The sequence below is a fragment of the Delphinus delphis genome, chromosome 8, assembly GCF_949987515.2.
Source record: "Delphinus delphis chromosome 8, mDelDel1.2, whole genome shotgun sequence".
NCBI lineage: Eukaryota > Metazoa > Chordata > Mammalia > Artiodactyla > Delphinidae > Delphinus > Delphinus delphis.
Genome location: NC_082690.1, coordinates 106,120,639 through 106,190,057, shown reverse-complemented (window position 1 = coordinate 106,190,057; position 69,419 = coordinate 106,120,639). Strand labels below are relative to the sequence as shown.

General features: G+C 60.9%; 1 protein-coding gene, 1 long non-coding RNA gene and 1 pseudogene across 2 annotated transcripts; 2 read left to right on the top strand and 1 right to left on the bottom strand.

Moving 5' to 3' along the window:
- Positions 1-2,016: 2,016 nt before the first annotated feature.
- Positions 2,017-7,403, top strand: LOC132429305 (uncharacterized). Its single transcript, XR_009520321.1, has 3 exons — positions 2,017-2,029; positions 5,857-5,970; positions 6,816-7,403. It is a non-coding gene; the product is annotated as an uncharacterized lncRNA (long non-coding RNA).
- Positions 7,404-29,677: 22,274 nt separating this feature from the next.
- TPCN2 (two pore segment channel 2) lies at positions 29,678-61,318 on the bottom strand. The gene is made up of 25 exons (XM_060019454.1): positions 61,178-61,318; positions 56,841-56,905; positions 56,041-56,117; positions 55,534-55,711; positions 54,139-54,255; positions 49,643-49,749; positions 49,104-49,176; positions 47,592-47,691; positions 46,547-46,612; positions 46,063-46,127; positions 45,459-45,559; positions 44,771-44,852; positions 44,510-44,596; positions 40,747-40,866; positions 40,587-40,646; positions 38,571-38,699; positions 37,799-37,848; positions 36,367-36,466; positions 34,376-34,447; positions 33,100-33,173; positions 32,504-32,585; positions 32,338-32,420; positions 31,936-32,017; positions 31,466-31,560; positions 29,678-30,958 (listed from the first exon to the last, which is right to left on the bottom strand). The coding sequence occupies exons 1-25, from the start codon at positions 61,287-61,289 to the stop codon at positions 30,880-30,882; spliced, it is 2,256 nt and encodes a 751-aa protein (XP_059875437.1). The 5' UTR covers positions 61,290-61,318; the 3' UTR covers positions 29,678-30,879.
- Positions 61,319-64,627: 3,309 nt separating this feature from the next.
- Positions 64,628-68,888, top strand: LOC132430345 (serine/threonine-protein kinase TAO2-like; annotated as a pseudogene).
- Positions 68,889-69,419: the final 531 nt, after the last annotated feature.

Genomic DNA, 69,419 nt, shown 5'->3' with positions numbered 1-69,419 from the left:
TGCCATGGAAAGACACAGGGAGAGTGACGGGTGCTTCTGGGGGACCCAAATGCCCCCTGCCCAGGGTACGGAGCGCTGCCCCGTCATCCGCCAGCTCAGAGAGCCGTGCCGCAGGATGAGGGTTCTGGAATGTTTGCAGGACGCATAGCAGAGCCATGAGTCAGCCGGAGCCAAGAGGAGGTGGGATCAGCAGGCCGGTGGGTGGGGAGCGGGCGTGAGGTCAAACCCTCCATGCAGAACCGGGGTAAACAGCAGCCCGGAACCAGCCCTCGGGCATCACCGTCCGGGCCCAGCCAGATACGGTCTGAGCTGCCACAACGGAAGCCGTGCGCCCTCCGGGAGAGGAAGGCACTGCCCAAGGTGACTAGGGGCGCAGGCCGGGGATCAGAGCCCTGCACGGTGCTCTCGGCAGCCAGCGCTACCTGGGCTCGGCCAACCTCGAACGTAAACTGCACTTTGTTCATTACACAGCGTTGTACCTGCCCAGGAGGTCCGGCTGCTCAGAGGCAGCATCGGTCCGCAGAACGAGGCCCACCAAACGTGGGGTCAGAGAAAGCCACTTCAAGGCCTGGCTCTGTGATCAAGGGCAGCCGCTTACCTGCCTGGGCCTCAGCATCCCCATCTGGAAAAAGGGAGAGTAATTCCTGCCTCCCTGGGCCACAGTCAAGGGAGAAAAGAATCATGGTGCCCTCTGCGCGCCTGGCACCAGGTAGGGGCTGTGTGAAAGCCACCTGATTTATGATCCAGGTGATGGATGTGGAAACCGGCCAGCTCGCCCGAGGCCACAGCAGGAGGAAGTGACGCGGCAGGAGCTGCAGGCTGGACCCGCCAGGCACGTGGACCCACCTGACCACCAACCCACTTCGGAGCCCCTCGGAGCCCCTCTGGGCCAGCGGAGGGCGTGGGAGAGTAAATCTGCAGAGGGGGTTGGGTCTCCTCCATCGAGTTGGGAGGGGGGCGCGGGGCACAGCTGAACCAGAGCCACCTTCCAACGGGGAGGCAGGTGCGGAGATGAAGTCCCTGCAGACTCTGGAGTCAGGGCTCTGGATCCCAGCCGGGGCCCTTCGCCTCTTCAAGCCTCAGTGTCCCATCTGAAAAGTGGGGACGGTTTCCACGGCACAGGGTTGTGAAGAGGCTTCCTAAGGAGAGCTGACACGCACCTGGCACACGCGAGGCACGCAAAGCAACCGCCGTCATTATTGTGGCAACAATAGACGTGACACACACCAAGGCTTGTTACAGTTTACAGAACGCACGTGAAGAGACACACACACGCTCACACATGCACGAGAACACCTGTGCAAGCTCACACTCAGTCTTGTGCATACACACAAGCACACACACGAACACGCGTGTACACGTGTGCACCACACGCTCTACCGTGCTCACGCACACATGCACGCGCTCACACACTGACACGCCACCCGTGTGCCTGTGGTCTGAATCCTGAGTTTCACTCGTCACATGTGCTCCCAGTCGAGCCCCTGGCCGCCCGGAGAAGACGCCCCACAGCCCTGGACCAGCCGCGTCACCTGTCCAGGACTCATCTCCCCGCCAATTGAGCAGTAGGAAGAGCAGACCCTCCGGTCCACCTACAGTGTTCCTTTGAGGGTCAGGAAGATAAATGTGAAATATGTCTTTGCTGGGTAAAACCCGAAGTAATTACACAGGGGTCTGGAGACTGGATAATGGCCACGTCACTCACCACTGAGCTCCCTGAGGGCAGGCCACGTCCTGAGACCTCGATACATCCCCCCATCCAACCCTGCGAGGCTCCACCGTGATTCTCTGGACAGAGGAGGAAACCGAGGCAAAGGGACTTAAGGAATTTATCATTCATGCAGAGCCAACAAGCAGCTGCTCGGGACTGAACCTGGAGGTGTGGCTCCCGAGGCCCCGCCTGGACCGCTGTGCATCCCCCGGCCTGCAGGCAGGTCCTGCCCCACTCGCGGGTCTGGCCCCCACGGGGTCACTGAGTGCGCCCACAGCACGTGGCAGAAGTACGTAGCAGGGATTCAAGGAATATCTGGTGAGTCCACAAGTGGGAATAATGCTACCTGAGAAATCCTCTGCTCTTAGCTTTGGCCCCGTTACTTCCCTAAACGGGACCCACAACCCCAGAGGGGCTCCGGCTTGTGCCGGCACTCTTGCTCCTGGGCACGTGGAGGTGGTGGGAGCCGCACACAGCTCACCCCCCACTCTGCGAGCAGCCAGTGGAGGCCTTCCAGACCACGTTTCCAGAGCAAGTGTCTCCCTTTCTGCATCCTGACACCTCCCCCCACAAAATGCACACTCTGGGCTGAATTGGGTTCCCCCCACCAAATTAGTATGCTAGAATCTAACCTCCAGGACCTCAGAATGTGACTGCATTTGGAGATGGGGCTTTTAAAGAGGTAATTAAGGTAAAACGGGGTCACAAGGGTGGGGCTCTAAACCTATGTGACTAGTGTCCTTATAAGAAGAGGAGATCAGGACACAGACACACCCATGAGGACACAGGGAGAAGGCGGCCGTCTACACACCGAGGAGAGAGGTCTCAGGAGGCACCAGCCCCATGGGCACCTGGATCTCGGATTCCAGCCTCCAGGACTGGGAAACAGTGAATGTCTGTTGGAACTTGGTTAGAGCAGCCGACGAGACTAACACAGGGCACACGAGGCAAAACCCCCTCCATGGTGCTATTCCGGCCGTAAGGGGACTCCTGCCAGCTGCCCTCCAATGAGCAGCCCAGTCCCCACAGCCCCATGCCAGCCAGCCACCCAGGCCTCGGCCACTGGAAAACCCCAAGTGGCCCGGCAGCCCTATCAGCTCAGGTGGCTCCCACCTTGCCCTCCCGCCCTTGCTGGTGTGCCAGGGACCTAGTGGCCGGGAGGGTGTGGCCCCCTGACCGAGGGCCCTGTGGCAGAGGGGCCTTGAGGGTGTCTGCTGGACCCTGAGCCGTCCTCGTGGCCGGTGCACCCAGCCTGCTTCCCACCTGGCCTTGTCCTTTCTCACCCCTGCCCACTGACCAGGCATTGACAGGACCTGGGAAAGCGACAGGGACACAGACAGAGCTGCTTCCTGGTCTCTTCCCTCAGCTGGAAGCCAATTAGTGTCACCCTAAGGAGAAAGCCAGGCCAAGACTGGGGACCCCCCTGAGGGCCAGCCCATCATCACACCGGCACTGAGCCAGGCACCAGTGTCCCCACTGTACAAATGAGGAAACTGAGGCCTGGAGGGCCCAGCGCCCCTGCTCAAGAGTACACAGCTGTCAAGTTGCTCCTGGGTGGCAAACCCAGCCTGCGTGCTTTCCCTGGGGACACGCTGCCCCTGGGGAACCCCCAGACCCTCCCAGCTAGGCTGCCCTCCCCTGGCCCTGCTGCTGGGCTGGGTGCTTCTGTGAGGGTTTTGCTAATGGATGTGTCCCCAGTTCCGTGAGAATGTAGCCACAAGGACAGAACTCGGTCTGTCCTGTTCATGCCATCCCCAGCATGAGAAGCGGTGCCCGGCCCGTGGGAGACGTTCAAATGAATGAATGAATGTGTATGTGGTTGAGCGATTGAATGAATGAATGAATGAATGGGCTGGTTCGGTGGCTCCAGACCCAGCCCCCCACGACCTGCAGCCAAGTCCTGGAGGCTCAGAGCCAGGGTCCTGCAGTCTTGCTCTGTGCTTTTGGATCTTAGCTCCATGGCTGGGTGGCATGACCTCGTATGAGTCTCCTAAGACCCCAGCAACTCCAGCAGTAAAGTCGGAATAATGACAGAGCTACTGCAGAGGGCTGCTGGGGCGTAAAATGGGCGAGACCCATGTGGGCACAGCGGTACTGGCTGCACCCTCCCCATCTGACTCTCAGCCTTCAACACCAGTCTTCCCTAGGTTCTGCCCCTAACGCACAGACCCAGACGTACCCCCAGATTGTCTGCCCAGGAGGTTCTCGGTCAGCTCTTCCAGGCCTCTTAGAAGCACCTGACCTGCTCTCTTCATTTGCTTCAAGCTCATCCCTATACCACCCACAGGGTGTTGAGAGCCTGCCCAGATCCTCACATTCTGAGACAGGAGCCTTTGCCAGATGTAACAATTCGGATGAAATCTGACGACACAGAACTTTCCTATTGTGTAAAAGAAGTCCAGGGACAGGCAGTCCAAGGCTCCAAGGAGTCAGCAGGATCCCAGCCTCCTTCCAGCTTACTGACTCACCACCCCCAGGGTGTGGCTCTCATCCTCATAGTCTAAGATGGCTGCAGGAGCTCCAGCTCTCACATCCACATTCCAAGCAGTACGATGGAGAAAGGGAGGAAGGGAGGTGTGCCTGCTCCCTTTAAGGACACTTCCTGGAAGACCAACTCTGCTTAGACCTCCTTGGCCAGAACTGAGTCACATACTCATTGATAGATCACGGCAGTGATGACCTCTAATTTGTTCAAGCTTCCCTGCATGCGTGGCAACTTGACTTTTTCTATTTCTCCACTCTTGAACCTGGGCTTGGCCCTGGGACTTGCTTTGTCCAATGGGACACGGGCAAGGATGCAAACAGAGGCTTAAAAAGTGCCTGTGCACCAGCCTTGCTCTCTTGGTGCCGGGAACCCTCTGCCACACAGACAGGCCCAGGCTAGCCTTCTGGGTGGTGAGAGCGCCCACCCAGCCCCTGTACACACGTTGCCCCCGATGCCCTGAGCCCCCGCCCCTGCCTGCCCTGCACGCCCACCCATGCAGCCTCTGCCTCTCGGGCAGCGCATGCCAACCAGCTCCAGGGTCCCCTAATGCCACAGAGGCCCAGAGGCAGAGACCCTTCCTGACTCCTCTCTCCCCCGACCCATTGCCCAGTTCAAGGTCAAGCATGACAGGTGCACAGAAACCGGGTAAACTCAATGGGAGCTTCTAAGGATGCTTCGAACACGTTAAGAGGAAGACATTTCATCATTATTAACAGTAATAGCAGTTTCTTCCCCCTGTGTGCTGCTCTCCAGTTTATGAAATGTTTCTGCATGCTCTCATGTAGCCCTCAAATTAAGGCAGCTAAGGAACACTGCAGGCGGGCATCGTTCAGCTCTGTAGGCAAAAAGTGTAAGTGTGAACAGCTGCTTGTCCAAAGGACATGGGCCCATATTTGGTCATTCTGAGGGGTTACCAGCCTAACGCCAGCTGACCTTGGGGACGGGAGAAGAGACAGCACCACAGGAACCCTGCGGTGGCTCCACGGGACAGGAAAGGCCCCTGCAGCTCACCCACCTTCCGTGGTTAGGAGTCGGCATCCTGGGTCTGGACAAGCTGTTTGTCCCAGGGCCTGGCAGCAACACGCCCCTGGGCCAGGGCCCCTCTGCGTCCCCTTCTCCACCTCAGTTTACCTGGGTATGAAGTGGGATGGTTAGACCAGATCAGGGGCCCCAGGCAGGGTGGGAGGGGAGGAGCCCCATCTAAAGGGCACGCACTTCTGCGGTCCGGCAACCGCCCACCGTGAAGGAATAGCAGCCGGGTCCTCCGATCCTTTTCAAAAGAAATAGAAATCGAGACCAATTTGTAAGCTCTGCAGCGGTGACTGAACGGTGGCCCCCCAAAAGGTATGTCTGCGTCTTAACCCCAGAACCTGTAACCGTGACCTTATTTGGAAAAGAGATCTCAGCAGATGTAATGAAGTTAAGGGTCTTGAGATGAGACCACCCTGGAAGGCCCTGAATCTGCTGGCAGGTGTCCTTATGAGAGACAGAAGCAAGGGAGGCCACGTGACGATGGTGGCAGGGATTAGAGGGACGAGGCCATGAGGTCCAGAATGCCTGCAGCCGTCAGCAGCTGCAGCCCAGGACAGTCCTGTGTCTCCCAACTTTTATATGTGTGGGGGGGGGGCGCTCACTGCTTTTCTTTTATTATTTCCAAAAGACCGAAGCACACACCTCGGCAGCCCCAGGCCCTGGAAGCCCGGGCATCGAGGCCAGGACTCCAAACCACAGTCCCGGAGGGGAGCCCGTCCAGGAAACCGTGCGGCCCCGAGAGGTAACTCAAGCCCGAAGCCGTGGCTGCAGGCTTGTATCCACTTTACGGAGACAATAACTGAGCCCCGTCTGTGGAGCCGCTTCGGGGCGGCTAGAAACGGCCCAGCTCCGGAAGCTGTAATGTGCCTCTCCCGTTACGCGGAGGCACTGAAAGGCCCTTGGGTACCTGCCTAAGTGTGATGCAGCTCACTTTCTCACGCCACCTCCCCCCAGGTCCCTCGGCCAGAAACGGCAAGTGTGTGGGCAGCGGGGCCTTAGGCTGCACCGACCTGCCCCGAAGGAGGGGCTGTCACGTGGCCGAGGTACCAAGCTGGTGAAAGGCCACCCTCCTGCCCCTGGCACCGCCGCCCACTGCAAACGCCCGGCCTGAGTTGGTGCCAGAGGCTTTCGGGGCTGTCATGTGCCTGGGCTGCTGGCGGCCAGCCGGTCAAGGGGCCCTGCCCTCCCTCTCCCCTTGGCATACCTCTGATTCGCAGGAATGTGTGTGTGTGTGTTTTTTATTCCTTCAAGGGGAAAAAGCTCTCTCTAGGCAGAATTCTTCCTGGGACCCCGGCTGCCGGCTGGCGGATGGGATCCCGGGCAGGCGGGACCTCTGCGGGGACCCCACCCCAAGGTGTTCCCACAGCAGGGCCCTCGGAGGCCCCCCTCGTTTGGTAAGGACTTGTGGGCCGAGGTCACAGGGCAGGCTGGAGAGTCAGCCCCGCCCCCGGCTTCAGAGCCCACCTCTGAGACTGGAAGTCAAACGATGACCTCGGGCCAATTCACCCACCCGCCGACCGTCGGGGTGCTCGTTCACCAAATGCAGAAACTGCACCCACGAAACCACGGTCTTTATCATTCACACAGGGACACTTCCGAGTTGTCACTTTTCAGGGGGACAGCTCACTGCGATGCCAGGTGACAGGCGTCAAGCAGGCCTGTGGGGCAGACTGGGAAGTTTGGCAGCCTCTAAATTCAATAAGATAAGGTACGTGAATAAGATAACGCCCTGGCAGGCTTCCCCAAGATGGCGCGTCTGGCTCAGCAAGGTGGGAACAGAGGAGGGACGGCCTCCTGGTAAGGGCACTCCTTAAACACAGGCGATCGGCACTCTTATTTTCTCCAAATCGTGGCTACCTGCCCAGCTGCCCCTCGGTCCAGTCTGTGGAGAGCGGCGGGGCTGGCGCCGGCTTCGTCCAGTGTCACCTGGAGGGGAGCGTCCTATGGCCGGGCCTTGCACAAAGCACTTTGCTCTGCTCTGTTTTTTTTTTTTCTTTTAATACCACAGTCTCGCAGGGTCTCGCGGCTGGGGATCCCCAAGTTGAATCACCCCCGAAGAGAGCCGAATATGTGAATGTGGACAGAATTGTCCTTTAACACGAGTCCTCGGTGACAAATCCACTCCACCCGTCAGCGTGAATGTGAAGAAAATAAATCACTAAGATATGAATGTTGGTATAAGTAATTAACATGTGTTTCTAACTAAAAGTAATGTTTTGAGGTTGGAAACCAGGAAGGGCCCTCAGATCCTGTTTGGGGGCTCTTCTGATGTGAGCCTTTTTGTTTAGGGTGTTTTATCTCTTAACCACAGTTTGGTGCCGACAGAAGGAAATGATGTGTTGGGTCTGTCCTGGCACCGTTGATTCTTGATGGAGACCGTGTTTCCGGCTAGGGAGGCTTCAGTAATCAGGGCCATGGGTTCCAGAGGAGCCGGCAGTCATGAGTGACGCCTGCAGATTTTGCTGTGGTCGCCAAGTGGCCCGAGGGACTGCCCAGCCCAGGGCCATAGAAGGCCTCGCTGCGTCACCAAGGGCATCTCCTAGGGAACCTCCCCAAGAGCTCAGAGGCAGCCCCCTCATGCACATGAAAAGTGGGGACAGAGGCCCAGAGGGGCCAGGTTCTGGCCCCAAGTCACCCAGCAAGAGGCGAGGAGAACCAAATGGGAGCCCCACGCCTGACACAGGTCCCGCCCTGTCCTGTATAAGGGCCAAGGAAGAGCGAAACAGCGTCTTCCTATAACACCCCTGCTGGGTGTCAGGTTTGTCTTTTTACTCCTGATCTGGGCGCCCCCCCCTCCACCGCCTGGGCCACCACTTTCAAACCCCATTCGCTGAGCACTCACCAGGTGCCGGGCAGGCTAGTGACTTGCACGCCCCTCCGGGAGTGCCACTGTATCTCCTGCTTCCACAAGGAAAAAGCTGGGCACAGAGAGGTTAGGTAACTTGCTTGAGGTCACACAGCCCAGGTCTGGCTACTCCCTTGCCCTTGCTCTCGGCCGCCCCAGCCCACCTCTGCCTATGCGCCCTCGGCTCCTGGCACCACTGCCTTTGGAGTCGTCTTCCCGTGGGACGGGGTGCGTGTGCTGTCCACACCATTTGCGCCATGAGCCTGAGGACGGGGCCCTGCACGCCCCCTCCCACGCATGCACTCACCCTTTCTCAACAGCAGTGCTCAGAGCCAACTCTGGCCCTGAAACTCACAGAAAAGTGGGAGGACGTCAGGGACCCCCACTGGAAAAGAGCCTCAGGCGTGGTGAGCGCAGGGCTGCAGGTGTGAAGGGCCAGGAGGGCGAGGCATCAGAGCAGGCTTCCCCAAGATGGAGTGTCTGGCCCAGCAAGGTGGGAACAGAGGAGGGACGGTGATGCCACATCCAGGGATGTCCTCGGAGCCATGCTGGGGACAGGACAGGGAAAGGAGGCGCAGGCTGTGAAGGACTGTTTAGGATCAAACCAGGAGTTGAGACTTTTCTTAGACTTTCATTCTGTGGAAACATAAAAGGTTTGAAGCCCAGGGTAAGCGACGAAATCCACCCTTTAGAAGTGTCCCTGGCGGCCACGGTGCCCCAAAAGAAGAGATGGGGATGGGGGCCCAAGGCCGGGAGGGGAGGCAGAGCAGGGTGCTGAATGGGGGCGCTTGTCTTAGGAGGTACAGTTGGCAGATGAGCTGGCGTGGTTCACGACCTTGCTCACCGTGGCGCGTTTTTTAACGTCTTGCAATGCCTTTGGATTCTGCGAGGAAAGGACATCTCTGGAAGGTTGTTAGAAAATTCAGTGAATGCAAGAAATGAGCATCTAATTACAAGTGTGGTCCGCTAACACCCACTGCCCCCCCAGGCTGCCCGATTCTTGGTATGCAAGAAGCCGATTTGGGAGACTTTCAACACGACAAAAGCTGCCCTTTGGCAGGAATTTTCTGCAGGGAGAGAACGTCGAAAACGGTCTACAAGGAAGATAGAGCAATGTCCCAGGCCAGGCCCGGAGGCTGAGCTTTGGAAAAGAGAGCCCCAGCCCCATCGTGGTCCAGGACGCCATGAGCAGAAGTGGGACCACTAGAATTAGATCGTTTGTGCTCTCCCGGGGTGGGTGCTCACAGCCTTGGGCAGACGATGGGGAGTGGAGGGTTCATGGGGCAGCGGGACTGCCAAAAAGGACAATTACGCATTTTTGCCAGAGCCCGAGGGAGCTGGGAAGGGCACAGCCAGGGCCCCGGCCCCTGGCATCAGGGGAATTTGCCCCGCCCGCTGCAGGAAGGCAGGTCCACCCAGCCATGGCCCAATGGGTAGGCGGAATCAGCACGCTGGACTGAGCTATCTTGGACCAGAATTTGGAATGCCACACGTAGCAAACGGTTAATGATCAACCGGTCACCCCTCTCCAAAAGACCGAGAACTAATAGGGCCATAAAATGGGTAGACTTTCTGCCCCCGACCAGACTAGACATGACAGCGAGGGAGTGGACACTTCTCGGTCTCCCCTTTCGGTAACGTGGTTCTAGAAGCAGCCCATGGGGCACCCTCCCTGGGGGCAGACCGCTTATCTGGAGAAGATTCCCACGTCCTCAGCTCACACCTCCCCTCACCGGACGAGACCCCTCTCCCCTGCGGCACTGCTCGGGGGACAGGTATCCTTCCCCAGGCTGTCATTTGGGGAGACAGCCTGGAGTCGTTTAAACCGAGCGTGTGTCCGTCCCTCAAAGGGAAGCGGCGGGAGTGGGGGGCTTGACAGTTGGGCATCCTCTCGGGCCTCCGGTTCTGCAGCTGACACCTGGGGAAAGGGCTTTCCGCAGAGCTGCTGACCTGTGCCAGTTTATATGCTAATTCCAGAAATGATTCTTCCTACATTAAATAAACGCTGAGGAATGTTCCAAAGGTCTGAACAGATTGTACCATTAACGAACAGGGGAGCTTTGAGCGTGTGAACCCGGCTCAGCACAGACTTGCCTAAATTTAGGCCCACGTGCTCCCTCAGCTGACTCGGCCCCAATGAAACCGCTTCGGCATCTAAGGCATCCAAGTGCCCATCTTGACCTTGAGGTCCCCTTTCAAAGCAACCTTCTGAGAAAGCAAAGCCTGCGAAACAGACCTGGAACAGCCCGCGCCACCAGAGTGACTGACGGACTCCCAGGAAGTCAGAGGCATTCAGGAGGTGCAGGAGAGGGACCCCCGATCTGAGGCGGGGCCGGTCCCCCACTCCCCTCCCCCCTACACACTGGTTTTCGCTCTGTTCTTCCCACCTCCCCAAGGCCTTCCTCCCTCAGAGGCCTTGCACGTTCTCTTCCCCCTGCTCCACTCTCTTGACCCGTTTCCGCGACTCATCCCACTTTCAGGTCTCTTCCTCAGAGAAGCCCACCCTGACTACCAGAGGAGGCGGGTCCGTGGTTATACCCTCAGTGAGAGCTGCCTCTTCCCTCACAGGTGTGATCCTCAGAATTCTAGTGCAATGCTTATGTGTGTAATGATGTGTTCAGAGTCTTTGGCTACCATTCAGTGGTGAGAGAAGGGACCAGGTCTGCCGTGTATCCCCAGGGTCCAGAAGGCTGTTTGCCATAGAAAGCAGAGGGAGGGAGAGAGGGAGGGAGAGATGGATGGGTGATAGGTGGATGGACAGGTGGATGGATGGACAGGTGGATGGATGGATGGATGGATGGATAATTGAATGGATATGGATGGATGGACAGGTGGATGGATGGACGGATGTTGGATGGATGGATGGATGGATGGATATGGATGGATGGACAGGTGGATGGATGGACGGATGGATGGATAATTGAATGGATACGGATGGACAGGTGGATGCACGGACGGTTGGATGGATGACGGATGAATGAGTGGATGGTCCTCTCCAAGCCTCCAGATCCTCATCTGTGAGAAGGGCACACCACGGGGAAGTGGCAAGGATTGTTTGGTAGCGTGCAATGCCAGTGCAGTGCCTGGTACACAGGCGATTGAGTGATCGAGCTGAGACTCTGAAGGGACTGACGTTCTCCAGAGAAGCCCGGTCAGAGGTTCCCTTAAACATGGCAGAACCCTGTAAACAGAGCTACCCTGGTCCCAGCCCTACCTCTCGGCTCCTGGTCAGTGGTACACAGGCGATTGAGTGATCGAGCTGAGACTCTGAAGGGACTGACGTTCTCCAGAGAAGCCCGGTCAGAGGTTCCTTTAAACATGGCAGAACCCTGTAAACAGAGCTGCCCTGGTCCCAGCACTACCTCTCGGCTCCTGGTCGGTGCGGAGCCTGACCCTGCCTTTAAGTAAACAAGGAAACGGCCACCCCTCCCCTTTGGTTCCAGTCGTTTCTGGTGCCTGGTCAAAGGGATTGTCCTGACATCTCAGAGACGTTCTGGAGCCCAGGGTCATGAGCGGCCCCTGTGGACACTCACCTCCAGACTGCCCAGCTCGCAGGCAGCGGATGTCCCAGCCGTCAGGGAGGGCATTAAAAATGTGCATCGACCCCCATCCCTCCTCCGCTCGAACGCGGCAGGGGCTCCCTGTCTGCCTTTCCCACAAAGTCCCTGTGTCAGCCCGTGATCCCTCACACCCCAGAGTACCTCTGCCCCCCATGCAGCCTCCTTGGTGAGCCTGGACGCACCAGGCAAGACCCCCTCAGGGCCTTTGCCTATGCTGCTTCCTCCGGCTCTTCCCCCAGATCTCCACCCTTCCTTCCCACAGGCCTCTGCTGAGATGGCCCTGCCCTGACGCACTGAAAACGGCAGCACCCCTGGCCTGGCCTGGCCTGAGCCCCCAACACTGTCGGACACACCAGACAGTTCCTCTGCTTCTCTCCGCCCACTCCCCCCCTACGAGAACACCCGCAGGGGCAGGTGCTCCTGTCTGTCCCGTTGCCAGCTGTCCCTGCAGCCCTGGTACCCAGTGGGCACTTGGTGGGTGGATGGATGGATAGACGGATGAGGAGCTATTCATTCACTCATTCACTGAATAATAATCGAACTAATAGGAGTGGTCAGTGAGCGACTCCACACGGATCCACCGGTGATAGGGAAGCGCCTGGTCGCGGGTTGGCGTGGGGCTCCTAGGTGGGCGCGCGGAGGGCAGCAGGGCGCCCCTCTCTCCGGAAGTGGGGCGAGGCTGAGACCCAAGAGGTGCATGAGAGGGTGCGTGTCAGCCAGAGGGAGTGTGCGCGTGTCCTGGGGCGGCAGTCACAAGCAACCACAAAGCGGGGGCTCAGAGCAGCAGAAACCAATTGCCTCCCAGTCTGGAGGCCAGAGTCTGAGGTCAAGGTGTGGGCAGGGCCACGCTCCGCCCCCTAGGGGAGGGTCCTTCCTGCTTCTTCCAGCTTCTGCGGGCTTCTGGAGGCTCCAGGCATCCCTGGGCTGTGGCCGTGTCCCTCCAGCCTCTGCTGCTTCTCCACAGGGCTCCTCTCTCCCTGCATTCTCCCCTCTTCTGTCTCTTCTGAGGACGCATGTGATCCCTTAACTTGGTTACATCTGCAGAGACACTTTTCCAAATAAGGTCACATTCACAGGTTCCTGGGGGGCAGGGGGACTCAGGCACATCTTTCTGGGGTCACTACAAACATCCTGGACAAAAGCCCCAATGGGGGGCTTCCCTGGTGGCACAGTGGTTGAGAGTCCGCCTGCCGATGCAGGGGACACGGGTTCGTGCCCCGGCCCGGGAAGATCCCACATGCCACGGAGCGGCTGGGCCCGTGAGCCATGGCCGCTGAGCCTGCGCGTCCGGAGCCTGTGCTCCGCAACGGGAGAGGCCACAACAGTGAGAGGCCCGCGTACCGCAAAAAAAAAAAAAAGCCCCAATGGGGAAGGTGAGCGTGACCAGGTGTGACCCTCCCACAGGGCTGAGGGGTGGGGACCGCAGGAACCCTGTCCCCTGGATGTGGCCTGATGTGGAAGAGGCCGAGGTGCCCAGAGCAGCATCCGGGCAGGGGCCGCACCTGCCATGTTCACCACAGCATCGCAGGAGGGTGCAGTGCTGTGCGGTGCTTAGCAAACCCCGGGCTCAGCAAACACTTGCATCAATGGCAGGGGCTTCCGTGAAGTTCCAGCACAAACACAGTGTCCCAGGCCCTGAGGCACCCACTGTGAGGGGCCTGAGGACCCTCCCAAATGAGCTCTTGGCACGGTGCCCGGGGGTCCACCCCAAGTGCTGTGCCCTGGGCTCCTCCCTGCGTCCCCGGGTCTTGGCTTCCCCAGTATCGGAGATCTGAGGCAGAGGTCCCCAGAGGCCCTTCCTACGTTAAAGTTCTCCTGTTCCGAGAATGTGCGGGGCTTGCCTGTCCGGAAACCCACTCACTTGAGGCACCACCCACCACCCATCAGCTTCACTGAGCAGACAGCTCATCCCCTGGGCATCAGCACCCAGGCCTCCCTGTACCCCCTCCCCAGCCACACGTCCCCTTCTTCCCCTCCGCCTGGACCCGCCCTTTGAACCATCCACGGGGTCCTCCTTCTGCCGCCCAGGGGCTGCGGTCCTTGAAAATCCCATCGCCGCTGGCTGCCGTCCCCCCGTCTTTCTGTGGCCGGGCCCCCCACAGCCAGATGTTGTCGCTGTCCCATTCGTGAGCAAGGGCTGGCCCGGTAGCTGTGGCCTCTGAGTGGCCCCAGGCAGGATGCTGGTGAGAAGGGGGCCTGTGTCCACGGGCAGGGCCGGCAGGAGGCTCAAACAGGCTCAGAGAACCGCCCAGGGGCACCTTCCCACAGAGGCCTCCCTTGGAGGCCAGGCCAGCAGGCCTCGGGGGAACTGGACAGTTTGGTTTGCTTTGTGGATCTAGACGGACTGGAAATGCACAGCTCCGCACTGGGTGTACCGAGCCGGGCGACCTGGAAATGCTTCAAAGGGCCGGGAGCTGGGCCGGGCGGCCAGTTCACACGGCCACGGTCACTCATGCCACCTGCCAGCCGGTGGTCCCCCCAGACCCTGCACACAGAGCGGGGCCTCCGAGCGCCAGCTCCTCGGCCGTGGGGCGCTCCCGCCAGCCAAGCGCCGGCCTCTCTCAACGTCAGATATTAATCACACACTTCCTGATAATGACCAAGGGAGGCGGCTGGGCAGACCGGTGCTGGCAGGGCTCCAGGCCCACCTCCAGCCACAGGAAAGTTGAGGATGGCTAAAGGGACCCTTGGCACGGGACAGCACATTGTCCCCGGGCTGTGGGAAAGTGCTCCGTGCGCAAACGTTTCCTTGAAGCCAGCTTACGAGGAAACATTTGCGATGGCCCCTGGTTAACCACTGCCGGCCGTGCTGAACGGGACACAGATAAATGAAGGCCCCATCCGCGGCCCAGGCTCTGAGAGCCCTTAAGTGGCCCGACGGAGCCTCGCTGCCCCGGAGCAGGTGGTGGTACCTCTTTTGGTTTTCACACGCGTATCCAGGTTGCCGCCGGGGAAGCCCAGCCCCCCCCCACCCCAAGTGCACTGAGGCTCCAGAGGGCTGTGGCTGGCGTCGATGGGCAGTGGCTGCACACGGTGGGGGGCCTTGGGGCCGCCACGCAGGAATGTGGGGGCCTGGCGCAGGTTCTGAACCTGCCAGATGGCCCTGCATCCTGGGACCCAGGCTGGTAGCCAAGGAGGAGCCCTGGGGCTGGGTCCACAGCCCTCCAGGCCTCTGCACAAAGCCATTTGTCAAAGGTGTTTCCCAAACGTCTCTCGAAGGAGCTGCCCTTTGAGAGGCTGGCTTGGGCTCGAGCCAGGCAGAGCCGTCTGGGGCTCTTGGCAAGAGTGCCAGCCGTCCTGAGATCCAAAGCCCCTCTCTCGCTTGTCCCCGCTTCTCTGGGCCAGGTGAGCGAGCCGCAGGGCACCAGGGGCCAGCGAGGCCGGGGTTGTCTGACCCAGATGACCACACGGGGGTGGGGTCCCCCGGACCCACGCAACCCTCCGTCACACACGCTCCACGGCAGGGCCCGCTCAAGCGGGAGCTTTCCCAGCACCCCACCCCGTGTGGGATCATCAGCTATTTGGCAGAGAGGCCCGGAGCGAGGGGGTGTGAAGCCAGAGGGAAGGGAGACCCTGCCGGCTGGCGTGGCGTCGGCATCGAGAAGGAAAGACGGCCATACAAGCACGAGGGGCTCCCGTAAAACCAACAAAAAGGGAATTCCTCTCCACGGGGCCCCGTTTCTGAACAAGGAGACTAGGTGCGAACAGAGGCGTGCTTTTCGCCCTGCGGCAGGGGCGCTGGCAGCCTGGTGGTCACACGGCCCACATTTGCCTTCTGGTGGTGGACACCGCACGGCCCAGGGTCCTAGCAGCCCAGCATCCAGGGAAAGACTCTGGGATGGCACTGATTCCGAGAAAGCCTGCATTTCCCACTCCCAACGCCACCTGTGCCACCCTCCTCGGACAATTCCTCTCTAAAGGTGCCTGATAATTATAATAGTTTCCCAGGTTCGTCCTGTTGGCACTCGCCATTAATAATGCCAATAAAACCTATGTTGGACCAAAGTATTCGGGAGAGAGACAAGGTACGCAAGACTCTCCTTGACCATCTCTAGGGGCCAAGACCCAAGCCACACACTCAGTGAGGCTGCTCTGTGCTGAGCACTGGCCCTGGGCCAGGCACTGGGGGCCGTGGCGAGGAGGGGGCTTCCTGCTGGTCTCTGGTCCATCCTCACTGCAGGCCGGCCAGGTGGGCACGATCGTTCTCCCATCCTGCAGATGAGACAACCGAGGTACGAGGGGTCTGTGCAGCCACCGGGCGGCAGGACGGGACCCGCGGCCATTCCCGAGGACGCTGCTCCTGTGACGATCCCACAGTAACCGTCTCTTCTCTGTCCTCTCCATTTCCTTCAGAGAATCAGGCACTGACGTCAGTGTGGTGGTGACGTCAGCAGACCCATTTTACAGACACAGACACTAAGGCCAAGCAGGGTCAGTAACTCACCAAGACCAAACAGCTACCGAACGGCAAGGCCGGCGTTGGAACCCAAATTGGGCACCAAACTCCAGCCCTGATTCCTGCAGCCCCTCCACGTTGAGTCCCCTTGTGCCCAGCATGCGGCCACTGGAAGTTCTGCTGGGTTCATTCACGTCCCCCCACCCCGGAACCTCAGCACGTGACCTTATTTGAAAACAGGGCCTTGGCGGATGTAACTAAGATGAGGTCACCTGGGTTAGGGTGGGCCCTAAAGCCAATGAGTAGCATCCTTATCAGAGGAGAGAACGCAGACAGAGGGACAGCCCCATGAAGACAAGGCGGAGGTTGGAGGGATGCGGCCACAAGCCAAGGATTGCCGGTGGGGCCCCCGAAGCTAGAGAGGGCAGGAAGCACCCTCAGCGCCTTCAGAGGGAGAGTGGCCACGGCAACGCCTTGATCTGGGACTCCTGGCCTCCAGGCTGTGAGAGGAGAAACCTCTGTTGTTTAAAGCCACCCAGTTGTGGTGCTTTGCTCCAGCCTCCCAGGAAGGTAGTACTTCACCCCAGCGCCCTGTGTTCTGGGAGGAGGAGTCATGCAGGTCAGCTTCCGCACTGCCATGTGACCTTTCTCCTCCTGCCACGTTACCAGTTGACTGGGGATGTGGGTGAGCTTGGTTCTGGAAAAAGAGAAACAGGTGCCAGGACTCTCCCCCAAGGAGCACGGGTCCCAGGCCACGAAGGACGGCCGATCCTCCCGCCAGGACCCAGGAGGGGCCCTTCTCCAGCCTGGATGGCCTCACCCCCACCCGCAGCCCCCCTCCCCCGCTGCGGTCCACCCGACAGGCAGGGGCAGAGCTCCGTCCTGCACACCTTCGCGGCCACGTGGTCAAGCAGTCACTGCCCTTTAGTTATGCGGCAGAATTACATACCCGGCGGAAAGCGAGACCAGCCGGTCCCAAGCGCCCCCAAACACGTTCCTTGTGTCTCAAAACAGCGCTAAAGCCACCTGATCAGGGTGAGAGCGTTCCCAGAGCGGGGTCCCCAGCCCTGCGAAACCCTCCCCGAGGCCCCAGTGCCGGCCGGTCTCCTGCCCCTGCCAGCGCGGGTCGGGCTCTGGAAAGGGCTCGGCCCGTTTCCCTCAAGCCCCTCACCCCACGACACCTCTGGACACCTCTGACAATAACAATATCCCCCTCCTTCTGAGCTAAAACCGGTCTCACTGGGGTGACCTCTAACCCTGGACAATCCCCAACATAAGCGGCCAACACTTCGGTTTCCGGAAGCAGCCACACAGGCACGCACAGGGGCTGGGGTGTTGATGCTGGGGGGAGGTGTTCTGGAATGTTCTCAGCCCCAGTTCCCTCCTCTATAAGACAGAAATGAGAACGCATGAGCCTCTGGGGGCAAAGAGAGACGCCCTTGGCAGGCACCGTCTGCCCTGATGCGGGCCGAGCCCCCAGAGGTTTATTTAAACCTTTTTTAACCCTTTTTCCGAGAATGTGAGCGCGGGTCCCTTTCACTCCCCTCCTTGTTGATTCCCTGGAGCACAGATGGTGAGCCGGAACCTCTTCCAGCCTCTGGGGTGCGAGGTTGCTGGCCCTGGACAGAGAAGAGCTGGGATCTGTCCCCTTGTTTCCTCGTGGTCCATCGTCCTAGCTACATCCTGGTACCTCCCAGGCACCACTGAGCCACGCCTCCAGGGCCTGGGCCCACCTCGCGGAGCCCCATCTTTTGCTCCAGGGGGCAGGAACAGGAGTTGAGCCAGAGACAGTCAGCCCCCAGGGGTCTCTGGGCCCAGAGCAGACAGACTTGAGTCCCTCTGCCAACCAGGTGCGACTCGGCCCCGGCCCAGGTGACAACAAGTGAGAGGCAGCGCAGGTCCCACATCTGAGCACAGGACGCACAGCCCTGGCAGGTGACCAGGGACCTCTCCCCACCTGACCCCGCCTGACCCCACCCGGGCCAAGCGGCCACACCTCCCACAGTGGGGGACCCGGGCAGGACAACGGGGTGCAAGGAGGGGGCTTCGTCCTCTCACCTCACCTTGCCCCCCTGCACCCAGGCCCGCAGCTGCTCAGAAGTGGGATGGGGCGGCCCTGGGGGTGGGGCACGGGGTCAGGCCGCCATGCATTCATTCATTCAGTCAATAGATGCTTACAGAGCACCCACCACGTGCCTAGCAGTATTCTGGGCACCGGGGACTTAGCAGAGGATACAGTGAAGTCCTCGCCCTCGTGGAGTCTACATTCCGGTAAGAAAGGCAAACAACAGACAGATACCACACTCAAGGCATGTGGGGAGGGGTCACACCGAAGAGACCTGGGGAGGCGGGGGAGGGGGAGCCCACCCGAGACCCAGGTTCCTGGGAAATATGGCCGCACGAAGCGAGCACCCACAGAAATGTGGGGTCTTTCCAGCCACGACGGAGGGGCCCTCACTGCCCGCCCCCAGCACCCAGACTCCCCCTGCGGGCAGCTGAGGCGGACACCTCCGGTGCCCCTGCAGGGGAGACGGGGCTCCACGGTGCCACCGCAGCGGCCGGCAGGCGGACCCGGCACCGGGGTCACTCCAGACCCACCCAGAGGGGTTCCTGCGGCCAGAGAGGCCTGGGCCACCACCCTGCCCGCCAGACGGCGCCGCCCGCCGAGTGTGGTCACGCCATCCCCCCACTTTCAGGCCAGGTTGCCCTCCGTCGCATAGCCTGCAATTCAGCAGGTGCTTACTGTCGGCCCAGACACATCACTGCCACCGCTCCGGTCCCCTGGCGTCCCTCAGACCAGCTAAAGCAGTGACAAGTGAGCCCTAAAGGAGGCAGTGCCCGCCAGACGACGTTCCCGGCACGGGCCTGGGAGCCAGGAAGGCTGCGGGAGGAGGAGACCCTTTCCGGAGAAGGAAGGGGGGAAAGTTCCAGACTGGGGCACCTGGCCCTGGGCTGAGCGGGGCGGCGCTGGAGTTGGGGTGGGGCTGGGGGTGGTCTAGGCCAGGCCTCCGGGGACCCCCGTCGCTGGAGCTCTGCTGCCCTCTGCTGGCCAGCTCTGGTACTGCGTACATGCCGGGGAGAGTCTCCGGGCGTGTCCTACCTGGCCCTCTACCGGGCCCTGCCTCTGGATGCCCAGGGCCTCTGTCTCCAGCCCTCACCTGTATGCAAGTCACCTGTGGGACCCCCAGTCCAATGCCAGCAGGAGCAGAGGAAGAACCTGCATTTCCCGTCACCTGAGTGTCTGGTGGATTGACAAGGTGCGCGCTCCTGGCTCACAGGCAGCCCTTCCGTCCTATCGCGCACACCAGGCAACTAAGGCCAGAGGAGAGAAAGGGTCCCGTCACAGAGCAGGGTCCTACTGGGCTGGGGTCAAGCCCTGGCCTGGGTGACCTCCAAGCCAGATGGTCACCTGTGCTCTGCTGTGGGTCAGCAAATCTCCCAGTCAGTCAGTGGGCCTCCTGGGAGGTCCCCTAGACCCCTGTGGCTTATGGGGCCACACTAGGATGGCTGGTAGCCCACGGGTGGCTGGAACGCCCACCTCCATCGTGCAGCCGCAGGCCTGACACGTGGACCCACGCCGGGGCAGGCTCTTTGGATTGTTCCCGTGGTACCTGGACCCCGAAAGTCACAACGTGCATCTGCTTCCCGGCTCACCCAGGCTCACCCTTGGGGCCAGACCCAGGCTGCTTGGGCCTAGATGTGTCCCAGAAGTTGCTTTGGGTCACCTCCCTAAGAACAGCAGGAAACAGGACAGAGCATCACCTGTTTTGCTTTTTTTTTCCCTTGAGCACTGGCCCCACTGGACGGGTCTGGGCCACCTGGAGCCTGTGCTCTGAGGTCTCAAGGAGCTCAGCAAAACAGAGAAGCTGCAGCCGCTTCGCACATTGTCAGGGGCTGCGTGAGTGCCCTGGGGCGGCCGTGACGAGGTACCACGAACGGCGCTTTGGGCGCTCCTCCCAAAGGCTCTAGGGGAGGGTCCTTCCTCCAGGGGCTCCAGGCTTCCCTGTGCTTGTGGCCACACCCCTCCAGCCTTGCTTCCGTGGCCACGTGGCCTCTCCTCCGTGTGTCTCTGCGTCCTCTCCTCTTCTTGTGCAGACATCTCACCCTGTTCAGGGTCCACCTTCAGTCCAGGGTGGCTTCATCTCAAGATCCTTAACACGATCACATCTGCAAAGGCTATTTCCATATAAGCGCACAATCACATCTGCAAAGGCTATTTCCATACAAGCGCACCTTCCCGGGTACCAGGGGTAAGGACTCAGACATATGTTTTGGGAGGGGTCACCACTGACTTCCCTACAGCGGTGCCAGGGAAGGGAACACCCCCAGTGGCTCCTAGAGTCCTGCTCCTAGCCAGCAGCAAGCGCATCCCCTAGGAACTGGTTAGAAATGCAAATTCCCAGGCCCATCTCCCCAGGCCTGCTGAATCAGAAACTCCAGGGTGGAGCCCAGCAAGCTGTGTTCCGTAAGCCCTCCAGGCATCCTGAGATGTGCTCAAGTTTGGGGACCACCTAAATGATTCCAGAAAACATCCCTTCCTGCCTCACTAACCCATACGCACAAGAGTCCTGCTTGGGGCTGCACTGGGTGCCACGTTTACTGGGACTCATCTTACTTACTAGGATTGAGGAGACATGAGACATGTCGTTCCCAGGCCCACACCCCCCTGCGACTTAGGGGTGGGGTCAGTGGTGGAACAGAGAAAAAGGGCAGTAGGAACTGGGGAGGGGGTTCATTCCTGCGGGGGGACCAGAGAGGCCTCCTGGCAGAGGGGGCTGGGCCAGCCCCCCACCAGCCACAGCCGACATCAGAACTAAGCTACTTTCACCATCCTAATTCAGCGACCACGGGGAAGAATCCTGCCACAGTTCCACCTGTGAGCGTGCATGGGAAAAGTCAAACTCTGAGGGCTTCCCTGGTGGCGCAGGGCTTAAGAATCCTCCTGCCAACGCAGGGGACACGGGTTCAAGCCCTGGTCCAGGAAGATCCCACATGCCGCAGAGCAGCTAAGCCCGTGCGCGACAACTACTGAGCCTGCGCTCTAGAGCTCGCGAGCCACAACTACTGAGCCCGCGCGCCACAGCTACTGAAGCCTGCGCGCCTAGAGCCCGTGCTCCGCAACAAGAGAAGCCACCGCAATGAGAAGCCCGTGCACCTCAATGAAGAGTAGCCCCCACTCACCACAACTGGAGAAAGCCCGCACGCAGCAACAAAGACAAATAAATAAATTTATTTTTTTAAAAAAATCAAACCCCATTGTGTCATTCCCTTCTATATGAACACAGGCCACAAGCCAGGGTGACGGTAGGACCACCGGCCCGTCATCAGCAGAAATCACAGGCACATTTCTCACTGTGGCCACTTTCGCCCATGTCTCGAAACAGGCTGCGGGTCTGCTCTGTCACACGTGTGGGTCTGTTGCTGTTCTGTTGACAACTTTTCAATATCGTTTCCTTGCACCCCGTGTTTTTTAGGTTGTTTTTGGCAGGTGCCCAAGGGCCACTGGCATCACGAGGGCTATAGGCTTTAACCCTCTGTCCAATCTAGAACTTTCTAGTTCATTTTAAAGCAGTTTGCCCCTACTTTTTCCACAATCAGGACATAGTATGGAGGGAAGGGTGGGCATTCAGTCCTTTCTTTAAACATCTCTCACGTTCCCGCCATCCAGAGGAAAGACCCAGCAGCCCGAGAATTTCTGGGTTTGCCTCTGTGCAGACACACCAGCGGGGGATGCTACCCATGATGTTTCCACCTGCACCCAAGAGGCGTGACATCCCAAGGTCAGAGCCCTTTGGACGTAAAAAGTATCGACGAAGGAGAGGGATAAAAACCAGCTCCCCAATTCTTAAGCCCCCTTTTCCACTTGAGACTAGAAAGCGCCCAGAGGGGGAGTGGGTAGGATTTGCACCGTTGTGCTGCACCCCTTCCCCACGTCTGACAACACCGCACCTGTACTGAGCTCTGGGTCCCCTGGAGGGCTGTACCCCACAACTGGGGACCATGCACTGAGGCCAAAGCAGCAGGGCAGCACCCGCAGACTCCAGTCAGCGGGGCCAGGACCACCTGAGGCTTCCCAGGGCCAGGTGTGGGTGATGCGGGAAGGGGAGAGGATGCTGGGATGGAGCCGTTTGAAGACCTGCCCAAAGGGACCCCTGGGAGAACAAGGGTCTCCAGCGGCGAGTGTCACCCCCGGGGACGGGCATGGCACCTGTCACAAGAGGCACTGGACGGGTAGGAGGGACCCAGCAGAGCCCCAAGGAGTCAGCTCTGAACTTGTGGCACCTTCATCCACCCGGGAACCTGTGCCCTTCACCTGGAGCCTCCTCTCCCCTGAGCCCACTGCAGGGCGGGGCCTCCGTCCGCAAATCAGGGAGGAAGAGCCTGGGCGGGAGAAAGCAGTGACCATGTACCGGAGCTCCGGCAGGGACCGCGGGATGTGTCCGGTGGAGCTGGGAGCACCCCAGCCTCCTCCCTCCCCCTTCCCCCTGCTGCACCCTTCTCCAGGCAATGTTGTGGGGCAGGAGAAAGGAGGGCACACGAGCCTGTGCTCATCCACATCCTTGGACACAAGGTCCTTCGTGCCTCCTTCCCTTGAATGGTGGGCCACCTGTATGGACTTCGGAAACTGACTATCAGAGCCAGAGTTTTACTTTCTTTTTGGTTGTTTTTCTGGTTGGTTGTTTGGTTGGTTGGTTTTGTCTTTTTCTTTTTTCTTTTTCTTTTCTTTTTTTTTTTCTTTTGGCCGTACCATGCGGCATGCGGGATCTTCCCTGCCCAGGGATCAAACCCATGCCCCCTGCAGTGGGAGCGCGGAGTCTGAACCACTGGACTGCCAGGGAAGTCCTATTTCTTTTTGTTTTACGTTAAGAACCTGTGAAATTTTGGAGAGGCTAACTTGACTGTGTGTCCTGGGTGTGCCTCACGACCCCGTCTGTGTCCAGGGCTGGACCCTTTCTTTCTCCTAAGTGAGAAAGGGAGCTCGTGAAAGCTCACAGGTGGGGCGGGTGAAACTCCCAGACAGAGGGAGCCTACTGGCCTCAGTGACCCAGCCCAGGGGCCTGGACACTGTCCCCAGGTGGAGGAGGTGGGGCTGACAGGGCCGCTGAGGATGCTCCTAAACGTCCTAGTACAGGTGATACACTAGGTATCACCGGGTACCCGGCACTGGGATCCCCAACGGAAGGTTCAGCCCTGCCAGGTGGGGCCCACCCAGAGCCCCTCCCTGCCTCAGCCGCTTCCAAGCTCAGGGTGACAGGGTGCTCGCCCAGTGGCCCGTTGACAGCTGAGGACATGAGTACAGAGAAGCCAGTGGTCCACTGAGACCCACTGTCATTGCGGTCGAGCCAAGGGCTGGAAACCCAGGAGCCAACGCATGAGAAATTCATGGCCACAGCCGTGAGGACAGCAGGCTGAGAGAGCACCTGGCCTCAGAGACAGCCCAGGGCTCATACTCGGCCTTGCCACCTGTGGGCTTGGGCCCCTGAATCTCTTGTGCCTCAGTTTCCCCACTTGCAAGACAAGGACAATGACCCCCACCTACAAAGAGCTCAGAAGTGCTATTTGCACGTGTCTGAAGTGCAAATACTGCACCTGAGCCAGCACAAGGGCTTCCTAGACGTCATTTCTCCAGCCGCCTACCCATCTCCTTTTCCGGTGAGGGAACCAGTGCCCAGGAAGGCCAGCCATGCATCCCGGCGCGCAGAAGGCGGGGTGCAGACCCAGGCCTAGATTCCGGGTGCCCTGGGCTACTTTGGATAGTGGCTAAGACGGGAGAAAGTCACAAGGAGCCCAGCCTGCATCCCGAAGGTCACCTCATCATGCGTGCCACCTCCCACCTCCTGTGGTGACACACGGAGCCCACCAGGGCCTCGGTGACCCTGCCAGTCCTGCAAGTTACACCTGGCGCTACAGCACTTGCTCTGTGAATTCTCCCACTGATGCACAGGGGCATGGAAAGAGAGAGAAGCCTGGGCCAGGAGAGGAGGCAACGCCATCACCAGCTGTGTGGCCATGAGCAAGTTACCCAACCTCTCTGTTGCCTCAGTTTCCCCAGCTGTCAGGGGCGCCACAGCTGGGGACTTCTCAGGATTAAACTAGCCAATGTAAAGTGCTCAGAAAAGCACCTGCAGAGAGCAAGCACTCAAACCGTGGTTTTTATTGTGACTAATTATCACTGTAACTGTTATTCTCCTGAGGGTTCCCTTAAGGGAAATCAAATGCTGACGCCTTCTGTGTGCGCTGCTTCACAGACTTGAGAGGAGGTGTTTTCACATCCTTACCTCGTGGGGCCCCCACGGTGAGCCCTGAAACACGCAGATGACAAAACCAAGGCTAGGGAGGCTGCTGTGGGTAGGGGCTCATTTCCCTTTTCCCAGAGGCTGCCAGGAAGCTCGGAGCTGGCCTGCAGCAGCGGAAGGTCCTCAGGTGTGTTTGCAGTCCCTTCTCTTCCTCCCGGCCCCGCCTCTTCTGTTTTCAGCCCTTTCGCTTCTCTCTCCCACTTCTCTCGTTGGCTGCCGGCTTGAGTGTGGCTGCCTACGTTTCCTGCTGCTCCGTTTGCGTTCTGGTATATAGTGGCCCCCAGGACATATTTGTAGAGCAAATGCTAGTGTTTGACACGGGACTCCTCGTGTTCTCTCCCGCATTAGATGGTGTGAATAGCTGCGGATTCTTTCACGCACAGATGTTGGCTACGAGCCAGCTACACGCTAAGCACCACAGGCCCTGGGGACAGAGGAGGGAGTGGAAACACCCCACTGTGGGCAGGGGGAGTGCAGGGGGGCAGCGTGAGAACACAGGACTGTGGACCTGGGAGCGGGTGGCTGGACCCCCATCTCTCCCCACTTCCAGCCCGGGGGCCCTTGGTGCCGTCCCAGCCCACTGCACCCAGCCCACCCGAGACTGGGAGGGGCCCTCAGGGTCCAGCCGGCTCTCCACATCCAGTCATGCAGTTAGGGCACAGACCCGGAGCCAAGGATGGGCGGCACCGTCTGCCTGGACCCTGCTGACCAACACGTGTGTCCTGTTGAGCTGACATCTTTCCCTGAATCCTCTGCCCAGAGCGGACAGTTTGGGCAATTCTGACCCCCCAGAAAGGAGTCCTTTCATAGCTCCCTCCGAAAACGTCGCTTTTTAAAAATTTACCAACAGCAGCTACATGTGCTCGTTCCATACGTGCTAAAAGAAAGCAAACAAGGGAAGGGGTGGGAAGTTCTCTACCTGTGGTCTCTGGACCGGCAGCAGCATCACCTGGGAACTCTTAGGGATGCAGGTTCCAGGCCCCCGGATGCTGTGTGGTTGGGGCCCAGGACTGGTGTTAACAAGCCCTCCTCCAGGGCGTTCGGAGGCTCCCGCAGGTCAGAGCCAATGGCAGAGGCTCCTGCCCGACGCTCAGCCCTCAGCCGGCAACAGGCTTCAACAGTGGGTGCGGCTGTGGCCTCAGCCGTGGATTCTGGCGCCAGCAGCTCCCGCATCCCCACACGTCTTCCTGCCCGTTAACTGCGATGAAACAGCAAAGGCCAGGCGGGTCTGGCTCACCTGGCGACAGGTGTGGCAGGGACCAGGCACGGATTAGCCAACTGCTGTTGGACCCGGGGCAGCAGCCGGGCCGCCCAGGTCCCGCAGGTGTGGGCCGGCCGCCCTGGGGCGGCTCCGATTGTATTTCCCAGGAGAATAGCTCGGCCGAACGTGTTCAGAGGGCGGGGGGGACGCGGCATCTGCCGGCCGCTTTGATGTGAGGGGCGTCGTGAGCCCCACGCCCCCTTCTTTGGTTCTTAAGAGTGGTACAGCGCGCCTGCCTTCCACCTTTTCGTTTTATGCAAGGAATTGTTCTCACGTTTTAATCAGAACCACCAGTTATCAGCAAGGCACGAAACCAAACCCTGGCTGTTTTGGTGAAAGACAAGATTCGGAGGAGACCACGTGAAAGCCCCACACCTGCCTGTTGGGACTCCGCTCCAAGGTTCCGCCGACAGATCGGGCCCCGGGCCTGGACCCTGCCCGGCTGCCAGGGCTGGGGGGCAGCACGTGGGAGGGGGCCCGGGAAGGGACCTCAGTGGCCTCTGTTGCTCCCACGAGGAACCTGGGCCTGCGGGGCCGGCGGAAACCCCACACACAGATGCTGCTGGCCGCCTCTAGGGCACACAGAACCCCCCAGCCTGCCCCACGCCCCCGCTGCTGCCCACTGCCCTCGTCCAGGGGGCCACGCCTGTCCCCCACTCAAAGCCAAGGCCACAGCCACTCCCTGTCGCACCCCTGCGTCCCTGGATCTCCCCCACAGTCCACACAATTCCTCCCACGTACATAACCAACGTTGTCTTGACCCCCCTGCCTTCCAACCATCGCTCTCATGTCTCTGCTCCCTTGGCAACAAAATTCCCAGGGGGAGCTGCCCCTACCCTGTGTCTTCAACTCCCCTCCTCTTGTGCTCTTCCGTTATTACATTTTAATATATTACATTTTGGTATGTACAAAAGAATATACGGTAAGTCCCCTACATACGAGCGAGTTCTGTTACGAGAGCGCGTTCGTAAGTCCAGTTTGTTCATTAAGTCGAACGAAGTGAGCCCAGGTACCCAACTAACACAGTCGGCTGTACACCACTGCTTGGACACTTGCTCTGGACATCCTGGCTTGAAATAAAACTACTGCACTGCTGTACTCCATACACTAAAGGACACAAAAGCACAGCCACTTGTAGAGGATGCACGCACGCGACTACGTGCACCAGACACGTGAACTAACTTATGTGACTGGACATGCGAACACACATTCGCATCTCTGAAAGTTCGCAGCTTGAAGGATCATTAGTAGGGGACTTCCCGTATGTAAATGTGTGTACATTATAAAGTTTAATTACGCACCCATATCACCCAGACGGTCCTTCTCACTCTGCCCCCGTCTCTGCAGCGCTGACCCCTCTGCTGGAATACAGGCTGCCCCTGTGTTTCACTTTTAAGTAATCCTACTGCCATTGTGTACATGCCGACACTGTAGGGTTTAACTGAATTTTATAAATAATATGGTGCCACACAGAGTCTTCTGGAACTTGCTTTGTTCACTCGACATTGTGTTTCTAAGACTTGGCCACGTAGTCGTTTGTGGCTGGAGATCGTCCACGTTCACTGCTGCACCACATCCCACTGCACGAATAAACCTCAGCGTCACGTGCATTCTGTGGGGGACATCTGGGTTGTGTCCATCTCTCTGCAGGGCTCGCTTTGCTCTTTTGGACATTTTACCACCTGGCACACACGGGCAGGGGCTTCTCTTGAGGGTGTACCTTGCAGGAGAATAAGGTATGTCATATTCAACTACAATAAATAGGCCAAATTGTTTTCCAGACAGATTGAGTCCATTTAAATTTCCTCCAAGTATATATAAAAGTGCTAATCACTCAGGTGGTTAGACTTCTTCAATTCCTACCTTGTAGTGACAGTGAAGTTACTGCCGTGAGGTTCTACTCTGCGTGTCACTCGTTACTGTGAGATCGAGCATCTTTTCACATACTTGCTGGACTTGGGAGTTTGCTTTTCTGTGGAAGCCAGTTCAAGCCCATTGTTGTCACTGGTTTATCTTTTCCTTGCTAATTTGTAGGCGCTCTGCACGTGGTCTGGATACCAGTCCTCCAGCAGGTAGATCTGTTACCAGTATCTTCTCCCAGGTTGTGCCTTGCCTACCTTACGGCATCTTTTCTTTTTCTTTTATTTATTTGCCTGCGTCAGGTCTTAGTTGCGGCACGCGGTTTTAGTTGCGGCATGCGGGATCTTAGCGGCTTCTCTCTGGTGTGGGCAGCCCCAGGCCCAAGGTCCAGGCCACGGGCACCCACACCACCCCGCCCCACCGGTGCCCCTGTGCTGCCCCACAGCCCTGCCCTCCCGCTCCAGCCATGCTCCCAGGTGGGTGCCAACCCCTTCCCCCTCCCCCCCGGGCCTGCCCCCCCAACCAGGCCGGCTGTCTCCAACCTACTTCCTGCCGACACCCAGCCCAGGACTCCGCAGTCCCTGAAGACACAGGCCCTGCCTCACCCCCTAACCCAGGCCCCAGGGCTCCTCCAGCCACAGCCGCCTCCCAGCCTGCTTCCTTCTGTCTTCATCAGGGCAGACACAGCAGCTCCCGGTGTCCTCGACTCCTGCCACTGTGCTGGGCAATCCCAAGATCCTACAGGGCTGAGCCCCCTGCACCTGGCACTCAGCCAAACTGCTGGGGGGTGACCAGAGACGCTGCAGCGCAGGAAGCAGCAGGAGACCTCACCAGGGCCGCAAGGGCGTAGCGACAAATGCGAGCACGTGTTCTCTGTCACACGCGTCTTTGGTGTGGCCGTGACATCCTCCTGAGCTCCACGGAGCGCCTGGCTGGGGACAGAGGACACCGGCAGCACTGCAAAGCGGGTGAGCCCACCAGCCCTGCCCCCCTTAACGAGCAGCCAGGCCCCAGCTCGGCCTTGAACTCGGCCCTACTTCTCATTCAGACAAAGGCTCCGAGGCGGACATCACTTGACACGGGGAACCGACGCAGGGACGGGTGCCCCAGCTTGTGTCCAGAAGGCACCGGCACGGCAGGCACCAGCAGCGGCTTCAGTCGTGCCCCCCACCCCCCGAGGGCAGAGCCCGCGTCTCCCAGGGCCCAGCGTGGGCTGTCCGGAAGGGCCTCTTTGCACACAAGACACGGAACGTGGACCCTCTGAGGTGGACCCTCAGCTGGGGCCGGCACGAGGGCAGGGCAGAGGGCACACCGCCCACAAGAACCAGGCTCACTCTGGGTGGACAAGCTTGCAGCCCAGTGAGGCCGGGCTCCCAGCCTCGGATCACAGGCGGGTCACAGAGGAAGCAGGCCTGCAGGGGGACTGGGAAAAGCAAGGAGCTGTCCCCTGGGGATCACGAGTCAGGGCAACTGAACTGAATCCACCACTAGATGGCGCTCAGACCTGGGTGGGGGGTGGACATACAGCCAGAAGGAACAGCAGCTGACCAGACAGGCCTCACCCTCGTCCCCAGAAGAGCAGGGCCTTGCTGAGGCAAGCTGGGTATGGACTTCTAAACCATGTTCCACGAGGGCCTCCCCACCCACACCAGCCTTCCAGGAAGGCAGCCTGCACAGGGGGGCAGGTCTGGGAGAGTCCTGTCTACCTCCACAAAGGTCCCCAAAACCTGAGGAATGCCCACAATTTCAGAAAAACTCCGGGATCAGAAACCCAATGTGCTTGGACACACAAAACGTTACCAGCCGTTAGAAAACCTCAAGCAGTTGGATTTCGTGACATTTTAGAAGTGCCGTTTTTCAGTTAAGCTTTCCTCTCATCCCATTTCCCAGATAAGCTGGGGAAGATTGGGATGACTTCCTGCAGTGGAGTCGGCATCTGGAGCCTGATTTCCCCTTCGGTGCCCACAGCAGACATCACTAATAGATCCCAGCACCACTTCCCATGAAGATTCCAATCCTTCTCAACAGAACCGCCAGGAGCTACCACCAACCACTCGAGCTGGCCCTTGAAATGAGAAACCCACTTATCAACCTGGATCGATGGCAGACCAAGTGGCAATGTGGCCTGCCACGCACTGCTCACTTCCCCCTCCTCCCCACCCCAGCCCCCTCTGTCACACACCCTGAGGACACACAAAGTAGGGCCACCGCTGACTTATACATGTCTTTATGCAAATTAGAAAAAGGTGTCCCCCTCCTGGGGTAAGACAGTCAATGCCAGAACACACCCTTGCAGCCAGGTACCCTTGTGCAGTGCACAACCTACACAACCACACCCGGGGTAGTGTTACGCCCCGACAGTTGTTTTCTTCTTTTCTGTAATGCAAGTACCTGTCTTAAGCTTTGATTGCAGAGGCGTCCACTTCAAACACGGCTATCTCAAATAAATACACTGGCAGCCGCTCGATGAGATAAAGAGCCAGGCCACCTTCCTCCACTGAGGCTCATTTATTTTAGAAATCTTGGTTGAGTTTGATAACTGACCATTTGGACCACTTTATTTTTTTCTTCCTTGGCTTTAAATTCCTGCTCTTATGTTTTAAATTCACCAATAAAGAGTGAGGCCCTGAAACCCTCGACCCCAACAAAAGCATAACCCCAGGCCCACACTCTCTCTCTCTCTACCCGAGACCTCGCTGTGTGGCCCCAGGTGTACTATGTAATTTCCAGGTCTCGTAAGTAATAAACCTTTATTTTTTCAAAGTTTCCTGACGGTGGTTGCTAACACAGTATGAACCACAAGGGCTGGTCCAACCACAGCACTGGCTTCTGACAGGCTGAGACCGGGTGGCCCCGTTCCAGAGAAGCACAGTCGTGTCGGAATAAGGATGACCACCTCCTTCTTTGCAAGACTTATTGATGAAGATGACTGGCATTCTCACTCATAAAGAAACGCACCCAATCACACTCACACGAGCCATAAAATAATAAAACACAGTCCAGATTCTTATCATGTAAAACCAGGATCCCAAGCTTAACGCCCTGGAAAGCTGCCGGTTGGCCTGTGCGGGCCCCACGTGGGCCTCTGGTCCCTGAAGGCCACCAGCAGTGAAGGCACCACGGAAATCCCAGGGCCCAGGGGGAGGGCCACTACATCTCCCTCCCAGTCACCCTCTTTCAATATTTAGAAAAATAAGTCTCAGGGAAGCAGCTTATAAAAAGAAGGTGGCACGGACAGCGCCTGAGGGGCCGCGGAGGAGGTCCAGCTCGGCTGCAAACCAGGGCCTGTGTGTGTCCCAGCGTCGGCACGCACGGTGGCTCTGCCCAAGGGAGCAGCCTCTCCAGTGGGCCGCGGCCGCCTCCTCCCCCGGCCAGCGCCCATCCCAAGGCCGCATCACCTGCCGCCGCCCCAGCCAGGAAGGCGTCTGGATGTCACCTGCACAGCTGCAGGTGCGGGTGGTGGCTCAGCTTCTCTGCCAGCTCTTCCTCCGTGGGCTCCTGCAGGACATCCCTGCGGAATCGGGGACAGGTTGGCTGGGGAGCCCCAGGCACCTCCAGAGAAGCAGGGGAGCAGAGCTGATGCAGCAGCCCCGTCAGTGCTCGGGACGAGGGGCCCCTCGGGACCACCCCCCAGGGTCTCAGGTCCACCTCTGGGATGTTTACGTGGCGTCCCTCAAAGCCCGGGAGGACACCTCTCCGCGTGGCCGTAACAACACAGCAAACGCTCAGAGACGCCAGTGTGACCACCCGGGGCTGACTCTGGGACGGCTGTCACTTCTCTGCACCAGCAGAGGGACAATCTCCAGGTTACCATGGAGAAGAGAAGGGCGAGGCTTCCTCGGGCCACCTGTCTACACCCACCAACAGAATCACCTGGAGACCACCGGAACCTGAGGGTGCTTCCCGAAAGATGCTCACCGGAGAGCAGGACAGAGGCCCGGCCCCGCAGCAGGAGCAGAGGCAGACCCCGGGCTCGTGGGGACCAACCGCCCGCCCACTGCCTCCGCCCTCCACGCACCTGAACAGGAGCTCCACGGTCACCTCAGAGGTGGCCCCTAGGTCCCCTGTGAGGGACTGCAGGTGACTGCGGCGGTCCCACTTGTGAAGGAAGTTCTGGCAAGAGGGAGGGAGGGACGGGTGGCCAGTAGGCGTGGGCCCTGCGCGGAACCAGCCTTGTCCCCCTACCCCAATCCCACAGTGTCGGCCTGGCTGAGAAGTCCACCCTGGACACCAGGATCCAAGGCCACCAGCTCCTACAGGAGCAGATGCCTGAGAGCCCTCCTCCAGCCCCCCTCCCACAGGTCAAATGTCAGGAGCATTCCAAGAGGCCCCCAGCAGCCAGGGCGAGCAGCCCCAAGGGAGGACGGAGCCTGAACCCACCAGGGCTGCCCGAACCCAGCACGGCCTCCTTGGACCAAGTTCCGGGTGGGCCCCCATCAGCAAGTTAGCAACTCCGACTGAGAAGAGCCCGGGCAGGGTCGCTGATACCTCCAGAATCAGAGCCAGGAACAGGTTGACCCAGATGACGGACGACACCAGCCACCACAACACAAAATAGATCTTGGACCACCTGCGGAGAACAAGGAGGCCACCGGGGTCGCGCGTGAGCCGAGCGCGGCTGCTCCCCCGACCCTGCTGCCCCGCCTGTGCCATCGCCGTTCCCGCCCTCGAGCTGGCCCAGCCTGGCCTTCAGGGGCGCTCGGCCAGCGGCCGGGAGCCGGTCTGAGCTCTGCAAGCTCCAGGCTGAGCCCTGTCGCCCCACGAGCCCCGCTGTCACGGCCCCCAGAAGCCACCTGCTCCTGCACGTGCCCTGCCACCCCCGGGAGGCGCAGACCCAGACGCGCACCCCGCGCGGAGCCGCGGCCGGGGCCGCCAGGACGGGTCACTCACGGGCCTGCGTAGCGCCGGAAGGCGTCCAGGAACACCTGCCAGTTGTTCACGACCATCACGTCCCACAGAGTGACCAGCGCGGCCTGTGGGGCAGCAGATGCAGGGTCCAGGAGGCCGTGGGAGGTGGAGGCGGGGGTCCCGAGGGGTGGGGGGGCGCAGGACTCACGGCAAAGTCGTCAAAGTTGTTGGTCCAGTACTCCAGCTGCTCGAAGCTCCCGCAGGGCGCGGAGCCGTTGTCAGGGGCCAGGCTGGGGGGGCACAAGCCAGGTCGGTGGGAGGCGGGGGCAGGACACACACCCGGGCGCCCTGGCACTGCCGCGGCCCCTGCTCGGCGTGGACCCAGCTGGGCCCCTGAGGAAGCGGGGGAAAGGGGAGACGGCCCCCGACCTCGGAGGTGTTGAGGGCGGTAAGGAGGCCAACGCTGTGGACACACATGGCCAGCGGCCGGCCCGGGGGGGCCCTCGGCCCTATAGTTCAGGCCTGGCCCTGGACGCGCCCCCTGCCGGCGTGCGGCCTGGCCTGTAGGCCCAGAAAGGGGCACGGCTGGGGGCTCTGAGCCGGCACGGGAAACACCCTCAGTGCAGGCTCGAGGGAGGGCTTCGGTGAGGAGCGGGCGGGTGGAGAGGCCAAGGAAGAAAGGGGCCTCCTGGCTCCCTCCTGGGGAGCTGCGTCTCACCCCTCCACCCCCCCGCCCGGCGCCGTCACCCGCGGCTCCAGCGCCCCCAGAGGCGGGGCGCTCTCTGCACCTCGGACCCCCCTCACCTGCTGTTTCCAGGAGCCACGATGACACCTCGGAACAGGATGATGCCGATGATGGCAAAGACGTAGTAGACCACCTAGGGAGGCAGGTGGGGCCTGTCAGCACCCCCGGAGGGACCCCCGCAAAGCCAGGCTGGGCCTGCGAGGGCGGCATGCCAGCAGGGATTCCCAACTGCGGGCACTGCTGGCCTTCCTGGGAACACTGGGGCTCCCAGGCACCCGCGCCAGAGGGAAGCGGGGAGGAGCCACGGTGGGCAGCCCCAAGATAAATCGGGGGCCCAGGCGTAAGAACGGAGGCTGTCCACCCCTCCTCCAGGGCTGGTGTGGCAGGAAGAGGGTTCCACTGAGAACAGGGCAGCGAGGGCCAGGGGACGGTGTGCCATGGAAGGGTGACCGGGGGCTGGCCAGGTCCCTCCAGAGAAGTCCCACCACTCTCCCCACCTCCATCAGGAGACGTCTGAGCACACCACTGGGCGGCCTTGTGCCACAGTCAGAGAAGGGGCTGCTGGCCGCCCCTGACCTGTCCCCAGCATGCCCGGTGGGGGGGAGGGGTGCAGGGAAGAGGCGCACACCCCAGGCTAACCCAGCCCCCTCTGGGCCTCAGTTTCCTCCACTGTGCAAACAGGGGTCTGGGGGGCAGTGCCCGAAGCAAGGTGCCACCTCTAGCATCCCACGACAGCCCGAGCACCCCAGGAGCCCCCTCACTGTCCAAAACAAGCAGCAGGGCTCTGTCACCTGCCCTCCTGCCCTCCAGGCCTCGTGCCTGTAGCGGCACCCAGGGCCCCTGCTCACCGGGCCCAGCCCCGCCTGGGCCACAGGGTAGTCAACAGCGGCGGCGGGGGAAGGGCTGACCCCGGGGGTGGCGGGGGGACATCACGGCTCTCAGCAAAAGTGACTGTGAGTTCCCCAGATCCCTCTGAGCAAGGATGGTTGACCAAACCCCACTGGGGGCTCTGTGGGCCCTGAGGGGTCCCTGGTGCCTCTTACATCTTTCATCTTCTCAGTGTGGCCCCTGGCCCAGGACACAGGAGGGATTCAGAAGTGACCGAGAGGATCTCCGGCTCGGGAAGGAGTGTGGTCAGGAAGCGCCTCCAGCCAGACCAGCCCTGAGCTCCTCTCTCTGGCTTCCTGCCCCGCCCTGTGCCTCCTGGGCCCTGGTCACCCGCTCCCCTAACACAGGGACCCTCCTTCCAAAGGCCGCCAGCCTCCTGTTGAGCCCTGGCTCCCCAACAGTCCAGCTCCGCTCCCCCGAGGGGCCAGCGCAGGCAGCTAGACTCACCGCCAGGATCCCGCCGAAAGCCCGCATGTTTCTGATCAGGTCCAGGATGGTACTAGCCACCACAGCCATCAGCTGAGACGGGGAGAAAGCACAGACCCGGTTCCTCCTGGTCCCACTGAGGTGACACCAACCCGCCCACCACCCAACGCTGACCTGGAAAGGCAGGAGGAGACTGGTGACTTCCCAAACCACACACCTGTACACAAACCCCTCAGGCATCCAGACACACCTCACCTGTACACGCACCTGAACACACCCACAGCCCCCATACACACCTGTACACACACCCCCAAGGCCTCACACACACACCTGTACAAACACCCACGGCCACCCATACATGCCTCACCTGTACACATACCTGTACACACACCCACAGGCCCCATACACACCTGTATACCCACACCTGTACACACACCCCACAGCTACCCATACACACCTCACCTGTACACGCACCTGTACACACCCACAGGCCCCCATACACACCTGTATACCTATACCTGTGCACACGCACACTCACACCTCTGTGCCCACCCATACATACTCACACTTGGATACACCCACCCACGCAGATGCATACACCCCCTTCCCTGCAGATACCTCCACCCACCCAGCCTCAGATGGGTCTAAGTCCAAGACCCTTGGTGAAGCCATGGTGTGCAGGGCCTCGGCCCACACTGCCCACCAACCCACTGAGGCGGGGTCAGCTCGTCCCTGGTCTGGAGATGGCCAGTCAGCCCCGGGTGACAGGGTTGAGATGGGGCCTCAGAGACCCCATCGGGAACCCCGGCTACAGGCTACCCTGAGCCCCGGAGAAGGCCTTTCCAAGCAGCCTGGTTACCCCAGCCGGTAAGTTAGGAGAACACAGCGCTGGATGGTAGCAGGCGGGGACCGTGCTGTACGTGTGTGCACATGTGATTTCTGTGCACGCATGTACATGCATGTGCGCATGTGTGTGCAGGTGATCACGCATGTGTGTGTGAGTGCACGCGTGTGATTATTTGTGTGTGTGTGTACAGTTGTGCTTGTATACGCGTGTGTTGTGTGTGCTCTAGTGTATGTGTGTGATTCCAGGCACGTGTGTGTACAATTGTGTGTGCTTACACATATGCCCGTGTCGGTGTAAGCACGTGTACAGTCATGTGTATCTGTGAGATGACGCGTGTGGTTGTGTGGATGTGTGATTACGTGTGTGTGTAATTGTATGTGTGCTTGTGGGGCTGTGTGTGTGATTACATGCCTGCGTACACACAGGGGTGTGTGTGTGTGTGTGTGTGTGAAGGCCTCAGGGCAGCAGCCCCCCTCTGCACCCAGGACCCCCGAGCCACCTTCAGATGGGAAATACCCCTGGGTGACAGGTCACTCCCCTGACAGGCCAGGAGCACAGCTTGGTAGGAAGGACAGACATGGACAGGGGAAGGACCTGGACACTTAGAAAGGGGTCAGATGTCCTTGGTTCCTTTCCTCCTGAAAAGTGCTTAGGAAAGCAGACGGGAGGCTCCGTGCCAGGTGGGAGCCGGGCCTGAGCACCCGCCTCCCCTCCCCTCCCCTCAAGGTGGGTGTTACTCCGGGTGGGAACATTAAGAGAAACCGAGGCTCAGAGACGGTCACAGGCCGCCCCACTCCTGCTCTGGGGGTCCTGGAAACGAGCACCAGTAGCCACCAGCAGCCCGTGCCGAAGGCCTTTCAGAAACGCGGGACGCTTGGGAGCATACCAGTTCCTTGCAAAGGTCAGGGACCCCAAGGAGCACGAGGCCACCCCTGCAACTGGCCGACACGGGCCCTGCCTGCACCCCCACAAAACAGGGCTGGACACTCATACTTCCAACCGCCGCCAGCATGGCCCAGCCGCAGTGCAGGGCGGGGCCGCAGCCCGAAGGGCCCCAGGTGGCGGGGGCAGGCGGGCAGGGTGGACAGTGCTCGGCCCGGTCCCTGCTCGCCTGGCACACCCACTCCCAGGGCAAGGCCACGGCGCGCGCAGGCGGGGGCGGTACCTCCACGCTGCGAATGATGCGCAAGAAACGGAAGGCTACGAGCATGTTCACCAGCCGGGTCACGTCCCACAGCGACAGCAGGCCCAGCGCCTCCGGCTTCCTGCGGAGACACATGGAGACGGGCTGGGGGAGGCCGGGAGGCCAGCGAGGGGCAGACGGGAGACACGTGGTCCAGAGACAGAGACGCAGGGACTCAGAGAGAGCCACAGAAGTGCCGGGAACGCGCCCCGTAGCCAACGCCAACCGGAAAAGCTCCATCGTGACAGGAGGGCAGAGCCTGAGCCGCCCACGCCTGCAGCCCCAGGGCGGTCACGGCAACACCTTCCAGGGCACAGCCCGGCCGCAGTGCCGCAGGGCTACCCAACCCCCCTCCTACACGGGAGAACACTGAGGTTCTGGATGCCCAGCTCAGGTCCCAGCAGAGCTGGGAGAGGTGGGGCCCTGACCCATCCCCTATCCTCTGACCCCATTTCCTAACCTCTGAGCCATCCCGAGCCCTGACCCCGTCCCCTTGGTGTCTCTCGTGGCCTTACTGGCCTCTCATTTCTATTTAAATTTAAACCCATTCTCACCCAAGATGTTACCCCCCGACCCCAGCTCACCCCGCCTCCCCAATGCGGGTTTTAGAGCACTTGAGAAACAAGGGGAGCCGGCCCCAAGGTGCCGGGTGGTGCAGCAGCCCCACTGCTCCCAGGGCGCAGGTCCCCGCTGAGGACCGCACGGCCCCCGTCTTCCCTACACAGACCCTTCCCGGGGCCCCACCCCCATCTCGGGCAACTCCCAGCTGCTCCACTGAGACGGAAGCAGCCCAGCAGAGGGACCAAAACACCAGGGCTGCCCGAGGGCCCAAGGTCGGCACGCGTGCTTGTTGGCGGCTGTACTCTGGGCAGAGAGACCCCAAGGCTGCCACACCACGAGGCGCCCTGGGACCCTTGGCCAGATGTCCATCGCTCTGCGTGGCTAGAACTGGTGGCAGCGTGAGTTCAGCGAGCCCCGGGCCATCCCTGCCATCTACAGGGAGGTGAACTGACACCCAGAGTGGGAGGTGACAACCCCGGGTCACAGGGCCTCCAACCAGAGGAGGGCCCCAGCCCGATTCCAGTGCCCCCAGGTCCTCCCTGCTTCTGGCCCCCAGCACACCTGGGCCCCGTGTCCCATCCTGGGGTGGGGGTCAGGGGGCGCTGAGCCAGGGCACTGCAAGCGGCAGCTCCACAGCTTCCCATCCCGGCTCTGGGAACGCTACCCTTCTGAAGGCGGCTACGATGAGAAGGGGCCTGTCCCCATAGGCCTCAGCAGGGCAGGAGCCGCGGCCGCTCCCCCCGACAGTCGGGCGTTTGGCTCTAGAGCTGCCCGGGCCAGCGGCCGGAAGCCGGGCGCACACCCTTCCCCGGGGCGCTAGCCAGGCCTCCCTGGGTCCTCCACAGTCACATACCAGCCCGGGTGTGGGAAGCGGTACACAGCCAGAGTTGAGATCTCCAAAACCTTTAATCACAAAAGAAAAGAAGCTCGCTACGGCAAAGGCCCACTGGCAGCTCTAACACGCTGTCCCCAAAGGGGGTTCCGGGGAGAAATCAGGACCAGGGGGTCCTATCCCCACGGCGGGTGCCACGTGGGGACATCCTGCAGCTGAGAAGGACACCCGGCCTCAGGCGTCGGGCTGCACACACGAAGGGCAGGGCTCGGGAAGGGCCGGCTGAGTCCCGGGCACGGGAGAAGCTACTCGGTCAGCTGTCTCCCTCCTGCTCCCAGGGGCCCACGGCTGGAATCCATCAGATACGAATACGTGTCACGCCAATATCGCTGCAGTGACACGCACACCAGGCGTGGCCCCTCACTCCCCCAGGCCCTGGGGAAGGTATCCCGAGACCCGAGACCCGCGGTGCCCGAGAACCCCTGCCCCTCCCTCACCAACGTCGAGGCCCCACTGGCCAGCGGGGACTGCGGGTTCCCTCCGGGCCTCCCTCAAGGGTCAGGAGAGGCAGCCTGCCACCGCTGCACACCTCCACCCACGATGCGCAGATGCAGCAGAAACCAGCCTCCTGCAGCCGCCCGCCAAGCAGTTCATCCGGGGGAGGCCAGCCCCTGTGTCACCGGAGGCGGGAGCCCCAGTGCCCGCGGCCCCCAGGCCCGGCCAGATGCCGAGCGCTCACCGCCCGCCCGAGAGCGCGCCTCGGCCCGTCTCAGACTTTACAGGCAGGACTTACCAGCAGGACGGCGGTGAGTAGCCCGTCGAACACATTGCTGGAGGAGACCAGGTACCCCCGCAGGCCCAGAGCAAACACCTTGAGCAGCATCTCCAGCAGGTAGTACAGGATGAAGACGCAGCTGAGAATCTGAAAAGGGAGAAGCGGACCCGGCGTTCAGTCCCGGTGCCGCCCCCGCGCCCCGCCCCGCCCCGCCCCCCACTGCAATGGGGCCCAGGAGAGATCCACGCGGCTTGGACGCCACAGGGCCCCTTGGACCCCGCCCTGCGGCACAAGGGGGCTGGCCGGGAAACAGACAGCCCCGCCCCTGCCGGAGCCACGTGACCCTCTCCTCTGCTCCCCTGGGCTGCTCTTCCCGACGCCCCCGCAGCTCCAGACACGGGCATCTTCAGAGCCCCCTTCTTGACCCATAGCCTCTCCTGGGGTGACCTGCACCCCGTGCACGGCTTCAACAACAATTCACACGTCTGCATCCCCCGACCCAGACTCCCCCCACCATCCGACGGGCCCTCAACCCCCCCGCGCCCGGTGTCTCCCAACCCCACATCATTTCTATGCTGGCAGGGCCTGGGTCACCCACACCTCCTCGGGGGTCTCCGCCTCCAACCTGGCCCCTCTGGTCCAATCTCCTGGGGACACCGGGCAGTGTCCTTCCCTGACGGAACCTCCTGGCTCCCAGCAGCATCAGTCGCTGGGGGATGTGTTTAGGAGGCCTCATCAGCAAAGCTGGTCTCAGGCTATGGGGTCACTGTCTTTTTTGAAGCCAGTAAGTATCAAGTAGCTCTTCCCTTAAAGGGGGCTACGTCGCAGTGGGGTGATGGGGGGCATGGGGTCACCTTGTCCAGTGTCCAGTCTAAATTCTATATTCTTAGCCAATGCTGTCTCATTCACACCTACACAGAGATCACCGTTAAAGGCAGAAGAATAAACATTATGAGCAGTTATCAAGGGGCGTAAAAGGATGGAATTCTGCAGTCACCTCAAGAACCCTACGTGGCACTGATCTGACCAGAAGTCTCTCATAAGCAATCACGCTGACTCAAGTGCTTAAAAAACTATTGTCCGGGGGCTTCCCTGGTGGCGCAGTGGTTGAGAGTCCGCCTGCCGATGCAGGGGACACGGGTTCGTGCCCCGGTCTGGGAAGATCCCACATGCCGCGGAGCGGCTGGGCCCGTGCACCATGGCCGCTGAGCCTGTGCGTCCGGAGCCTGTGCTCCGCAACGGGAGAGGCCACAACAGTGAGAGGCCCGCGTACCGCAAAAAAAAGAAAAGAAAAACTATTGTTAAAAGAGATGAAATACAGGTCAGCTGTATCCCACTTGACATTTGTCAGGAATAAAAACCAGCCACCTCTGCAGTATGTTATTCACACAGAGGAGACTGAACAATTCCTGTCGAATCCAGGAAAAAAAAAAAAAATTAGGAAAGTAGAAAATTTGATTTTAAGTGTAAAATAGAGGAATTTCAAACAGCAGGCCAAGAAGCCATTTCCTCAATTTTGATGCTGTAAGTTTAACCCTGTGTTTAACATACATGACCTGATGTGTCACTTTTTAATTGGACAAATCAAGCTTTTCTTATATAATTAGAGAACGTTCAATGGTTTTCATCAACTTAATATCACTCATAATATTTTTCATTAAAATAAACTTTAAAATACATGCTTTGTGAAGGTCTGGCGTTATGGGGGCGGGGACGGCGTGTACAGCTTTTTGCTTAAAATCCAAAACGGAACAATTGTTTTTAAGTTCCGAAGGTGTTTGACAAGACCTCAGAATGTTAGGAAAGGAATTCTCTCTACACAACTCTCCCTCCGCCGTCCGGCCCGCACGCCGGTTCACCCGGGGCTCTGCACGGGCTCCCGGCTGCCCTCCCATGGCCGGCACCCCGACCCCTGGGCCGTCCCTGTGATGCACTAGGACAGCCCAGCTTCCCAGGGACCTGGGGCCCCAGGTGGGGCGGCTGTGCCCTCTACCCCGCTAACTCCCCAGCACCCCGCACGGCTGGAAAGCTCACCCCCAGCACGAAGTCGTCACGGTCCTTGGGCAGCACATGTGCATCCAACACCAGGAACACCTGTGGAGCCAGAGCAGACGGCAACTCAGCCCCGAAGCCAGGAGGAAGGGCAAGTGAGAGATCTAGGGGGTGGGAGACGCCAGGGCAAATCCTCACTCACGCAGATGGTCACGAGGTTTCCAAGGGCCATGAGGTTGCCCAGGTAGTCAAAGTAGTGGTGGCCGAAGAGGAACTGGGCGCTCTGCAGAAACGGAGACCGGTACTCGGGCCGCGGCGGGTGCTGGGGGGACACACACGCTCAGAAACATGCCGGAGGTGGCCATGGCCACAGGGGCCCAACGATGCCTGTACCCCCTTATCCTGGGATTTGACCTCTTCCTACCTTACTTCCTATCCCAGGCTCTCCAGCCTAAGGAAATCGTCTCAAACACAGTAACGGTTTTATGCGCAAAGATGTTCATCACAGTCTTTCTAACACCAAGAGAGGTGGAAGTAACCCAGACGGCCACTGATGCTGTAAGTAACCCGGGACGGACTATCACACAGTCGTCTTAAATGTATGCAAAGCGCCATGTGAAAATACACGTATAAATTACAAGCTAATAACTATGAAAACTCGGCACAGAACGAAGGGACCTCATACACCGTGACCAGGCTGGAGTGGAACTCAAAGGAAGGCCGTTAGGCAACAAATACTAACGTGAAGACACCCGTCAGACCCAGCACTCCCATGCTCGGCAGCCCCCAGAGCCAGGACAGAGGCGCAGGGCGGTCACCGCGGCATGAGCTGGACCGCGCCTGCGCTGTCCCACGCAGGGGCCGCTCACTGCACGTGGCCACTTGATTTAAATTTAAATCCGCTCAAATTAAACACTCAGCTTCTCTGTCACGATAGCCACATCTCAAGTGGCATGAGGACACCCACGGAGCTCTGACCCAGCCCCACACTCAGACGCATGGTCCCTTGGTGACAACAGCCACAGCCTGACCCAGTAAGAACGTTCCCAATCTTCCCACAGTCCTCCACGTGGGAACTGGTGCCCAGAGGCACCTGCCCACACTAGTACGGTGCGGGTGCAGAGAGAATTAGGTACCAATTCCCTCTGCACCCGCACCCAACCCTGCTGCACCCCAGAGGGTGGCTTCCTGCTTGCCCAGTGACTGCAGACCAGCTCCAGGCCGGGCAAACCGGCAAACGCCTCTGTCACCCTGTGGGCTGGACCACAACTTCTCCAAGGGAGTGTGAACCCTGGCCTTGGGGAAGACGCCCCCTCCCAACTCTACTCTTCCTCAGGCATCTCCCTCACCCCTCAGGTACCGCAGAGTTTCCTCGTATCTTACACTTACTCTTTCATCACAGTTGACACTTCTTAATGTTAAACTTCCCCTGCTAAACCCACTGTGTGGTTTCTGTCTCCTGCTTGGACCCAGACTGATATATTGGCCAAGAGAGATATCAGCATTATCCATGATGTTTAAATGGTTACAAGAAGTATGGACTCATAGATTACCTTGTTATCAAGAAATCACAAACCTTGAAATGATTTCAGTGTTTGTCTCTGGGAAGGGGGACAGCTGGGTGGGGTTTTCTATTTTCCCCTACTACCTATAATGAATGACTGCTATGCTTTTAACCCAAAAAGCTTCTTATTAAAAGAAAAACACTTTCGGAAGCTGGCACAGTGCCTTCTCTACAACCAGTTAGCAAGAACCGACCAGTACTGGAGGCTAGGCTGATGGACAGGGGTTGACCACACACGGGAGGGCTCTCGTGGAAGGCTCATGTTTTCCTGGTATCAGCCTGCCTGCAGCACGCCTCTCTTCAGCAGCGATTCCAAATTCACAGGCTGCCAGGGCACCTGGGACAAGCCCCCGCATGCTAACAGTCCGTGAAGCACCTGCCTGCCCCCGTGCAATCAGCATTTCGGGGTAAGAGGCTGTCATAAAACCCAGGCAAGAACACCACAGCTCCCCAAACCTCTAGGACCCAAACTCCCACCTCAAATCACAATTCTGGACTTTAGACCCAGGGAGTTGTGAGAAGAGAGAACATCCCATGGACCACACTAGGAAAGGCGTGGCCAGAGCAGGGGCGTGGTCAGGGCAGGGGCGCGGCCTGCGTGTTAGACCATCCCTGCGTCTGCGCCCAGCATGTGCCCTGCTCCGCCAGTCACAGAACCACAGCACCTCCTTTTTGATATCAACAGATCCTGATGCCAGAAGAGGAAGGGAGAGTCGGTTTTGGAAGACCCGGACCCAGCAGCATCCTACAGGCCAGCAGGCAAGTGCCCAGGGAGAGCCTGGCTGGCCCAGCGGACCCCACCGAGCGAACCCTGAGAAAGGAGCCCGCCTTCCCAGATGTCTTCCTGCCCAGGTCAGCCTGAACCCAGAAAAGGGCTGGATCGCATGACAGCTGCCGGGAGCTGCGTCCTGGGCCCAGCAAACCTCCTGCCCCAGGGTGAGGGCCACCAGCTAGCAAGGTGCTTCCTGATCTTCTACCGTCTGAGGACCCAGTGTCACAGTTTCTGCAAAATCTGCACCTGATGGTACATACTTACTATTTCCTTCGAGTCACCTGGAAGCAGACACTGTTGCCTAGCCTCTTCCCAAGAGAGGCGCGATGTGCACTAACATACAGTGTCCACCTGTGTGTCCCTACTACCAACTCCCAGGTCCCAAGGGTGCCACAGTGAGGATGCTGCTGACGACAGACATGCCACGGACGCACCGCCCAGAGCTCCAGGCCTAGCAGGGCCTGCCTCCAGGTGACCTGGAAAGACCTCAGGAAACCATGTTCTTAGGAAAACCACCTCTGACCGGGGCCTGAGGCCACAGAGGCTGACCACAAGACCTGGAGAAGCTGACCTTTGTTGTGGGCTAAGATGTATCCCCCAAAATTGTATTTTGACATCCTGACCCCCAGAACCTCAGATGTGACTGTATTTGGAGTCAGGGTCTCCTAAGAGGAAATTAGGGGGAAATGAGGTCACTGGGGTGGGGCCCTAGTCCAACGTGACTGGGGTGCTTATAAGAGGAGGAGACCGGGACAGAGACACACACAGAGGGACGACCCTGTGAGGACACAGGGAGAAGACGGCTGTCTACACGCCAGGGACAGAGGCCTCAGGAGGACCCAGCCCTGCCCACGCCGGGATCTCAGACTTCCAGCCTCCGGGACTGGGAGATAATAAGCCCTGTTACTTAAGCACCTCCAGGCTGTGGTATTTGTCACAGAAGCTGAGCTGACTGACTCAACGGTGACACAGAGCTGCTAGGAGTCCGATCAGCAGGAGACGTCTGATTCCACCTCTTCACTCCAGTCCCCGTTCGAGTCCGGCTTGGCCCTCTCAAGGCCAAGTGGCTGCAGTGGCAGCCCCCTCCGCTGCTCCCACGGTCTGCCTGTGAACAGCCTGGCTGTCTCTCAGCACCTCTGCCACCCCCCTCACCTACCCCACCCTGCGCCCCCACCTCCCAGAAACCTGCTACGTAAAATGCAGGCGGTCCAGGGTCTTACGGACACAGCACTGAGCTGGACGCTGAGGCCCATTCGGTAACTTTAAAACTCAGTGTCGAGGACAACAAACAAAGGTTTTAGACAAACTCAGGAACCTCGCAGGTTAGGACACATGGGAAGAGGATAAAAGTCTATCACGGAGACGGAGAAAACTGTTTGGAAAGTTCCTCTGGGTCAAGACAACAGCCCCTGTGGTCTGTGAATTTCACGAGGTCAACAAAATCTCCCCAAGAGCCACACCATCTCTGTTCCCACGTACCATCCTGAGGACCAGAATCCCTGGGAAGGCAAGTCCTGGCAATGGTCACTAAGCGTGACCCAGACGATCAATGCCAACAGACACCGAGGACTTCCCCCTAACCTCGGGTGGCCCTGGCACTGGGCAGGTGACTCCAGTCTGGCCCGTTACCTCTTTAATCACCCTTTTGTCAAACTCATCGAAGAGCTTCTGAAACTCGTCAGCTGACAGCAGGTCCCCACTGCGGGAATGCAGCTTCTGCAAAGCAGGAAAGCACAGGTCAACAGAGCAGCTGGGCTGAGGGCAGGAGGGGGGAGCTGCCCCCGGCCCCACCCCGACTGGGCCAGCCCGGCTGATCCGAAATGACACCCACTTGACGCCCAGAGCCCAGAGGCACTGGCAGGGGAAGGCGGGGGGCAGGGGGACCGGTACCTCCATGATGGCCTGTTTGTGGTCACTGTCCAGCTGGACTTTCTGAAGCACCTGCAGGAAGTCCTGGGGCTTCACCCCGACTCTGTGGGGGAAACGCCCCACCGTGAGCCCAGCCAGCTCAGCGCCCTTGGGCGCCCCAACTTCTGGCCTGAGCAGCCCTGGGCGATGACAGGGCCTCCAAGAAGGAGCGCCTCATGGTCCTCCTGTGTCCAAAACCCCGAGACCTCATCTTCCACCTTAGAGAGGAGCAGCTGAAGCTGGGAAAGGGGTGCAATCCGACAGGCCCCGTGGCTAACGAGCAGGGGGCACTGAAGCTTCCCCAGTGACACGGCCTCCAAGCCAGGCGGCAGAGTCGATGTGTGTCCCAGGGCCCCTCTGGTCCCAACACACGAGTCACAGCACCAGGGTGTGGGAAGGGTGCCCCTGGAGGGGGACAGGTCAGAGCACACGGCCCCTCACGAGCCAGGGATCTCCAGTGGGTCACGAGGACACACGAGTTAACTCGGACGCAAGGACCATGGAAAGAAACCCTGGAGCCCAGGGACGTCTTCGTGATCCCAAAGGAGCCTTGCAACCTGCTGCCAGCAGGGAGCTCGGCACAGAGTGGGTGCTCAGGAAACACCCCGCCCCCGTGAACACCTCCCCCCAGGGCAGCCCCAGGGGAAGAGGGCTGGAGCCCCACACTCACCCCCCGGGGTGGGCTTCTCCCTCTGCCGTCATGGACGAGAGGACCTTGTAGGCAGCCCGGATGCCCAGGCGCCTCCGCAACAGTGAGGTCTGCAGAGACTTCTGCAAAGGGTATGGCTCTGAGGGGCTCGGCTCAGCCCTCTCCCCAGCCGCCCAGCCCCTTGTCCCCGGGCAGCCCCTGCCCACCGGCAGCCTGGGGAGCACCTCCTCGCCCCGTGGGCATCAGGGGGACAGTCCCCGACAACAAGGGCTGGTCCTGCCGATAGCCACTCGCTGTGTAATTCCCTAAGGTATGCGTTTCTTCTCGGCAGATTTGGGGTCCCTGGCCCCCCTGCAAGGTGGGTTTGGGGGTCACTGCAAGAAGACTGCAGCTCCCTCTAGAGGAGGCGGGGCAGGGGAGGGACCCCAGGGTGGCGCTGGGGACAGCACCTCCTGGGGGGCAGGGAGGGAGGATGGGCCCAGTCCCCCTCACCCACAAGAGGGAGCCGGGGCAGTGCTGAGGCCACTGCAGACCCTGTCCCCCCGGCCCCCCGCTGGTCAGCTTCCCGCCAGGCCTCCAGGGACAGCTCCCCTCACAGCCGGGCAGGGTGGGCAGCTCAGCTCACCATCAGGTAGCCCCGGAACTGATTGTAGATGATGGCCGTCAGCAGGTTCATCAGAAACAAGCTCCCTTGGAGAGGAAAAGGCCATGGTGAGTGGGGAGCACACGGGCAGGGGCAGAGTCTGGAAGGATCACCAGCGCTGGGGGCCCAGAGGGCCGACACGGGCATAGCAAGAAGGTGAGCAGCGAGAAAGGCCCAGATGGGCGGAGACAGGGCCTGGGGCCTGGGGGCCTCGTCTGCGGACAGGGGCGCCACCTGGCCTGCCCAGCAGGGGCACTGAGGACAAGTCATCAGTGGTCACAGAATGAAAACCACGGACGGGCCACAGAGAGATGAAGTTATAGGACTGGGGAGGTCCCGCCGAGGCGCGGTCGCAGGGTCAGGGGGTCCACTGAGGTGAAGTTGCGGGGTCTGGGGAGTACACCCAGCCCCGAGGTTTTGGGATCTCGTCTGCCCCACGTGACCCTGCAGACCTGCCCAGACTCACCTATCAGGGTGAAGGCTATGAAAAAGATGGCGTAGAGCCGGTTCTTGGAATAGGCAGGAATCATCACTGAAAGACATTAAAGGAAGTAAAACACACCCACAGATCCAGCATCCAGTCTGATTCCCTTCGTTGTCTCACACCACTGCCTTCTCCACAGAAAGGAGGGCCCGTGTTAGGAGAGCTGGGAGGTCTTCTTGTCCAACTCTGCTCCTCACGCCTCTGCTTGCACACCCACGGGGACAGGGAACTCACTACCTTTCAAGGATGCTCATCCTCTAGGCTTCCCCATGACCACGCCTCCCAGACTGAAAGTTCAGCTCTCCCTTGGGTGACTCGAGGACTCACAGGACACGTGGGGACGGTGCTCAGGGTCCCGAGCGCAGCCCTCCCCGGGTATGAGAGCCAGTGGCTACCCTCCTGGGAGGGCCTCTATGGTCAGTGACCATCCGAGCCCACGATGAAAGGCCTCAGCTGGGCCCCGGAGGACCGTGACCACCCCATCCTGGCCACATCCCCGGCCCGAGCGAACAGAGGCCCCCACAGCAACCCTGACACGGTGAGCGTCACAGCCACCGGAGACCCCAGGGCCTCTGACACGCGGTGCGGCCAAGCCTCACCCCACGGCTGGGCCGCCAAGAGGAGACCACCAAGGGCCCCGCTGGGCACAGCTTGATCCATCACCACACAAAGAACACCGTCCACCTCTAGCTTCTCAGGACACAGACAACAAGGGGAAGAGGAGAACGGAACAGAGAAAGAAAACTGGGAAGAAAAGGGAAGAAAAAGGGAAAAAGTCGGAGAGGGAAGGGAAACTAGAAAAAGAGAAAAAGAAAATCGAGAAGGAAAGGAAGGTAGGAGGGAGGCCCCAGCATCACACCCGGGTCCCCAGCTCTCCACAAAAGGCCTTAGGGGCTCCCACCCCCGAGCTGGGCTCTCGGGCTCAGCGCTGACCCCGCCCCCGCCCCGCCCCCACCCAACAGGCCCCTAGCCCGGGCCCCCCGCCACCACCACCACCACCACCACCACCCCCACCCCGGTCACGCACCATCAGGGTTGTTGGCGGTGGTGAGCAACACCAGGAGGGAGGTCAGAGCCTCGGGCAGGTTGCGGAAGTAGGTCAGCCGCTGCCTGTCCCGCCTGTCATCCTGCGGAACAGACGTGGCAGCGCTGAGGTGCCGCCCGGGCCTCAGGCCACCAAAGCCCAGGCCCGGGACCCAGCAAGCCAGGACCACCCACCAAGGCTCAGCAGCCCCAGACCCACACCTCCCCATCACCTCCCAGCGGGCTCCGAGCTTGAGGCCGGACAGGACCTAACGCAGGACCCGCGGGCCCGAGGGCCAGCGTCCGGGGATGCCACACACCCACACGGACACCAGCCACTGCAGCGGGTGAACAGCTCTCGGCCAGCCTGGCAGAGAGCATCACAGCCTAGACGCAGAGAGGGCCCACGCGGGGGCCAGCCAGCCCGCTCTCAGCCAGACTCCACGCACCGCGCCGTGTGCCTTCCACCCAGTGTGGGTGGAAGGCGTGGCGCCCAGACACACAGAACCACCTGATCACTTGGGGAGCCTGCAAAGCCGCTTTCCCGGCTGCCGCCCAAGGGCCAGCCCTCTAGCAGACACCCTGGAACCCTCAGCGTTCCCGGGTCAGAGGCCCACCCCAGCCCCCCGCGCCCAGTGCACCCACCCGCCCTGTCCTGGGCTCCGTGAACAGCAGGGTCACTGGACAGACACGCGGGGCCTGAGAGTCTGTTAGCCAGTCCCACATCTCACAGCCTAGGTGCCCCGACACCCAGACACGCACACACACACACACACAGCACCCACAGAGATATACAGAGACACGCACACGCACACACACACACGTGCACGCGCGAAGCGGAACTCCTCCCCGGGGGTCTGAGGGATGGTCTTCGTCTTCCCTCACGGGCAGCACGGCCACAACCCCCAAGTGTTGCCACGACCTCACTGCAGACCAGCCCTGGCCAAGCACCGGGAAGGATCCCAGGACAGAGGCGCACGACAGCCCCGCCCTGAGGAGGACGGTGACCCCGGCCGGGACACGAGGAAAGAACACGGGACGGCAGATGCAAGGCAGGCCCCACGGGTGACACCTCCGCACAGCAACAAGCTGCTGGGGGCCGGGCAGCAGTGAGGGGCTGGGAGGGAAGGGGGCCCACGCGGGGAGGGGAGGAAGTGGTGGGAGATGCCCTCTGGAGAGGCGAGCAGGGGCGGTGAGAGGAGCCATCCTGATGGCTAGTCTGAGGGGCTTCCATCTAAGTGAGGTACAGCCCTGGCCAAGCAACCGGCCCAGGAGAGGGGGGCTTGGGAAGGGGACGAAGAGGCGGCCAGGCAGAGCCGAGGAGCCAGACGCCCTGGAGACGCGGCCACTTGAAGAAAGGCGCCTGGGCTCCAGGGGGGGCCCCTGCTGACCTCCTGGTGGCGAGGTGGGCGGGCAGCCTAACCTGGTCCCCATCTCTGCCGGCCCGAGAACGACCTGGCGGATTAGCTAGGGGCGGCGCTGTCCATCACCCCGCAGGGAGCAGAGAGCACGGTACCTTCTCGCCGGGGAAGAGCAGCATTCCCAACATGGTGAAGAGGCACAGGTGGGTGGTCAGCAGCAGCCCAACGCTGCGGCGAGAGCGGCACTCAGCGCCGGGCGGGCGGGCTCCGGGACAGCCGACCTGGCCGCGCAGGGGCCTCCCCGCGGCCGAGGCCCTGGGCCAGGTCCCTGCTCCGCCCCAGACCTGCCGCCCTCCCACCCAGGGAGCGTCCCAGGGGCCCAGGAGAGGCAGTGTCCCAGGACCCCCGGACTCTCAGAGGGGAAAGGCCACTTCCATTACCCCAGGCCGGACGGGGAAGGGTCGTCCACGTGAGCCATGGGGGTGGGGTGGGGGATGGCGGGGAGGGGAGGGGTCAGAGCCAAGGTGGGAAGCGCCGCAGGATGGAGCAGGGGGTGGGGCTCAAAGCAAGGTCATTTAGGGGGCCGCCCTGAGTGTGAGACAGAGACCCCCAAACGCCCACCCACCGGCCTCCCCAGATCAGGGGAGGGGAGCCCCCGCCCCGCTCTGCCAGCCCACCTGCCCCCAGGGCCCACCTGGCCATCTCTGGCAGCGACCACCTGATGCACTTGAGTGTCTTCTTCATCATGGAGGAGTTCTGCATCAGGAAGAAGGGGCGCAGAAGCCGGCGCACCCGCACGGGCTGGAAGAGACCAGGACCCGGGACCCTGAGCACAGCCACTGCGGGCTGGCGGACGGCACGCGGGCCCAGAGGCCCGATGCTCTGCACGAGGACGGCCCCGGCCCCGGCTGTCTGCGGGCTCCCAGCGTGCCCGGCCTTGACCCCACAGGCTCAACACCCTCCCCGCTCCCTCCCGGGGCCCAGCTCGGAACCCCAGCCCCCAGACCCGCCAGCACCGGGGAAGGGGGGCGACCAGCGTGCCTCTCCGGCACCCACTCCTACTCTGGCCGCGGCCGGGCGCCCTGCACGTGTCTGTGAAGCCGGCTGTCCTGCCCTCTGGGGGCTCCTCAGGCCTCCTCTCCGCAGCCCCCAGCCCCTCCGCTCGGCTCCGGGCCTCAGCCTCCAGCACACGTGCACAGAAACCGAGCAGGAACCCCACACCTCCACTCACACACACACATGAACACACACACACACACACACACACACACACACACACACACACTCCTTCCTCTCCTCCCTCCTGTCACAGCCAAACAGCCCTCCTCCCGTGCTCAGGACCCCGGCCCCTCAGAGGCTCCCCTCAGGGGCCCTTCCTCCCTCCCGCATGTGGACACAAACACCTCGTGTTTCCACAACCTGCCACTCGCAACCAAAACGACACTCGCCCCTTTGTTCACCCGTTTCCCGCTCCCACCCCAGCCAATCTGTCCTCCTGTCCAAGGGCAGGGGACCCACCGCGGTGACCGCCAGGCCTGTGAGCCCAAGGTCACCTCCCATCCTCCTGCCAGGAGGCAGCTGCCCCGCCCTGCGCCCGGCCGCCTCCTCTGTGCCCGACCGTGCGCTGGACCCCTGCGCCCCCTCCTCCCCCCCTCTGGCCTCGCGCCTCAGGGAACATGTCCGTCCTTGGGATTTTAAGGGTCACAACGCGTTCAATCTCCAACCCAAGCTCTCAACTCCAGACGCGTCCTAATGGAGGTCTTGTCTCAGAAACGAGAGGCTGATAGAGTCGCCTCCCGGCCCAGCCCTCCGGGGCTGCCTGGAGGCCCAGGGCACCCACCCCTCCCTGGCCCACTGGCCGCCGCACTCGGCACCGCCATCCCCGCCCCCACCCCCACCTGCTCAGCGGGCTGCTCGCACCGGGCCCTTCCGTCCCGCCGTCAGCGCCAGCTCCAGCGCTGCATGGGCGACCTTCCTTCTCGCCACTCGCCTCGATATTCCCCCCCCCGCCCCGCACACATCTGGTGCTTCCTGGTACCGTCAGCCCCTCTCACAACAGAACGAGGCCCCGCCAGCAGCAGCGCACAGCAGGCCCTCAGAATGTCTGCAGCGTGAGCGTCCCAAGGACTCACTCGGCCTCCCCAGGCTGCACTCGCCCTCAGAAGGGGCCCCGGCTGCCGACAGGACTGAGACGGGAGAAGGAAACAGCGGTGAACGGGCGAGGCTCAGGGGTCTGCCCCACTCCCAGGCTGAGGGACCAGGGCCCCAGCTCACCCACGACCCGCTCGCTGCCCCTGGGCGGAAGCGCCAGTCTCGGGGCCCATATCAGGAGTCTTTTAGCCCATCCCCCAGGCCGAGCAGGAGCTAGAGGTCCAGCCGCATCCACTCCCCGGGTGCTGGGCCCTCGCCTGCAGTCAGACACAGACCAGAGCACGGCTTCTTCCAGATGCAGTCACCCCGCCCAACCCACCCCACCGAGGGCCTCCCCGACGGCTGGGGTCACATCACTGCCACGGATGCAGGGAGCACATGTGAAGGGCGGGAAGACGCTCCCACGTGACCTGCCCGCAAGGAGAGCCGGCCCAGGGCCAGCTAAGCCCCTGGCGAGGCTTAAATCAACTGAGAATCACAGCCTAGGCCTCTGAGCCTTTAGAAAGAAGCTACCAACGAATCCGCAGAGAACTAGTCTCTTATGAGAAACAGCCACGGCAGTCACGAGTACAGCCTGTCAGCTGACCAGCAGACCATGTGACCTGACCCTCCAGCCACAAGGCTGGGGAAGCAGGACTCCATCGGGTGCAAAAGGACAGGGAAGACCAGACTGGAGCAGGTCAGAGGCCCCGGTCCTCCTGCAGGCCCCAAGGCCGGGGGAGCTCTTGAAGACCAGCAGCTGGCCACGGAGAAGCACCTTGGGCTTGGTGTGCAGACGGCTCTGGGTGATGGGCCAGTCCCAGCCAGAAGTGGACGGCGTGTGGTGTTACAACCTCCACGGGAAAGTCCCCTAGCGACGGTCCCACAGGGGGAGCTTTACAGAGGGCAGGGTCCACCCTGTACGGACCAGAAAGGTAGTGACTCCCAGGGGGTCAGGGCCATGGAGAGAACAGCCTGGGCGTCTGGCGACGAGACCGTCCGAGAGGACACGTGTGGGTGGGCAGAGTGCCCCCACCACGAGGCAGCAGGAGGAGGCTCTCTGGACAGATGACACGTCTGTGGATGTCCTCAGCCTCTCCCCTGGCCACCCCGCACCGATCTCCACAGGCCACAGGCAAAGTGGCCACAGAGCAGGGACGGGGGTGACGCCCGGGGCCAACCACATGGACCGCCCCACCCAGGCCACTACTGGGGGCCCACCCTGCCAGAAGCAGAGCCCAGAGCCGGCCCCCAGGCGCCCCCGCGGGGACCCACCAGCCCCTCCCCAAGCAAGGCCCTCAGCTGTCCTCAGCGGACATGCAGGCGGGGGTTATGGGCTCTGCCTGCCCTGCCCTCCAGGCCTCTCCCTGGACCACCGTCTGAGCCTCGGGACCAATGCTGCATCCAACCCGGGCACGGCCCACAGCTCCCACCAGCCTTACCACGGACCTACCCCGAAGCAGCTGGCCTGTGGGAGGGCCTGGTGGCCCTGAGGCGGGGCGGGGGGGTGAGGGGGACAGCCCTTGGTGGGGTGGGAAAACCAGCAGAGGCTCTGAGCACTAGGACAAAGTGGGAGCAGTGACACCACTCCCCACCCCACAATCCCGGGCCCTGCTGGTCCGGAAGCATCCGCTCCCAAGATGCTTCTACCAGGGACGCACGCTGGGCCCACCGGGCTGGACCACAGCTGTTCATGAAAAGAGGGCTGGGGGCCAGTGCAGGCAAAAAAGCTCCAATTACCAAGGACAGATTGGGATGTTGCTGCCCAGAGGGGCAGGGAGGGCTGCGTCCAGCATGAAAAATTATCGCCAAACTCCAGTAATAAAAAGCCAGTCTGGGTCCCCGTACAAGGGGACCCAAGGCATGTGGGGCTGGGGCAGGGGGCAGCTGGGCTCCTGGGCCACTAACCACACAAGGCCTGCGGGCCAGTTACACAGACACAGTTTTGTATCCAGCAGTGGCCCCCTTTCCCCTCCCCCCTTCCTAATCTCACGCAAGGCCCCTTGGTGGTGCTGAGGTGACAGATGCTCAGGTGACGTGAGACGGTCACTCAGAAGTAGGGCCGGCGGTGGTCAGGCTGGTGTCTGTCCGCCTTCTGGGGCGGGTGAGGGCCTCCTCCTTGGTACGAAGACGGCAGCACCTTCTCAGGGAGAAGCACGTGCTGTCGCGCTCCTACAGGGCCACGGCGGAGGCACGGGAGCTGCAGGGGGCACTGCGCCCTCCACCGCCCTGCGGCCCTGCTGTGAGCTGGGCCAGGACCCGCCACTGACACCTCTCCTTCATCGGCCGCCCCTGCCTAGCGGGAAGGAGGCGGGAGGCATGGGCTGGGGGCCCGCTGTCTCCCGTTATCTTGCTGCTCCCGCCAGCAGCACCCAGGGCATCCAGCGTCCCCCTCCTCCGGCACCCCCAGAACCAGCATCGTGGTCGCGCCTCCTGGGGGAGCCAGCACCCCGTCCCCAGCGGGCAGGGTCCCAGCTCTCGGAGCCCCTCCCCTGAGCTTCCAGGTTCCATAACCCCAATCTCCTTCCTTTCCTCCCCTAGCCCCAGGTTAGGGGGGCAGGGGGGTTGCCGCCTGCAGGTCTGTGTTCGCCGGGCCCCCTTCGCGGTTTCTTGCTCGCTCATCCCCTGTCTGAGGCCCGATGTTAAATTCTCTCGACTAAAGCACCTGACGGGTGCTTCCCCGACCAGCCCTGATGGCTCAGGATGTCCCCAAACCAACCGCTCGCAGCTCTGCTCTATCAAATCACAGGGCGATGCTTCTGGGCGTTCGGGGGGAACAAAGATGCTGTCGTCAGCAAGGCTGAGGCAGGGCAGGAACCCCAGAACTCACCCCCAGGGCCCTGCACCTCCCCCAGGCCTCAGTGTCTTCATCTGCAAGATGGGGACAAAGCTCCCTGGCCCGTGGGTGACTGACGTGCTCTGGAGGGCGGGCAGAGCCGGGCAGGTGGGCCGGACGGATGCAGGGCCTCGGGACTCCCGCCCACCGTTCCCCTGGGCAGCTGCGTCCCCCCAACCCCCAGAGCTCCCCGCCGCCCCCCTCAGAGTCGCCTCGCCACCTACCTCCTGACAAATGAGGCTCAGCGACACGGTCCAGTCCACGAGAGACACGAGCAGCACCACGAGGTAGGCCAGCAGCCAGGGGTTCTTCCGAAACTGGGCCCACCCAACCAGGTAGCTCTGCAAGAGGGACGCGGCTGAGCCGGGGATGGCCACACAGACCCCGGCCGGGCAGCCGGTCTGAGGCCTGTGATGCACGCGGGCGCTAGGCAGCCTCAGCGAGCAGCACGGTCCCCGCGGGACTCACAGCAGGAAGCTGAGCCATGGTCAGAAGGCCCACGGTCCTCGCCCAGCCTGCGGGTGACCCTGGGCAGCCCGTGACCCTGGGCTCCGCACTGACCGGCTGCGCCCATGTCCTCACGGGTAACGGGGTCCCTGCCTGTCCTGCCTACCCAACCACCACTGTAGCTTGTGCCTAGGAATCGTTCCGGAAAAGCCTAGGAATCTGACCAGATGCGCAGGGGACGCGCCTTGGGAAGGCGGGAGCTCGTCACCTGTTCGGGGCACCTAACTGCCCTTTCCCATCACTGACCCCCACCGGACGTCACAGCTTGCAGATAAAACACGTGCTCTCTCTCACCTTTCGAGACTTCCCAAATGGACCAACCATTCCAAACAGGCTAATGAGAACTTCTACCCAGTTTCAGTTCCAGTTTAAAAACCCCCAGACCTCCTAACCACATGATAGGCTAAAAAAGAAGAAATAAGAAACCGCCCGGGCCCTCAGTCACACACACATGCACCAACGCTCACCCACGTCCCTCGGAGTCAGGCCACAGAGGCCAAACCACCCTGCAAGGGGGCGCCCTGCAGGCAGGGTGTGGACGTGCACGTGGGCCGGGGCTGGAGCAACGGAATCAGAATCACTGTTGTTTGTCAGAAGCGACAGAAGGCGTGGCCAGTGGTACACCCTGCGTCTCAATGGGAAGTCACTACAGCTCTGAAGCCCTGACACAGCTCAGCTCACGCAAGCAAGGCATGGCCCAGCTCCAGCTTCTAGAAGGACCTGCGTCAGGAAGCCAGAGCTGCACACGGCCGGGGGCGGGACAGCAGCCCCTCCCCTCCAGGCTTCTCCTCTGTCGGGGCGGGAGCGTAGGCCATGGAGAGACGCCCGGTCCCCTCTTGTTCAGCAGGGGTCCCTCCCCACAGAGGCACTGCCGGACCCTCGGCCACTCTCTCCCAGGGTCCTGCAAGGCTGTGCGCCCCCGATGGCTCGGCCGGCCCCCATCGGTGGTCTGGGATGGGGGAGAGCTGTCCAGGAGGCAGCCTAGGCCTCTGCTCCGTGGCGCACAGTGGGACAGGCAGCTTGCTCCAGGAGCGCAAAAAGTAAACCCAGGAAGCAGCAGCCGGGCCGGGAGGGCGCGGGTCCCAACCTCAGCACCTGTGCAGCCCCCTCACCTTCACGGAGACGTCAGCCACGAAGACCAGCAGGCAGAGTGCCTCGACGCCCTCGGTCAGGCCGCAGGGCGGCTCCCAGGGGGCCAGGCGGTAGCGCACGTCAGAGGTGCTGGTGAGTGACGAGGGGGTCTCGATAAAAGCCAGAGCCAGGATCAAGAAAATGGTGAAGCTCAGAGTCCTGGAAAAGGGACCGAAACTGGTCAAAAGGCAAAAGAACCAGCCACACGCCGGGGCCAAAGAAGCAGAGGAGCAGGCGGGACGCCGGGAAGGGTCCAAAGGCCGGAGCCCACACTTCCTGCTCCGTGGCCACTCGTGTGTGTGGTCAGATAACACGTACCGGCGCACAGCTCAATTGCCGTGGCTGGCCGGAAGGTGCTGGAAAGGAACCCTCACCACAGAGGGGCCGGGCTCTGCTCCGATGGGGAGGGGAGCCTGCCTGCCCCCCGAGACCAGCCCCCTCCCCAGGCCCGGCTGCGGGAGGCCCGCGGCGCGCGCATGCGCTCTCACCACTGGCTCGTGCTGGAGTAGTACCGTCGGTACAGCCACAGAGACCTGGCGTCCACGCGGTGGTTGATGGAGCGATACTGGAAGTGAAGGTCACACGGGGCACGTTGAGGGTCCCCTCCGTGCCACACAGCACAGCCAGCCCCGTGCAGGGCACCCCTCTCACCCACGACAGGCCCGAGGCGGGGACACAGGCTGGGGATCGCAGGGTCCACCTCCACTCAGTACAGGGACCAGGGGCTCGTCGGGACCCAGCAGGGTCAGACCCTCCCAAGCTGCAAGGTTTCCCCAGGGCCGGTAGGTGGACGGACACTTGCTGGCTGGATGCCACCGTGCCCTGTCTGTGAGGGTCTCCCCTCCTCTGTGCAAGGCTGACCCCACCCACCTCAGCTGTGTCCCCATGCAGGACGCCCCCAGCCTCATCCGCCAGGTGGGGCACTGGTGGCTTCTAGTCTCTTTCCCTGATTAAGCCTGTGTGTTGTCTGCAGGCAGGGGAAGGTCTTGCCACCTTTGGGCATCTTTCATGGGACCGAGACCGGGGCAGCACACGACAGGCCCTCGGCAGGTGGTGAATCAGTGAAATGAGGGACGAGGGACCCAGAAGAGCACCCAGCACGTGTCTCCTTAAGGGGGACTCAAGGGGACCACGCCCCAAAGCCCAGTCATCGCAGCCACAATAACCACACGGTCCAGCAACCGGAGCCCTGGCCCCAGGATGGCAGGAGAGAAGGGGCCAGTGGGGCAGCCATCGTGCAGTCCCCACGAGCCCCAGGGACAAGCCGCCGGGAGCAGGCGCCGCCCACCTGGATGGCGTCTTCGATGAACACCACAGCCTGGTCCAAGCACAGATCCCGCCTGGCCACGGCACCTGCGGGCAGAGGGGACACGTAGGGTGGGGAGGGGCCTCAGGAAGCGCCTGTCCACCTCAGGGCCACCGAGAGCAAGGCAAGAACCCGGCTGCATCCTCTCCAAGGCTCTGGGACGAGACGCCTCTTGCCCTGCAGCGTGTGTGCACGCCCACAGGGCAGGACCCCCGAGGGCTGGGCCCCAGGTGGGACAGGGTCTAAGCACGGGCTCCGGGCCCAGAGGAACAGCAGCTCCCACGGTTCCCACCCCCTGGGGTGGAGTGGCAGAGGGCACAAAGCAGCCAGTGGGACGGAACCAGGCTCAGGGGGCTCAGACCCCGGCTCCGCACCTACTGGCTCAAAGGCTGAGGGCCGTGGGCTTAAGCTCACTGTGCCCATCTCCCCCTGTCAAACGGGGGTGTTAACAGCCACACAGCTTGGCCCCCAATGCAAGTGCAGGACCCCCCAGGGCCGGCCCGGCACACAGAACGTGCTCACAGCCACCTTTCTGCCCCGTCCCACCACCAGCCTCCAGGTGACCTTCGTCAGGACGCTGCACCCCCCTTACGCGACTGTAAGATGGGGCAGCGCTACCGGCCTACCCGCTCACCGAACAAGGTCACAGATTTAACGCTCACACAGGAAGATGACATCTAGAAGCCTGAGGCGCTGCGTGACCCTCCGCCAAACACTCAGCGCTAAGAAGGACCCTCCGAGGCCATCGTGGCTCCCTGCTGTGTCACAGGCCCACAGGGCCAGGCGACCGCAACCGAGTCACCCCGAGGGTGGGAGGCGAGGGAACCTTCACCAACCAGGGACTGGGGTCCTCGGGGCCAGGGAGGCTGGGGTGGTGCAGGTTCCTGACTAGGAGGGGCCTTCAGGACAAGTCACATGGCTCAAACCCCTGGTCTGTCACCTTGGCCTAGGGTTCTGCCCACCGCGTGGTGGGCAGCTTTGCACAGAAGCCTGATGTAAAGGGCCAAGAAAGGCACGAGGAGCCGCAGCTCACAGGAAAAAGGACCCCCCAGAGAGGCCCCGGAGACGGCGCAGCCCAGGCCCCGGCGGGGGGGCAGAGCCGGCACACAGCCCCCAGCAGCTCCCAGATCCAGGCTTGGAAACGCGGTGAACAGGCCTGTCACCATTTCTGCTGAAGATTCTACTTTCACATCTGCCCTTGAGCCCAGGAGCTGCCCAAACCGCCCTTAACCGGTCCCGAGAGATGCAGAGATGTCGAGGCCAGAGGCAGCGGGGAGGCCGGGCACCTGGGCGGAGCTCCGGGCCCTGCCCACTCTGCCTGCCGACCCCAGGGACGCAGCTGCCGCTGTCCTCAGGGACTGTGCCCACCGGGGACGTGGGGGACCCTGGACAGAGACAGGAGGCTGGACTCTGTCCTGTCTCCGCCATCACCTTGCTGTGTCACCCAGGAACAGCACCCTCCTCCATCTGGGCCTCAGGCTCCTCCCGTGGACGACCTCCACGCTCACGTGAGGGGCCAAAAAGTTCTCCCACGGAGGCTCTGAGGGTGGCGACCACCTGCTTCCCCTGGAAGCGCCCGGGAACGCTGTGATGTGAAGGCACCCTGTTTTGTTCCCTGCTGTACCCACAGAGCCCAGGACAGCGTGGGGCTCGGCACATAGCAGCCCACAAGTCCCACTGATCAACTGAGTGAACAGCTGAGGGGAGCCTGGGAGGGCAGGGTGCTCTGAGGGGCCGGAAGAGGCCCCATGTCACCAAATCCCCGGGTGAGAACTCAGGGGACTCAGCCTGGAGAGGTCCAAGGAGACAAGCTTCCTGGATAAGCAGAGACAGGCAGCCAGGGCCCCCAGAGCTCGCTCCAGGACCAGGACTGGGTGCAGCGGAAGGGGCTCCCTCTGGCCACCCGGCCCTCAAGGCACCAAACCTCAGGAAAGCCATCCCACACCGCTCTGCGGCCCCGACACCAGCCTCCCTTTCCCACCCTGCGGTGGCCGGAGGGATCCTGTCACAAACCCTCAGATGGTAACCACAGCTTTCCGTGGGTCCCCACTGCTCCAGGAGAAAGTCCACACCCCGCCCGCCTGCCCGCCTCCTCCCCTGCTGCTTCCTCCACCCTGTGCCCTCCGCGCCACTCACCCTGAACTTGGCTCCGCCAAGGCCAAGCTCTCCAAAGCCTCCCAGGCTGTCGGCCCTACCGGGAGCGCTGTGCCCCAGCTTGGCGTCTAGGGACTCATTGCCTCAGGTGGCGATCAGCTGTCAGCGCCCCCCCCCAACCACTGTAGAATGTCGGAGCACAGAGGACATGGGGGCTCGAACACCTCAGCCCTGCACTGGTCCCCCCGCCCCAAGCCTGCCCTCCCCAACATCCCAGAATAAACCCCCCTCCCGCTCTGGCTCCAGCCCCTGCCCACTCCCCACTACCTGGGTGGGGTCCTGACTAGCTGCCTCTGTGACCCTGGACAAGCCCCTGACCCTCTCTGTGCCTCACTTCCTGCGGGCCCTACGCAACAGGACTGATGGGCAGGCGGAGTGGGTTACTGTAGCTGAAGTGCTGTGCACGGTAAGCTCTTCATAAACATTTGCTATTATTGTTATTCTCAAAGCCCCTTCTATGGCACAGTGACCCCTTGTCCTCTGACTTTTCCATAACCAGTAAGAGGGTAATTCCCTGACCAGGAACAGGAAGAGAAAATGACTATCCCCACCCTGTGGTCACGGCCCAGAGGTGGGGCTGGGTCTGGACCTGACCACCGGGCCCACTGGGGTCCACGGAGCACCCAGCAGCAGCCCTCCCCCACCCTTGTCGGTAGGAGAGTCCAGCTAGCTGCGGACAGGCAGACCCTGAGCTCAGGACCCCATCCAGGAGCCCCGCACGGGAGCTGGGCAGAAACTGAATGAGGGTCTGCAGAGCCTGGCTGGACAGCCTGACCAGGGAAATCCAGAACACAGAGTGTCCTGTCCATGTTCTCCGAAGCCCCCACCAAGGCCACGGCGTCGGGACAAAAAGCCATCCCCAGGGTCCCCCTTCACCAGCCACACTGCCTGCCCCGGCTCCTGTCCCTAGGGTGAGTCTCACCTGTCCTCCATGCACTCTCCCGGGGCTGGACCTGCAGTGATCAGGGTTCTCTGCCCAGAATGGTCATCAGCACTGATGTGCACCAGCTCTGCCACCTGGCCGGGCACCTGGACTCTCTCTGAATCCTCACAACGCCCCGACCACCCCCCTTTTATTGAGACTCAGAAAGGTTAGGCAACCTGCCAAGGTCACACAGCCGGGAAGTGGCCTCCTGGCGCAAAGGCTGCATCCCCTGAATGCCACCATGTCCAGGGCCCCGGGAGGTCTTGCACGGACTGGACGGAGAACTTTCCCAGGACAGCCTCTGAGATGGGCAGGTGGGCATGTTTTCCATCTCCTGCCAGAGACCCGCCCCAATAATCCCAGGACAGGCACACACTGCGGACCCCTCCCCAACAGAGGAGGAAAGTGAGCCCAGAGACAGAAGGTGGCCTGGAAGGAGCACCCAGTGTGGGTGCCTGCAGCGGCTGAGACAGATCCCAGGTCTATGTTCTTGGACAGGTCCTGGACACTCTCTGGGCCTCAGTTTCCCCCTCTGCAAAACGAGGCTGAGGCCCTTCCATCCCTAACCCAGCACCCAGTGCCCTTGGGGTCTGCCAGGGACAGAAGGATTTCACCCTCCCCGCCCTCCTTGGGTTTCAGCAATCTCTCTGCGGGTAAACAGGAAGAGCAGGATGGAGCTGCAGAGAAGGAAGGAAGGAAGCCGCCCCTGTCTGGGGAGGCCTGCCCCAAGCCGACGCTGAAGGAGTTGCCTCACAATTCACTCCCAGCTGGGTTCGAATCCCACCTCGGCCACTTCCTGGCTGTGAGCCCTTGAGTAGGGGAACGCCCCTCTCTGTGCCTCACTTTCCCCGTAAGAACTGGGGAAAACGGAAGTGCTTCCTCCTAGGAATCACCAAGGCGATCCACGGAAAGCACGAGGCCCCAGGCGAACCGTGGGGGCTGCAGGAGGCTGGCTGCCCCTGGGCTGAGCGAGGCGTCTCAGCCCGATCGGTCGGGGGCAGGGCGCGACCCCGCAGAATCTGGCTGAAGCCCGCGCCCTGGCCGGGGCCGGGGTCCGCACGGCGCAGCCGCCCCGCCCTCGGGAAGGCGGCTCCCTGGCGCGCCGCGCCGCCCGGGCCCGCTCGGACCCCGGCCGGGGGAGCGGGGCGCCCCCACAGGGACAGTAGTGACGCGGCGCGGGCCGGCGGGACCCCACGCGCCACCCCTGCGCGGCCCGGCCCCTCCCCAGGCCGCGGCTCACCAGGGCCGACTTGGATGCTGTGACAGGAGGGTACGCCCGCCGGGGAATGGCGGGCACTGCCGCCGCGGGTCCGGCTCAGAAGAGGCTCCGATTCCTCCCGGGGGTCCGCCATGGGGTCACAGCCGGCCACCCAGACCTCACACAAGCACAAGACAAGAGCGCCGAGCTCCACTGCGCAGGCGCAATGCCCCCGCCCCCGGGGTTCGGGAGGAGGCGGGGACAGCCCTGTGATGTACGGGACGCTCCTTCCTACCAGCCAATGAAGACGGAGATCTTGCTCTTGGAGGCGGGGGCTTAGCCGGCCACGCCTCCTGGTGGGTGGGGCTCAGCTTCCTTCCATCAGGGCGGGGCTCTAAGGCCTTCTAAGGAAGGCCTTCTCTGTCGAAGGGTGGTCCCCGGCCAGCTCCGTCAGCGTCACGTGGGCGCGGGTTAGAAATGCACATTCTTGGGCCCCCTCAGACCCGCTGAATCGGAAACTCGGGGCAGGGCCCAGGAATCTGTGTTTTGCATGTGACTTTTGGGTACATGGGAGTGATGCCAAAGGTCATCCCCCAAAATGGAATTTGAATTTACCCTCTGATAATGAAATTAGGGAGGTTAAGTATAATTGAGGGTAAAGTTTATAATGACAAGTGATACATTTAAAAAAATATTTACACTACATATAAAAAGTATTTCCAACATTAATCTGTAAAGAGCTTTTTTTCTATTGCTGCAGTGACACAATACCACAAATTTAGCTTAAAACAACTCCCACTTATTACCTCTAAGTCCTGGAGGTCAGAAGTCCAGTGGCTGGGCAGGGTTCTCATCTCAAGGCCTCAGGAGGCCAAAGTCAAGGTTTCAGCCCACCTGGGCTAGGCTCATCCAAGTGGGTGGCAGATTCACTGCCATGGGGCTAGGACTGAGGTACCCATTTCTTCTCTTTTTTATAAATTTATTTATTTTATTTATTTATTTTTGGCTGCGTTGGGTCTTCGTTGCTGCGCACGGGCTTTCTCTAGTTGCGGTGAGCAGGGGCTGCTCTTCCTTGTGGCGCACGGGCTTCTCCTTGCGGTGGCTTCTCTTGTTGTGGAGCACGGGATCTAGGCGCGTGAACTTCAGTAGTTCTGGAGCGTGGGCTCAGTAGTTGTGGTGCACAGGCTTAGTTGCTCCATGGCATGTAGGATCTTCCTGGATCAGGGCTCAAACCCGTGTCTCCGGAAGTGGCAGGCGGATTCTTAACCACTGTGGCACCCTGAGGTACCCATTTCTTGCTGGATGTTGGCTGGGGGTCATTCTCGGCTCCTAGAGGCTACTGCATTTCTTTATTTATGGCCCCCTCCATCATCGGAGCCAGGAAGAGAGCACTGAATCCTCCCATGCTTTGAATGAGATGCTTCAAGATGCAGCAAGGTGCTTCCAATCCTTCTGACCTCCCCCTCTGCAGCATCTCTTTGCTTGTAAGGGCTCATGTGATTACACTGGACACATGGGATAATCCAGGATAATCTCCTTAGTTTAAAATCAGCTGATTAGGGCTTCCCTGGTGGCGCAGTGGTTGAGAGTCCGCCTGCCGATGCAGGGGACACGGGTTCGTGCCCCAGTCCCGGAAGATCCCACATGCCACGGAGCGGCTGAGCCCGTGAGCTATGATTAGTATGCTTAATTACATCTGTAGGATCTCTTTTGCCATCTAACTGACCATAACCACAAGCATGATGGGGAGGGGGAGGTCATGGGGCCCATAATTCTGCCTCCCATAGAGCTCTTAAAAATCAGTAAGAGAGAGATTATAAAGCAGAAACTAACACACCATTGTAAAGCAATTATACTCCAATAAAGATGTTTTAAAAAAGAGAAAAAAATCAGTAAGAGGGACCTCCCTGGTGGCGCAGTGGTTAAGAATCCACCTGCCAATGCAGGGGACGCAGGTTCGAGCCCTGGTCCGGGAACTAAGATGCTGCGGAGCCCACGCGCTCTGGAGCCCGTGCACCACAACTAGAGAAGCCTGCATGCCGCAACGAAGTTCCTGCATGCCACAACGAAAAGACCTGAGGCAGCCAAATAAATTAATTAATTTTTTTTTTTAATCAGTAAGGGGGCTTCCCTGGTGGCGCAGTGGTTGAGAATCTGCCTGCTAATGTAGGGGACACAGGTTCGAGACCTGGTCTGGGAGGATCCCACATGTCTCGGAGCAACAAGGCCCGTGAGCCACAACTACTGAGCCTGTGTGTCTGGAGCCTGTGCTACACAACGAGAGAGGCCGCGATAGTGAGAGGCCCACGCACCGCGATGAAGAGTGGCCCCCGCTTGCCACAACTAGAGAAAGCCCTCGCACAGAAACGAAGACCCAACACAGCCAAAATTAATTAATTAATTAATAAACTCCTACCCCCAACATCTTCTTTTAAAAAAAAAATCAGTAAGAAAAGGACTAAATTCCCCCTAGGTGGGAAAGGGGCAAAGGGTAAGAACCAGAAGTACACAAAAGAAGAAATATGAATAATGAATGCTCGATGCAAAGCTCCACCTCCTTAGAATACAGGCATGCAAATTAAAATAACAATGAAATCCTTGAGCCCATCACTTGGCAAGTATTTAAAAGATGATACAGCTCTGGAGGGCACCAGTGTGGTTACCCCAGGAGGGTAGAGAGAAATCACAGGATGCGTTCATGGGTTTGGTTTGTTTTTTTCTTAAACAATCTGCGTGCATTTTAAAACCTAGAAAAGGCTCCCGCCCTGTGTCCACCTTGGAATTGGGAGGAAAAGGGAGAAGGACACTGGGACGAGACGGGGGGCTGTGGTGAGGAGAGAGGCGGAGACTGAGAAGAGGAGAGGGGCAGAGGGCATCGGGACCGCCCTCAGCTACGTACAATCTTTCAGCTGTCCTAGGGAGAGAGAAAGGAAAAGGGAGGGGGCCGGGGTGGGAGTGGAGGCTCTCACCCCCGGACTCCGGTGTGAGAGGGGCTGTGCCGTCGGAATCCTCCGGGTAGGCCCCCTATCAGTGGCCAAAAACCTGGGGCTCAGTCCCCTCTGTCCCGAATTTCCGGGCCTGACCCCACGCTTCTGAAATATCCGGGTCTCAGCTCCTGAGATTCCAGATATCTGGGACTCCTCTCTAAACCTGGGGCTCTGTTTCTGGGGTTCAGGACCCTGCGTGCACCAGTATCTGGGGTTCATTCCCCATGAGTTCAAATATCAGATTCGGCCTCCCCACCGCGTTCAAATATCTGGGGTTCAGACCCCACAATCAGAAATCCGGGATTCAGCAACCAGCGCCCTAGAGGAGGGACCCCCTCAGGAAGGGGCGGGAGGATAGGGGAAGAGGTGGCAAGGGGAAAGGGCTCCTTGGCCCTCTCCCTGCTTGGCAGAGGCGTTGGCGGACCCCAGGAGGAGGTGGAGACCCTGGGCACCAGAGTGACCCCTAGCAGGTCAAGCCCCACTCTCAGGACCCCCAGGGGCCACCATGCCGGCCGGGAGCCTGAAGGACCCCGACGTGGCTGAGCTCTTCTTCAAGAACGACCCGGAAAAGCTCTTCCGTGGCCTCCGGGAAATTGGCCACGGCAGCTTTGGAGCCGGGTACTTTGCCGGGAGTGTCCGGAATAGTGGGGTGGTGGCCCTCAAGAAGGTATCCTACAGTGGGAAGCAGTCCAATGAGAAACGGCAGGACATCGTCAAGAAGGTGCGGTTCCTGCAGAAGTTCCGGCATCCCGATGCCATTCAGTACCGGGGCTGTTACCTGAGGAGGCACACGGCTTGGGTGGTGGTGGAGTATCGCCTGGGCTCAGCTTCTGACCTCCTAGAAGTGCACAGGAAGCCCCTTCAGGAGGTGGAGATTGCAGCTGGGAACCACGGGGCCCTTCACGGCCTGGCTTATGTGCGCTCCCGCAACGTGATCCGTAGGGATGTGAGGCTGGAAACATCCTGCTGTCAGAGCCAGGCCTGGTGAAACTGGGGGACTTCGGCTCTGCACCCGTCATGGCACCTGCCAACTCCTTCGCGGGCGCCCCGTACTGGATGGCTCCAGAGGTGATCCTGGCAATGGATGAGGGGGCAGGACGATGGCAAGGTGGATGTCTCGGTCCTTAGGTATCACCTGCACCGAGCTGGCGGAATGGAAACCACCGCTGTTTCGCATGAATGCGATGAGTGCCTTATACCACATTGCAGAGAGCGAGTCCCCGGTGCTCCGGTCAGGACACTGGTCTGAGTACCTCCGGAATTGTGTCGACTCCTGCCTTCAGAAAATCCCTCGAGACAGACCAACCTCAGAGGTTCTTCTGAAGCACCGCTTTGTGCTCCGGGAGCAGCCACCCGCAGTCATCATGGACTTAATCCAGAGAACCAAGGATGCTGTCCGGGAGCCGGACAACGTGCAGTACCGCAAGATGAAGAAGATACTGTTGCAAGAGGCGCCCAGTGGCCCTGGCGCTGAGGCCCCAGAGGAGGAGGCCAAGCCCTCCAGGCAGCGGGCCGAGACACGGGCCGGTCTAGAGAGCCCTCCAGCCAGAGCAGCTCAGTCAACAGCCTGGCAGACACCTCTGACAAGGAGGCACAGGCCCTGAAGCCCGGGACACAGCCACGATGCGGGAGGGCGAGCACACCGTCATCTCCCACAGCTCCATCGTCCACCCGCTGCCGGGCTCTGACAGCCTCCGTGACGATCCCTACCCGCCAGAGATGAGCCCGGGCCCTCTCCAGCCACCTGCAGCCCGGCTCCCACATCCACCACCCCTTCTGCCTGCTGACAGGCCTACTGCCGCAGCCGGGAGCGCTCTGCCACCATCCGTACTGCCTGCCTGGTCAGCCGTCAGACCCGGGAGCGCGCGCAGGACTCAGCCCTGCGGCAGCAGCTGCAGGCAGAGGCGACAAAGCACCGGACACCGCTGCTGGCGTCGGGGCTGAGGTTGAGGGCTGAGCCTCAGGAGCGGGAGCGCGAGGCCAGCGGGCTGGCTTTGGGGCTGCGGCCGAAAAGCTGTCAAGGCGGCACCAGGCTACCGGCGAGAAGGCGGCGCGAGCTGCCCGGGCTGAGGCAGTAACTGCCAGCAGCACGTCCTCGGGCAGCAGAAGAAGGAGCGGCCGCCCTGCCAGAGGCGCAGAAGCGAGCCTCCAAGCTTCGGAAGGCGCAGCTGAAGGAGGTGGGATGGGGCTGCAGCGGTGGGTGGGGTTGATGGAGGGTGAGGCGGCCCTAACCTCCTTGCTGTCCCGCTGCCCTCGCCGGGGAGCGCCAGAAGCCCAGCACTCCAAGCGGGAGAAGCCCGGGTGGCTTTTGCGGCCGAAGGAGCAGCTACAGCAGCGCCAGGCCTTGGAGCTGCAGCGTCACCAGTACCAGCGCGAGATGCTGCTGGCTCGTCACAGCCTGGACCAGGACCTGCTTCGAGAGGTAGGCCACCCCCTCCCCTGTTCCCCTCCCAGATCCCAGACACCTACATCCTTTTCCATTTGCCTCACTTGTGGTTGCCGTTCCCGTCTGCCCTCATTCGTGTTGCGACCCGGCTTCTTTTCCACGCCTCTTTCGCTTGTCATGCCCGCCAGACCCTGCTAGAGTTCCCAGGCCCACCAGGAGCTTGGCTCCCTTCCACCTCTCATCTGCACCCCCCGTCTCCCCACCCTCGGCTCCCTCTGCCGAGGAGTCCTGGGGCTCTCCCTTCCTTGACACCAACAAGGCTTTCGGACCAGTTTCTGGGCTCTGCCTCTCTTTTGCCTCAGGACTTGAACAAGAAACAGACACAGAAGGACTTGGAGCGTGTATTGCTGCTACGGCAGCATGAGACCACACGGGAGCCGGAGCTGCGGCAGCCCCAGGCCGTACAGCGCACACGGGCCGAGCTCACCCGCCGGCAGCAGCAGACAGAGCTGGGCAACCAGCTGGAGTACAGTAAGCGGCGTGCGCAAGACCGCGGCAGAGCACGCGGCCCAGGTTCGCCAGCAGCCCAAGAGCCTCAACGTACGTGCAGGCCGGTGTTCCCCGGGCCTCCCACTCCCCGCTCCTGGGGCTCTGGGACCACCTAACACAGGCACCCTTAAAGAAGAGCAGCCCTGCTAATCTGGCCAGGAGGCAGACCAAAGAATCCTGGGAGGGCTTCCCTGGTGGCGCAGTGGTTGAGAATCTGCCTGCCAATGCAGGGCACACGGGTTCGAGCCCTGGTCCGGGAAGATCCCACATGCCGCGGAACAACTAAGCCCATGCGCCACAACTACTGAGCCTGCGCCCTGGAGCCCGCGAGCCACAACTACTGAGCCCACAAGCCTCAACTACTGAAGCCCGTGCACCTAGAGCCCGTGCTCCGCAACAAGAGAAGCCACTGCAATGAGAAGCCCGTGCACCGCAACGAAGATTAGCCCCCACTCACCGCGACTAGAGAAAGCCCGCACACAGCAACGAAGACCCAACACAGCCAAAAATAAAATAAAATAAGTAAATCTTTTAAAAAAAGGAGAAGAATCCTGGGAGAGGAGGAGGAAGCAGTTCCAGAGAGGAGGATTCTGGGGAAGGAAGGGGCTGCCTTGGAGCCCGGAGAGCAGAGGATATTGGGGAAAGAGTCAGGAACCCCTAGCCCCAGTCCACAAAAGCAGAGGAGTTTGGCTGATGAGGAAGTTTGGGGGCTACCTGGGGAGGAGATAGAGGAGCGTAGAGTTCCATCCCTGGCACCCCAGGAGAGGAGCCCCTGGGGCCAGGAGGCATCCGGGGAATGGAGGTCGTGGGGGAAGGAGGATGGTAGCCTCTTGCATAAGGAGTTGGACCTTGGCTGGGTCCAGGGTCCAGCAGTGACCCCAGTGCCTGAGGAGGAGGGGGCTCTGTCTAGGACCCTGAGAGATCCTGGAGATGGCTGTCCCTCACCAGACATGCCCCCCGAACCCCCTCCCACACCCCTGAGGCCCAGCCCGACTAGCCAGCTCCCTGGACTCCTGTCCCATGGCCTCTTGGCTGGACTCTCCTTTGCAGCGGGGTCCTCCTCTGGCCTCCTGCCCCTGCTACTTCTGCTGCCGCTCCCACTGCTGGCGGCCGGGGGCGGGGGGGGGGCGGTGGCCCGCAGGCAGCCCTGCTGGCCCTCGAGGTCGGGGCCTCCTACCTACTTCTTTGTACAGCTCTGCACCTGACCCCCGTCTATTCCTACTCCTGGCTCAGGGCACCGCACTGGGGGCGCCGAGGCCTCATGGGTGTCCCTCTGGGCCTTGGGGCTGCCTGGCTCCCAGCCTGGCCAGGCCTGGCTCTACCTCAGGCAGCTCTGGCCGCTGGGGACAAATGGTGCGGCAGCAGGGCCCCCGGATGCACCAGGGCATCTCTCGACCCTGGTTGCATGCTCTGCTGTGTCTGTCGCCATGACCTTCAGGGCCCTATAGGGCTGTGGGGGACCTGGGCCTATTCGCACTCTACCCCAAGACCAACGAGGATGGATGGCTTCCGCAGCCGTCTGCCTGTCCCTGGGCCCCGGCGGGGTAATCCTCTCAGTGCCCGACACCCACTAGCCCTGTTGGCAAGGTTTGGGGGCCCGTGCAAGGGCTGGAACTGGAGCCTGGCACAGGCCAGCCGGGGTTTAGCCACCCGCCTGCCCCCCTGGGCCATCCACACACTGGCCAGTTGGCCGTGAGCGGCCCAGCCGTATCCCCCGGCTGCTACCACGCAGCCAGCGCCGGCTAAGCCACCACCAGGGACTCTAGCTGCGCGGAGATCCCGAACCCGCCAGCCCTGGGGCCCCGCCCCCTGGAGGTGTGGCCAACTCTAGCTCCTCCCCAGCGCATATCTAGAGCATTGAAAACGCACTTCATCTGCCACTACTCAGTGAAGTTTCTCCAGTCCCAGATCTCTCCTCCCTTTCACCGCTCCTTCCTCGGTACGCTTGCCCACCTCACCCCTAGCCGTTTGGGCCTCTAGACAGGCAGCGTCGTCTGCCGTGGAGTCCAGAGATTATATCTGGGGTTCTCCTGATGCCCCCCCCCACCCTAAGTTATTGCTGTTCTGCCCCGTGTGTGCTCATCTCGCCCTCATCGACTCAGGCCCGGGACCGGGGGTGGCAGTGGGTGGGAAGAGTCATGTGGATTTTTTTTCTCCCTTCGGTTTTGTTTTTCTGTCTCCCTTCCAACCTTTCCCCCACCAAAAAAAGAAAAAAGACAAACACACCTAAAATACCTGAGCAGAACGGTAAAAACAAAAGAAATTAAATAAATAAATAAAACCTAGGAAAAAGTAAGACATGTTTGTTCTGAAAAAGGAAATAATAGATGCACACAGCCCTTTGCAAAAATGGCCCATCCCC

Excerpts from the sequence above, each read along its gene's own strand:
- TPCN2 (XM_060019454.1), bottom strand. The coding sequence starts at position 61,289 with ATGGCGGACCCCCGGGAGGAATCGGAGCCTCTTCTGAGCCGGACCCGC. Across the intron at positions 44,853-45,458 it reads GGAGAAGCCCACCCCGGGGG|AGTCGGGGTGAAGCCCCAGG; the intron begins GTGAGTGTGGGG and ends TTTCCCCCACAG. Across the intron at positions 44,597-44,770 it reads ACAAACAGGCCATCATGGAG|AAGCTGCATTCCCGCAGTGG; the intron begins GTACCGGTCCCC and ends CCTGCTTTGCAG.